Below are 72,089 nucleotides of genomic sequence, written 5' to 3'. Positions count from 1 at the left end.
GTTTGATTTTGTATACCCATTTGTTTCCAATGGCTTTTCGTCCTTTTGGAAGCTCAACAAGTTCCCATGTCTTGTTCCTATGTAAGGCTTCAATTTCTTCATGCATTGTTGCCATCCACTGAGAAACATCAGAACTCCTCAACGCCTCTTGAAAGGTTGATGGTTCTCCTTCTTCAGTTAAGAGACAGTATGCATCATGGCTTGCCATAACATAGTCTGAGTGCCAAGATGGTTTCTTCATCTGACGTGTTGTTCGTCGAATATTTTCATCATTGGCCTCATTTGGTTCTTGTTCATCATGCTCTGGTTCTGCTTCAGAAGAATCATTATCTTTTGACTTTCCTTCTATCTGTACTGAAGTAGTGTCTATTAGTGTGCTGTCATCTTTCTCCTCTCTTTGCAAATTTTCTGCAAAGACTACATCCCTGCTAACAACAATCTTGTGGGCAGTGGGATCCCACAAGCGATACCCCTTAACATTGTCAGCATAACCCAAGAATATACATTTCCTGGATTTTGGGTCCAGCTTTGTTCTTTCTTGGGAGTTGTACATCACGTACACAGGACAACCAAATACATGTAGAGAAGAATAGTCAACTGGTTTTCCTTTCCACATTTCAATTGGTGTCTTTAAACCAATTGCTGTTGATGGTGAGCGATTGATCAAATAACAAGCAGTTTTGACTGCTTCTGCCCAGAAAGACTTGGCTAATCCTGCAGTTTTCAACATAGCCCTTGTCCTTTCTAGAAGAGTTTGATTCATCCGCTCTGCTACCCCATTCTGCTGAGGTGTATGAGCAACTATAAATTGTCTCTTAATACCCTCTTGCTTGTAGAATGCCAAAAAATCACCATCTGTATATTCTCCTCCATTATCTGTCCTCAAGCACTTAATCCTTTTTTCCAGTATCAAGTTCCACTTGTGCTTTAAATTCCTTGAATACTGGGAGCACATCTGACTTCTTCTTGATTGGGTACACCCACAATCTCCGGGAATAATCATCAATGAATGATACAAAATATTTTGCTCCTCCCATGGAAATTTTTGGTGATTCCCAGACATCAGAATGAATCAAGTCAAGTATGTGGTTGCTCCTAGCAGTCACTTTAGCAAACTTCAATCTATGCTGCTTACTAATTGTACAGTGCTCACAAAACGGTAAGTTAACTGTTTTGAGCCCGGACAGGAGATTCTGATCAGTAAGAATTTTCAAGCCTCGTTCTGACATATGGTCGAGTCTGTAGTGCCACATCATTGTTGCTTCTTCTTCTTTTATTGTTGCAACTGATGTGTCGGCTTCTTGCAACGTATCTCCTAAAAGCATGTATAGATTGACTGTTATCTTCTCTGCTTTCATCACTACGAGGTTGCCTTTCACTATTTTCAAGATTCCTCCTTCAACATGAATCTTACACCCAAGGTCATCCAGTTGCCCAACAGACAAGAGATTCTTTTTCAATCCCTTCACATGTCGAACCCCTTGAAGCAAGCGTATTGTACCATCATGCATTTTGATTTTGATGGTACCAATTCCTACAATTTCTAAGGCATGATCATTCCCCATGAACACAGACCCTTGTGAGATAGGTTCATAAGTGTGAAACCAGTCTCGGTGTGAAGTTATATGTCATGTCACGCCTGAATCTACTATCCAGGCATCAGAAAGTTGTTTTCTGCCTTTAGAATTGACTTTTGCTTCACTATACAGGATTACTCCATCATCAGAAGTTTGTGCAACACAACCTTGGGAGCTTGATGCTTCAAAGTTCTTCCCTCCACTCTTCTTGTGCCAACAATCCTTTTTCAAGTGCCCTCTCATGCCACAATTGTAGCATTTTAAATTTTTTCTACCTCGAGACTTTGACCTACCATGATTCTGACTCCCACTGGAGCCCTGTTCCCTTGATCTTCCTCTCATCATCGTCAAAGCTTCTGCTTGCTTCGAACTTTCCAGCCTGTCTTCCTTATTCTTTCGCCTGGACTCTTCTTCAAGAATTGCTCCGGCAACATCATCAAAGGATAGACGACCGACAATGTTGTTATTTGTAATGTTGATGATGAGTTGATCATACGAATCTGGTAAACTCTAAAGTAGAAGCTCTGGACGTTCATTTTCAACTATGTTGAAATCTAACGCTGTGAGCTGGGCAAACAAAGTGTTCAGATTGTTGATGTGTTTCGTCACTGGCATGGACTCACTCATCCGAAGAGTATAGAGTTTTCTCTTCAAGAATATCCTTGTATGTAGTGACTTGACCTCGTACAATTTGATTAAGGTATCCCAAATCTCCTTTGCAGTCTTCTTCTCTGCTATGCTCGACAAAACTGAATCAGCCATTGCTAAGTGCAAATTGGCAACAGCATTGTCATCCATCTCTTTCCACTTTTCATCAGACATATCTGCATGTCTGACTCCAATTACATCTAGGCAATTGTCTTTTCTCAAGATTGCCCTTATCTTCAATTTCCACAGGGAAAAATTGTTCCCGTTGAACTTTTCTATCTCAAACTTTGTTGTCATGGTTTCACTCTTGAACCGACTTACACAATTTATATTATGTATAGTATCGCCTACTGGAATAGTAATTTGTGAACCAGTACACTAGGTAAGTTCCTAGGAAAGAGAGGTGGGTCTCGGATAGACACACTTAAGTACCAAGTCTTTCCTTAGCCAGAACCTTCCCTAGATACGCGCTATCACAATGTCACCCAGTAGCAAGAATAATTCTTTCTGATGTGGCAGATCAGATATTACTGCAACCACAGAGCATACTAGAACTTTCTTCGACATTATACTAATATACATGCAGCAGGATAACAACCAGTAGGCTCTGATACCACTGTTAAGTATCAGAGTAATAAAAATATGCTCACACAACTAAAATAAGAGAAGAGAAAAAAATAAATTATTGAACTATATCTCACACACAAAGGCAAGACCAAAGAAAAATATTTTACTAAGTGGAAGAAATTCTAACACCCTCTCTTAAATACAAGGAGGATACAAGAAATGGGTGCATATAAAACCTTCACCTTACACTTCTATTTATAAGAAAGTGAAGGGAAGGAATTGCAGCCCACAACCGATGTGGGACTTCCTGACACCCTTCCTAACAATTTCTTCCTCCTTTTCTGATGCATGTTTTCTTCATAAACATAATAAGATTTGAAATTCTTTTTCCTTAATCATTTGTACAAAATGTTACCTCTGGTTGAATATTTATTCTTTTTTCTACAGACTCACCAATTGCTACAGGCTACTAATATGGCAGGCATTGAGGCGTCGGCCATCACAACATGTTTTGTTAAGGTTGTTGGCGCAAGTAAGCAAGACAATAAGGTCATGATGCAATGGGGTTTGATGGGGTTAGTGTCTTGGGTTTGTTGCAGAACCACAACAGAGTTTGCGTCTGTGTCCATCGATTTGGACATAGAGGTTGCTTAAATGAAAAGAGATGATCAAAGGGGGCATAGTAGAAAGAGAGAAGAGGGAGATAGCAATAAAAAGAAAGCAAGTTTGCCAAACATTTTAAAAGTAATAGTAATCTCAGGTTTAGCCATTTGTGTTGGTGCAACGGTGCCATTTCTTGCAGCCTCCCTTACTAGAGAATATAAGGTAGGACTTGGAACGGTTGTGGCTGCTATGAGATTTTTTTTGCTTGGATTTGGTTGGTTATGCAGTGTTGGGCAGGGCTCTAGTGTTGAGGTATGTTGTGATGTTCTTGGTTGTGGGTTGGATGGTCATGGCCATGTCTTTGAGGCCAAGCATGTTGTTTTGGTCACGTGTACTTCCTTATGCAGCAATATGAACTATCTTTTCATTTTGTAACATTGACATGCTCTATCTACTTAAAAATGCTGAGATGGAACATAGGTTAGAGAAATTTTTATAGTACTTAGCACAAAGCTATTTATAATTTGTACACTTACAGTTCTCTTTATATATGCATGATGGTTAAGTAAGTTTGGATATTTTCATTTTATATGATGGAAGGAAATATTATCATATTTGAATCAGTGACCCATGGTATGTTTTTTGATAGAGGGAAGTAAAAACCTAGATGTTCTTGTTAATTACTTCTTAACTTAAATAATGATACAATGATTTTGAAGTTAGGAAATCAATGACTTGTCATTAATTATTTATTTATAATATAAAAGTCAATTTATTCTGTATTATACCGACACATTAGCTTAAAATACTTCTAAAATATTGTTATGTCAGAAAAAATGCTTATATGTCATTCTATATTGTCTCTTTTATTTACATGTAATGTTTCTCTTATTTTAATATATATCTCCATAATCATAAATATTATATTTTTATATCTACAAACCCTAAATATTTAGATTAAAAAGCTATAGCCATCATTTTTCTCCATTTATGAGGACTTATCCCTTTTATTGTTTCATAATCATCATTTTCGATTGAAGCAAAAATCAATAGCCTCGCCTTCGTCAGATATGCACAATGGCTACACCCAATTTAACTATCTTTTTCATTAAAGTGAAAATCATGATGGTTGCTTCTTCATCACGAATGCATAATAGTCACACCTCTATCACATAGGCGCAATAGTCGCACCCAATTCAAACAACATCTTCTTTGAAGCGAAAATCATAACAGTCGCACCCCACCCTCTCATGGCCATCCCCCAAATCCATCATAACTTTACCTTCACCACTTGTGACTTCTCTATCAAAGCCAAATCTTTCCCAAATCCTGAAGGTTGGAGTACATTTAAAATTTGGGTTTTGAATTTGGATACTAATATTTAGTATTGATGGAATGTTGCTTGGAATTTGAACGATGAAAAGAGCAAAAGATTATGTGCTAATTAAGAGTGTACCTAATGTTAGAATATAAATAAATTTAATAGAGCACAATAAAAATAAATATTTAGATTTATCAATAGAACCAATATCAACAACACAATGAATATTATAAAATTAAAACAGAGCAATCAATAGCAACTTGTTAAACATAAAGAGTAAATAAAATTATTAGATAAGATGTTTAGAGTAGTCTGGGTTGAAGTACGTAGAACGCTATCCTTAGAGAGAAAACGCCCCCACTGCACTGGTAATTTTTTAACCTTATAGTGCGCTCCTCTCCCAAGATACGTCAACCCGTTAGACCGTTCGAGTGCAGTGAAAGATCCCCGAAACAAAGAACACCGCTCCAAAACTATAATTTTTGTAATAGAAAAATAGAGAGAGATAAAATGAGCTTGTTGTATCTGTCTTTTCCTTCGTATTAATTTGTGTATATATGCAAAATATTAGACACTTTTTTTTTTAACTCAGTAGTACGTGCACCAGATTTTTAAGGATTCGCAACGTGAGCATTTTGGTAACCAATCGAGTACTGTGCACGTGTAACTAATTGGAGAAAAACCGTGAGTGTTGGTTTTGGGATAAGGTGCACGTACCTGAAAACTGATATTGATTTTGGAACGTTATATAAAAAGAAGATTAATTATATTAAATATTTAATTTAAATTTTAAATTATAAAATAATTTCTCAACAATTCCCCACTAATTTAAAATTTAAATATAGAAAAAACAATGATATATATATATAAACTTAAATATTTTAATAGAGCATAATATATTATATTTTCAGTACAAGGAACCTTCCAGGTTTGAGCCTTATACCTAGTGTATATGAACTTCCATTTGAGAGAATATGGAGACAGAATTGTCTTGAGTCATATCGCTTTAGCCAAACTTTAGAACATAACATGTATAATAAAGGTGTTCATTTGAGTTCTAATCAGTGGAGCGCATTACGGCCTTGCGCATGTATCTTGTTTCGTGAGTGTCACTTAGAGATTGTCCATATCTCACAGTAGCGGCCCCACCACCATGTAACACCCCAATTTCCTTAAAAGGATATTTTTATTAGTAATGGCATTTTCGTAATTATTGATGGCATTTTCGTAATTTTATAAAGGTATTAGGGGCATTTGAGTAACTCGGAACGGGCTGTTCCGAAAGTGGAACGGGCCGTTCTGAGCATTTAAAATAAGCTAAAATTTTAGGTTGGGAACGGGCCCAGAACGGGCCGTTCCAACAAGGAGAACGGGCCGTTCCGGAGGGAGAACGGGTCGTTCTGCTGGGTTTGAGAACGGGCCGTTCTGGTTTCAGAACGGGCCGTTCTGCTTTTTGGGAACGGGTCGTTCCGATTTTGGAACGGGCCGTTCCAGTTGAGAAATTTGCACAAATTTGAAGGATCCGGAACGGGCCGTTCCGAAATCAGTACGGGTCGTTCCGGGTACACCAGTTTGCCTATAAATAGGGCAGGGGGGTGAAAATTTTTATACAGAGGAAGAAAGTGAAATTTTAGAGAAGAGAGAGAGAGAGAGAGAGAGAGAGAAAGAAAGAGAAAGAAAGAAAGAAAGAAAGAGAGGGAAGAAAGAGATAATCCAGAGGAGGAGGCCCTGCCCAAGTTCCAGCTCCTGCTTATCCAGGTAAGGGGGGGAGTGAGAACCTCGCTCAGGGGTGTGGGGATAATTGTTGGATAGTTGTTTGTCGGATTGACCCCCAATCCCTTGCCATTGTTCTGTCTGATTTTCTATTTACTCTATTTTGTTCCTTGTTGAGGATGCCGTTGTTCTGTTTGATTTTCTATTTACTTTACTTTGTCGTTTGTTGAAGGTGCCGTTGTTCTGTTTGATTTTCTATTTACTCTACTCTGTTTTTGTTAAAGGTGCCGTTGTTCTGTCCGATTTTCTATTTATTATACTTTGTTCTTTGTTGAAAGTAATAAATGAGTATGAAATTAATGTTAATAATAAATGAGTTTTAATATGAACAAGAATGCTCTCTGTGAATACCTATGCGGACCTTATGAGGAGTATTGATGACATGACCATGTGAAATATGGACAAATGACATGAGACCTAAGAATGGACTATTGAGACAAACTATGATTATGATACTATGACAAATAATGATATGATGTACTAAATAAAATTATGTAATAAGTTAAATGTTGAGTTAATGAGATTATAAATGTATGACATGCATCATATGCATATATTACTCCAGGTGTGCCGCTGAGGCCGCATACCCACGACTAACAAGGTGTACCTTATGGTCACCCACGATGTAACATGCTAACAAGGTGTACCTTATGGTCACCCACGACTAACAAGGTGTACCTTAGGGTCACCCACGATGTAACATGCTAACAAGGTGTACCTTAGGGTCACCAGTGATGTAACCAGGTGTACCTTAGGGTCACCAACGATGAATTGTGAATCTTCTGTATGGCGCCACATGCATGCATTTATGAGTTGAGTCCATGACATCATAAGCATGATAAATGAGTATATATATGTGATATTGACTATTTATGTATTGTTTACATGTGACTTATATATGTTGTGTGTGTGTGTGCTATCTAGCAGTTATTTCTGCACCTGAAACTGAGTGAGATGTTTCTCACTCCCTTGTTGTTTTGTATACGTTTTAAATTGTGTTGCAGATGATCAGCATCATGAGAATGTTGGTGATGAGGCTTAAAGGCTTCAATTGGGCATGCTCTGATAGGATGTGACATCGGGGCATAGTTATTTTAGTTTAATATGTTATTGTTTTTATAACTTTAGTTTCTCTTCTTTTGTAATTTCTAACGAAGAGATAACGTAGATAACATGTATAATTCAAGGAAAATATATGTTAAGAATTGTAATTTGAACGTTCTTGATAAAAGACCAAGATGTACATTTTGTTATATTTTTATTATATGATTTGGGAGTATAAATTAATTCCTAACCAGGAGGCACTGCCACCTTTACTGGAGTTAATTTATATTTCCTTTATTATTATTTGTATATATATGATTTCTTGTTTTACACTAAATTGTATTGAAAATCTTAACTTCTTTTCTTTTATAATTTTTACACTGGAGTTATGATTTATGAGTTACGAATGTGAATCTTCTACCTTGTTATATTTGAAATATTTGTCAACTATGAAAGATTTTATTTACCCAAAAAGAAGAAGAAAAGAAATATTTTATTGTTACTTTTGTTGTATATTAATAATGGGGTAGAGGGTGTCACACACCACACTCACTAAGTGAACCCTTCCAAGGGTGGTCTGTGACACCCACCCTTACAACAATTGTCATTGGGTCCATTAAGAGGTATTTTAATTTTAACACAATAAATATAAATATTTGAATACCTCAACCTTATTATTGTCACAGTTTACTTTAGAGTACACCTCGCCATAGGAATGGAACATGCAATAATTTTGCAATTTATAATGGTGTACTTAGTTAACAAACAATTTCGTTATTACCCATTGAACTCCATTTATGGGATCGCCATTTATGTGGAGATGGGTGTCCATTGTTGCAACTAGTTGATGGACTTTAGTCCCATTCCCCTCGACGATTCAAGTACTTGTTGACGCGTCAACCCTTTTGTGAGTGGATCCGCAAGATTATTTTCAGACCTGATAAAATAAACAGAAATAACACCAGTTATCAAATTTCTGATAGATTTGTGTCTTATTCTCAAGTGCCTTCTATTTTCATTAAAGTTTTTGCTAGTAACTTTAGCAATGGCAACTTGACTATCACAATGCATTGACATTGGAGGTATAGGTTTATTTAATAATGGCAAGTCATATAATAATCTTTTAAGAAATTCAGCCTCACTACTAGCAGTATCTAAGGCAATTATTTTAGCTTCCACAGTAGAACGAGAAATAATAGTTTGTTTTGCAGATTTCCAAGCTACTGCACCTCCAGCTAAAGTAAAGACATAACCACTAGTAGATTTAGTTTCATCAGAATCAGAAATCCAATTTGCATCACAAAAACCTTCAATAATAGCAGGATAACATGCATAGTTAATGCCATAATTAACAGTTCCTTTGAGATATCTAAATAACCTTTCTAGAGCAAGCCAATGTGAATGATCAGGATTATGAATATATCTTCCTAACCTACCAACAACATATGCAATGTCTGGTCTTGAGAAATTAGACAAATGCAACAAGGAACCAATAATTTGAGAATATTTAAGAGGAGAGACACTTTCACCAATATTTTTCTTCAATTTAATACTAGGATCAAATGGGGTAGAAACTGGTTTCACATCAAAATAATTAAACTTTTTTAATATTTTTTCAATATAATGTGATTGTGTCAAAACAATACCATTTTGATTCTTAATCAACTTAATACCTAAAATAACATCAACAAGACCAAGATCCTTCATTTCAAAATTATTAGACAAGAAAGACTTCACATCATTTATAACATGTAGATTACTACCAAAGATTAAAATATCATCCACATAGAGACATAAAATAACACATGAATTATCATCAAATTGTTTCACATAAACACATTTATCACTATTATTAAACTGAAATCCATATGAAGAAACAACTTGATCAAATTTATCATGTCATTGTTTGAGAGCCTGTTTTAAACCATACAAGGATTTAACAAGCTTGCAAACTTTACTTTCCATTCCAGGTTCTATAAAACCTTCAGGTTGATTCATGTAAATTTCTTCTTCCAAGTCACCATTTAAGAAGGCAGTTTTTACATCCATCTGATGAATTTCCAAATTAAAAACACAAGCAAGTGCAATTAACACTCTAATAGTAGTAACTTTAGAAACAAGAGAGTACGTATCAAAGAAATCTACACCTTCTACTTGTTTATAACCAATAACAACAAGTCTTGCCTTAAACTTATCTATGGAGCCATCTTTTCTTAATTTTTTTTCCGAAAAATCCATTTACAACCTATACTCTTGCAACCAGGAGGAAGGTCAGTCAAAAACCAAGTTTTATTGATTTTAAGAGAATCTATTTCATCATTAATAGCTTCTTTCCAAAAAGGTGCATCAACAGATCTCATAGCTTCACTATAAGTTTTAGGATCATCTTCAAGTAAAAAAGAATAAAATTTAGGACCAAAATATTTAGCTTTTCTAATTCTTTTATTAATTCTAGGTTCAAAATCCTTGTTAACAATACTACTAGAAGGTAAAACAGAGCTAGAAGTATCATAAATAGGTTTAGACAATTTATTTTTCAAAGGAAAAAAAATTTCAAAGAAAACAGCATCTCTAGATTCCATAATTATATTATTAGAAATTTCAGAAACTTCAGATTTAATAACTAAAAATCTATAAGTAGTACTATGTAAGGAATATCCTAGAAAAACACAATCAACCGTCTTAGGACCAATTTTTCTTTTCTTATTAATAGGAATATTCACCTTTGCAAGACACCCCCACACTTTGAGATATTTCAAATTTGGTTTTCTATTTTTCAAAAGTTCATAAGGGGTTTTATCGGAATTTTTATAAGGAATTCTATTCAAAATGTGACATGTAGTAAACAAGGCTTCCCCCCACAAATTATCAGGCAAACCAGAACTTATAAGCATAGCGTTAATGATGTCTAATAAAGTACGATTTTTTCTTTCAGCAATTCTATTAGATTGAGGAGCATAGGGAGGAGTGACTTCATGAATTATGCCATGTGTTTCAAAAAATTCACCCATTTCATTAGAAGAATATTCCCCTCCTCTATCAGAACGAAGAATTTTAATACTCCTTTCTAATTGATTTTCAACTTCTGCTTTATAAACCTTGAATTTTTCAAATAACTCACTTTTATGAATAATCAAGTATACATAACAATATTTAGAGAAGTCATCAATGAAGGTAATAAAGTATTTCTTTCCACCACGAGTAATAACACCATTATTATCACATATATCACTATGAATGAGTTCAAGCACACAAGTTTCCTTTAGGACAGAATTTTGAAAAGATTTTCTAGGCAGTTTGGCTTGAACACAAACTTCACATTTTTGTTTCAATTCATTAAAAGATTTAGGAATAAGATCAAGCGTCATCATTCTTTTAATAGAATTCAAGTTAACATGTCCAAGTCTACCATGCCAAATATCACAACATTCAACATTTGAAATAGAAGATGAAGAAATGCTAGAATTTTTATTAATAAAGGAAGACATGATACTAAGTTTAAATAAACCATCACAAATATATCCTTTCCCAACAAAAGAACCATGTCGAGAAATTACAACTTTAAAACCTTGTTGAACTAACAAAGCAGCACTAACCAAATTTTTTCTAATTTCAGAAACATGAAAAACTTCATCTAAAACAAGACAATTTCCAGAAGATAATTCTAATTCTACTCGGCCTAGACCAATGACGCGCGCTAGGCTCCCATTCCCCATGCTTACAGTACGTGTGCCACATTCTTGATATGAAGAAAATAATTTTTTATCAGCACACACATGAACATTAGCTCCAGAGTCAATCCACCAATGATTTGAGTTATAAATAAAATTTAACTCTGGGCTAGTGACATGATACCTGTTAGATGGGGAATCCGAGCTAGCATTAGCGGTAATAACATTAGCTTGAGGCTGAGACGAAGATTTGGGATCAGATGTAATGTCTTTTGGTTGGCGACGACGATGAAAATAATCTTTAGCAAAATGATTGTTTCTTCCACAAACAAAGCAAAAGGACTCATTTCCTTGAATTTTACTCTTTGGTTTGTAGTTGTTATTAAAAGCTTTGTTTTTATTTTTAGAGAAATGAGAGCTCTGACCAAATTTATTATTATTGGAAAAACCAGATTTTTTGAAAAAATTTTGTTTAGGCTTATTAGCGTTTTCCACTAAATGAGCCTTAGCCTGAAAAGGGGTTTTAGAAACCTTTTGTGAAATACGATGTTTATCTTCAATTCGCAAGGTAATCAATAAATCAGATAAAGTGAAATGATCGGGTTTATGTTTAAGGCTTCTTTCAAATTCAGACCAAGAAGGAGGCAATTTAGAAATTAATAAGCTAACAAGCATTATGTCAGGCAAAGTAATTTCTTTCATTTTCATATCATAAATAATATTTTCAAATTCATGAACTTGGTCAGAGAAAGGTTTTCCATCTTCCATTTGAAAATAAATTCTTTCACAAGAGTATTTTCTTAAACCCTTTTCAGCAGAACCATACTTTAGTTCAAGAGCGTCCCATAACTCCAAAGCAGTTTTTGTATGACAAAATATTTTATAAATATTATCAGACAGAGCACTCAAAATACGACCATGACACAAAATATTTTTATCACTAGAAGAACCAGCTTCAACCAAGGCACATTCAGAAGAATTTTCAGATTTTCCATTTAAAATAACAGAAAATAAATTCAACTATGTAAGCCAAAATTTCATCTGTTGTTGCCAACATAAAAAATTTTCACCAGTAAATTTTTCTAGCTTACTACTCAAAGAATTTAAAATATCCATTGTAGACATGTTGATATTGAACAAAAAAGGAAAAAAAATTTTCTCTCTAAGATTGTTAGAATATAAATAAATTTAATAGAGCACAATAAAAATAAATATTTAGATTTATCAATAGAACCAATATCAACAACACAATGAATATTATAAAATTAAAACAGAGCGATCAATAGCAACTTGTTAAACACAAAGAGTAAATAAAATTATTAGATAAGAAGTTTAGAGTAGTCTGGATTGAAGCACGCAGAGCGCTATCCTTAGAGAGAAAACGCCCCCATTGCACTGGTAATTTTTTAGCCTTATAGTGCGCTCCTCTCCCAAGATACGTCAACCCGTTAGACCGTTGGAGTGCAGCGAAAGATCCCCAAACCAAAGAACACCGCTCCAAAACTATAATTTTTGTAATAGAAAAATATTGAGAGATAAAATGAGCTTGTTGTATCTGTCTTTTCCTTCGTATTAATTTGTGTATATAAGCACAATATTAGGCATTTTTTTTTTAACTCAACAGTACGTGCACCAGATTTTTAAGGATTCGCAACGTGAGCATTTTGGTAACCAATCGAGTACTGTGCACGTGTAACTAATTGGAGAAAAACCGTGAGTGTTGGTTTTAGGATAAGGTGCACGTACCTGAAAACTGATATTGATTTTGGAACGTTATATAAAAAGAAGATTAATTATATTAAATATTTAATTTAAATTTTAAATTATAAAATAATTTCTCAACACCTAATACTGCGCCTTCGTCAAAACCCCCAATCAACATAAGCATAAGCAACATAAAGGACTGAAGAATGTCAATGAAGAATGAAAAATATATAGTTTAATTTATTTAAAAAAATCACTTAACATAAGAATATTTCTTAATTAGCATTGTATAAGGTTTCAAATGATTGATAATAACATTGGGTCTTTGAAGATAGTAAATCCAAGGAGCAATGTATAGCAGACATTGTCATAAAAAGAAGTAGGTGTGATTTCTTCTAATACATACTCTATTAGTTAAGATAAAAAATTTATTAACATAGCAAACCAAAATTCAGTCAATTTACTCACTTTTGATAATTTTTATTTAGAATTGAAAATAACAAATGTATATCTAAATTATAACTTTTTATTATCTTAATTTGTCATTATACATATTTTCTATGAATTCCAACTATTTTTTTTTCATCTTTGAATATGAAATCACGCTTTATTAAAATTAATTACAAAAATTGACAGTTATGTTTTAATTGATATTAAATTCATAATTAATGCTAATTAATTATGATAAAATTCTTTAATTTTTTTATTAAATTCTATACTATCTAACATAAAATAATTATTTAATATCTTTTTGTACTAATTAATGTACTTTTTTAAAATAGAGAAAAGGAGTCACGAGATTCTTAATTTAGGCGAAAAAATTCGTTTCTTAAATAGAAGTTATGATATACATCTTAAATTACAATTAAATTATATATTAATTAACCTTAAATAACTATTTAATTGTCATGGAAAGTTAATCGAGTGTTTGACATAATTTAACCTAAAATATCCATCATTAATAGTATACAATAATGTGGAATTTTTAATTTGTCAATATGTGTATATACACTTTTATATTTCATAATAAATTAATAAATAATAATGACATACCATTTATTATTTTCTATAATTTTCATTTTAATCAAATTATATCTCTTAATTAAGAATTAATATGTTGTTTAAGATATGTAAGTATCACTTAAATATAAAATTAAATTATTGATTTCTTAATAAGAATTGTAATAAACTATAATATCATAATTATATTTTATAAAAATTTTATTGAAATAAAATTATAATTTTATATGTGCTTTATATAAAATGTAATAAACTATAATATCATAATTATATTTTATATAAATTTTATTGAAATAAAACTATAATTTTATATGTGCTTTATATAAAATAGTGATATAATTTAATTGATGTTCTAAGTTATCTTAATTAATTGAGAAAATTAAATAATAAAAATATATATCTTAACTCATGAATATATATATATATATATATATATATAAATTTATATGCATAACTTTTAATTAAAATAAAATTTTAATTATAATAGTTCTAACAAATGATAGTAATAAATAATCACACATTCAAATGATATTTTTTCTTTATAACTACTTTTAGTAAAATTAATGACTCATTCATTAATTTTTTTTTTACAATACTTTAGATTAGTTCGATTTGATAAAAACTTTTTGTTAAAAAGTTGATTATAGAATTATCTTAACATGCATGTAAAAAATTTACTAACATACAAAATTTATCCTCAAAGTGCATTTCCCGAGAGTAGAATTTAAAAGATCAATACATGGGTCATGCATAAAACTCCTTCCATGGTGAAAGAGATAGACTTCAATTGAGGATTAAAACCAAAATTCTTATTAATTCCTAACTTGGATTATGACAATCTGTGATCAAAATTAAGGCTTAAAATGTTAATCATTTGCATTTCACGTATCCTTCAATCTATAATTATGACAAAAAATTGATTGTGTCTTAAATAAGAAAATGAAAATGGTTTAACTAAAATAAGGTTGTTAAAGGCAAAAACACCCAACAAATGCTTTCAGTATCATTTTTTTAGAATAAAAACAATCCACCAAATAGAAATAATTTAATATCAATTAATATTATTCATTTAGAAGTAATTTAAATTAATTAATTAATAAATAGGCTTAAGAACTGAAATATAAAACAAATAATAATTACAATATTACTAAATTTTGATATAAATATATATTAAAGCATAAGATAAAAATTATGATTAGTTTCGATAAATTGCACAGCGCGAGGGTCTATGTCTAGTTTGATATAAAAGTTGTGACACTCTTACTACCACAACACATATATCATAATAATGTAATTAAATTAAGGAAAATAAACTTTCAAAGTTGGTAAAAGGGTGCACATAAAAACCTTCACAAATGTTTTTTAATATCCAAAATGATTGAAAAATGAACATTGAAAAATAAACCATAAGAGTTTACAAATTATTTTTAAAATAATAAATACAACTCCAAATCTATATAAAAATTCCATATCCAAGAATTTTCTGCCCCGATGTCACAATATCATAGCACACCCACAATTCAACTGTTGGCATCCTAGATGCCACTCAAAGCCGGATCTTCCTCACCTAAAACATCCACAAATCGCACGGTGAGAAAAGAAAGCATCTATATATAAAGCACATAAGGAAAACGCAACATATTGTCTCATTATAATTCTATAATTAATAAAATATTCATAAACATTTCAACATATCATAACTCGATCAATCATGCATTAATTCGCAATCACCGCAATCATCACAAATCTTGCACTTACACTATGCAAAGGTCACGTCACTCATTTAACAATCCAAGGCTGTGCTCACCCCTGATATAACACTGTGCCAAGGTTACGATTTCCTTCTTGCATCAACAATCCACCCAAACCCGTCTTTGAACCATCACTATATGCCACATAAAAATTACTAGAGTCCAGTAATATTAACACTAGCCAATTTTTCCTTAAGAGTTTGAAACTACTTTTACACTTACTATTCCATAAAGGCAACTCTCTCTTCCTGGTTAATCCAGTCAAATATAATGTTATCTTATAAATTTCCTCAATAAATCTCCTATAATATTAAGTTAATTCAAGAAAACTCATATCCACACTAACTAACTTTGGTATCTCCTACTTAAGCACAACTTCTACCATAGATAGATCTACATTATATCTCCACTAGAAATTATAGGACCTAGAAAACTCACCTCAAGAATCACACTTAGATAACTTAGTATAAAGCTATCTTGGATATATTTTCACCCCCAACTCCAATATAATGATATCACATCCTAAGGTCAATCTTACTAAATACACAAACACCCACTAATTGATCCATAAGGTCATCTTTCCTCATATCAACATACATGCATATCAAATCATATTAGAATACCTACTTAAACTTTCATATATATCATTCCTAAGCATGTACGAATCAATCACCGTTTACACCATATATCATGTACATGAACAACCTTTACCACATAGCATCATACAACCTTAAAGAAACTTTTGATCCACGAGAAAAACACTTTAAAACATCATAACAAAATTAGATTTTATCCTTGCATTACCTAATAACTCACAAACATCATGATAGCACATATATATCCCTTCAACAACTATCAAAGAAAATGATATACAGAGAGTTATATTCATCCAAGTGATCTCAAACCCATCACCAAAAGAAAGCTAAGAGAATAAGCTACCACTCTTATGAATACTTGAAATTCGAGAATGTTCATATACTTAGCTAAAAATTTCAAAAACTGTAATAGATATAATCAACGCTAACAGCTAGACCTTTGTTCACTAAAATATTCATAACGGAAGTTCTAGATCTCCATTGTACCTGATTTTGGTGCCCTTAGAATGATAACATTCAAGACTACAACTTTTATGAAGATCATAAAATCCAATTCTGTCAATATAATACTTGTACTAGCACAACAAAACTGTAGCTAAAACGTTCCTTGCACTGATCAGTAAAAGAGCGCACCAAAGTCTAAGGCCACAAAAATACCTTAAAACACTTCCAAACCATTATTTAAGCTTCTTCCTACAATTCTAAACCAAAACAACTCACATATTCAGCACAGAGAACTTAGAAACTAAAATAAAATCATCATACAACCTAACCCATAAAAGTCAACATGTAAGTATCAAAACTCAAGAAATCATATATAAAAAAATTAAAAAGTAAAAAAGAAAAAATAAATTAATTCTAGTAAATGTGGCAGTGCCTCCTACTTAGGAATAATTTATAACTTCCAAATCATGTAATAAAAATAACGAAGATGCACACTTTGGCCTTTCATTAAGAACATTCAAAACTCCAATTCTCAACACACAACCTCCTTAGATTCAATCACTGCAACTATAGACTTTATCTACCAAATAAGTATAGTAAACTCATAACTCACAGTCGGTTGGATCGACCTGCTCTGATACCACTTAATGTAACGCCCGTTTTATAATTTCCAATATTATACATATATATATAATATTGAAAAAAATGTATTATTAATAATATTATACGTGATAATAATGAAATATTTTTATAAATAATATTTACAATAATGTACTATTTTACACATTATTTCTTTCTTCCACTTCTATTATAATATTTACATTGATAGTGAAAATAAATTTACAATTGAAATAAAATAGATCCATCAAACAGTCTCTACATTCCAATTTCTTCCAAGGAAAACAGTAGCAATAACCACTGCAAAATGATTTGGAATCCCAAGTAGATCCATCTATTTTGTAATATATTTAATTTAAAAAGAAAAACAAAGAAAAACGAGGAGTAAGGACAATATCCAATAAATACAATAATTCAAAAGAATGTACAGAATTATTTATAATCAATATTAAACATATATATATATATATATATATATATATATATATATATTTATACAGATCATATATTAGATTTTCATGTTACAATAAAATTTGAATTATACTTGTAGTGACTAGTGAGGATAAATGAGCATCATCATAATACCAACCAACAAAAGGATATTTCACCTTAACCAACAAGAGGATATTTCACTTTCATTCCTTACTCATTTGAATCCCCAAGGTCAAACCTCCAACTACAAATAATTCAAAATTTATCTTCTATGGCCATAGAATAATATTTATCTCTAAAACGAGTCAAAGATATTTTAACAAAATTATATTATAATCAAGCATAAAAACAATCACGTTAAATAAATTTGAGAATTTATCATTATTTAAGCTTTAATTAAATAACATATACGTAAATAAAATATATTAAGACTACTAATTAATTAAATGACAATGATAATCATTATAAAATAATTAAACAATATAAAATATGAACATATTAATAATTATTATGGATAAAAATAATCATAGATTAAGCAAATAAATGAGGTTAGGCACACTCCACTAAATAAATATACATAAATAAATATACATAATTGTATATAAATTTTTAAAGAGATAAGGTTCTCCTCTCCCTTACCTTAAAATGTAGACTTAACAAGAATTAACTGCGTCAAAATTTAACTATCCTCTTCCTATTCACTATTCTCTCTATCTTTCTCTCTTTCTCTCTTCTCTTCCTTTTTATTTTTCACTCTCCGTGAGTCTGTGTCCTCAATTGCATGCATGTGAAGCTATTTATAAAAGGGTGGTAATGATGACATGGTTAACATTGAATGGAAAATTTGCTCATTTGGTTTCATTTTTAGGTTCCATTTCTTACTTAGTTACTTAGAGATAAGGTTAATAATTATAGGATAAGGTGATAAGGTGTTGGTACAACACCTGTAGATTCTTGTTGGAGATTTTTTTTTTCATTTTTAAATAATAAATATCTTTTTTTTCTTTTTTTTTTATCCTTTCATAATGTTTATATATATAAAAATTTACTTATATTAACCATTTGAAATTATATATATATATATATATATATATATATCATAATATTATTTTTGAAAGAAACCAAGTTATAATAAAAATGAATACTAAATACTTCCATTTTAATTTGTTGGAAATAAAGAAATTATAATAGATAAAAAAATACACATGTATTTATCTATTTATTTTAAATATGGTAATTAAAAATTTTAAAAATATAATAATAAGGCAATGATAAGGGAATTTATAATATTGTATGAAGAATTTTAGAATATTACAACATACCTTAGCGAGTGTAGAAACCATCCTATCCTCTCTGTGAGAGTTATACACACACTCAACATATCTATCTGCTATAAAGCCTGAAGAGGCTAGTTGAAAGAATACTTGGGGAACCAGAAGTAGTTTAAGACTACTAGTGCTGACGAGTGAAGTTGGCGAACCAGGAGTGGTTGATAATACTTAGGGAACCAGAATTGGTTTAAGAATACTAGCGTTGATGAGTGAAGTTGGCGAACCAGAAGTGGTTGATAATATTTGTAATCTGTCATGATTTATGGAACCCTTCGGTTGAAGGAGATTGGATGTAGCTCAGGTCGAGTGAACTAGTATAAAAATATTTGCACTTTTTATCTATTTCTCAAACACAATTTTGTTTAGCTGATATATCATACTGAAAATTTTGTCCACTGCTTATTTTTCACTGCAACTATCTTCAGACAGAAAATACATTTGCTTAACTTATTATTTTAAGAAACGTTTTCCTTGTGCAAACGATAAACTCTCAGACGCAAAATATTTTGCTGAGCCAACCTTGCACAGTTTTCAAGTGTTCAAAATAATATTTTTATTAGACAAAAAAGAGTCTCTGCAAAAATAGTTTTAAAATTCCTTCATTCACACACACATTCAACCCCCATTCTTTGTGTTTTTCCGCTAACTTCAATTGGTATCAGAGCTTGGCCCCTTGGGTTGAGCATCTAATACTGAAAGGGTACATAACAATCGATGGAAAATGAAGTATAGGCTGTGAATCGCCCGCCTCTCTTTAGAGGAATAAAGTGCGACTACTGGAAACAAAGAATGATCGCATTTTTTGACGCATGTCATATAGACATGTGGGATCTCGTAGAACAAGGAGACTACATTCCTCTTGACGAGGTTGGTAGGGAGATACCTAAAGCACAATGGAATGAAGAACAAAAACAAAGATTCGTGCTCAACTCCAAAGCCCGAAATGCACTCATGTGTACTCTGTCTGAGGAAGAGTACACCAAAGTACACAACTTCAAGAGTGCCAAGCAGATGTGGGATACCCTAGCTCTAACCTATAAGGGATCCCTGGAGGTAAAATGCAACAAGCTAAGCTTGTTGGCTCGTAAGCATGAACTCTTTGAAATGGAAGAGAAGGAGTCTATCCAAACTATAGTAAATGAACTCTATTTTCTAGGTAGAACTTATGATAATTTTGATCACATTGACAAACTGCTTCCACTACAAGAAAAACGCAAATTTTCGACAAAAAGTTTCCATTGGATATTTCAGTCAAAAATTTCTGACGGATTTATATTTCCATCGAAAATCCGTCGAAAATTTCTTATTTTTAATTCTTATTTTTAATTTCTTATTTTTAATTTTATTTTTAATTCTTATTTTTAATTCTTATTTTCATTTTCTAAAATTGGAATTCTTATTTTTAATTCTTATTTTTATGTAATCATTTTTAGGTACTTTTTATTTAAAAATAAATAAATAATTATCTTATGTGTCACCTACAACAATTTCGTACTATTATCGTATTGATATTTAACACTAATTTTTTTTAGTTTTTTAAAATAAATATTATTTATCTACCTTAAAATAATCAAACTAGTGAATTTATATTTTAGAGGGATGAAAATCAAAGAAAAATATTTTACTCATTTTACAAGTATGAAACAATCTTTATAAATCTTACAAGGATGAAAAATAAAGAAAAAAATTTACAAAGACCAAAATCAAAATCACCCATCTTATAGGGACTAAAATATATTTAAACCTTCTGAAATTAATATTTTCGATCTTAACAATTATTTTAAATAAATAATATTTATTTTTAAATAAACTACTTAGAGATGTTAATATATTGTCTTTAAAATTATAGTAAGCAAGTTCAAGTGTGAATATTTTCATATTTGTGTGTTTCATGAGTTTTTTTATTAAATAATTAGTGCATATATTAGTTTATTTAGCATAAATAGTAGTGTTATATTTTAGAAGAAAAAAAATATTTTTATTTTCTAGAAGTAATAAGCTTAAAAAATACTTTTGATGTCCTTGGATGAACTCAACTTTTATTCTGTGGTATAATCTTATAATGTTTGAAATAAACATATATACTTTTTGAGAAAAAAAATTGTAAATATATATATATATATATATATATATATATATATATATATATATATATTGGAAAAAATTGAAAATCATTCTTGAGAGGTAGTAAATGAGATGGCTTTTAGATCAACAAAAAGTGAAAACACATCTTTTGATTCACCTTGAAATGGTTGTTTTGAGACTTGCTTTGAGGTTGTACCCATCCAATTTGTTTGATCATGAAGTTGTGAGATATCTGATTAGCATGGCATGAAAGATCAGTAATTGAACATTTAGCCAAGCTGGTGAGTGAGAGAAACTAAATAGTGCATCTATCATATACACTTATACTTTGAGAGTGTCGCCACCCGCCGAAACGGACATTGGCATTCGCGACGGTGGTCTCTCTCTTTTTAGTTTTGAAAAATGATGGATTGTTAGAACGACTTATTCTCAAACTGAGACCTCATCGAACTAACAATTTTATTAAATGAGTCACCAATCCATGTTAATCCCAAGCGGGACCCTCCATGGATTAGTGATTTTCGCAAATAGAAGGGTTCTTGGAGTCGCCACCAATGTTTTACTCAAAACATTGGAAAAAGGTATAAGGCAATTGATTTTTATAAATCAACTTCGGTCATTACAACCAGAGTTGGGTAAGGGAGTCGGTTACGTGCGAGGAAGGTGTTAGCACCTCACAACGCCCCTTTCGGGTTCCCTATGATGGATTATTTCATAAATAATAGTGTAAAATTACTAAACTACCCCTATTTATTAGAAACGATTGTAAATAAACTATCTACATTATGAAAGCTTTAAACATGCAATGCAACACTCAAAAAGCAATAAAGGAAAGCGGTAAAAGAAGGGATTTGGAAAGGAAACCTTTGAAGCGTGCTTTTATATATTCGAAGAATTAGGAGGCTTTTTGGCGCTCCTTCCCACTACACGCTCGCTCGCTCCTTCCTTAAAGGTAAATTTTTACTATGGAAATCAAAAGATTTCCCTTCGACTAGTTCGAATCCTCAAGCTAAATGCTCAGAACTCAAGAACTTTGTCGGATCGGCTCTCGGAGAGACTTCTAGGGCAGAACACTGCTCAAAAACCCCAGAATACTCAGCAAGAGGGTCCAAAGATCTGGAAAAAGTGTCGAATGACGTCCAAATGACGTCCTATATATAGGAGTGAGGCGCAGTACGGCCTCTGACATCAATACGGCCCGTACTGAAGTTTTGAACTACAGTACGGCCGTATTGTAGTTCAAATTGTTCAGTACGGCCGTACTGAACTTCTAGGAGGTCGTATTGAGCTTCAATCCTCCCATATCCTTATTTTAAGCTACTCTAAGACTTCTAAACCTACGAATAATCATCCTAGGGTCTTCCAGGGTCTTCCAGGGTCTTCCAGGAGTCCTTCCGGCTGACTTTCCTTCGGTCTTTGAGAATCTTCGAGTCTTATTTCCGACTCGGACAATTTTAGGGGTCTACAGCTGCCCCCCCTTTACTTAGTCAAACGGCCTTTTGGTGTATCGATTGACAAGTAAAGGAGTTGACCCGATTGTCCGGGGAATGAGCCATCCTTCCGACTTGTAGTGTCTTCTGGTGGAAAATTGTTGAGTAGCCTCTCCAGGTTGAGTATTAGTCGTCGCCTCTCCAGGCTCGTGCATACCTCGGTGTTTCTGACAACCTCGGTAGCTGAGTACTGCCTCTCCAGGCTTAACTTCACTCGTCGCTCGAGCTGGAAGCTGCATCCCTCCGCGTTTCTGACGACGGGGTAGCTGAGTACCGCCTCTCCAGGCTGAGTATTAGTCGTCGCCTCTCCAGGCTCGTGCATACCTCGGTGTTTCCGACAACCTCGGTAGCGTGAGTACCGCCTCTCCAGGCTTAGCTTTGCTCGTTGCTCGAGCCGGAAGCTACATACCTCCGTGTTTCTGACGACGGGGTAGCGTGAGTATCGCCTCTCCAGGCTTAGCTTCGCTCGTCGCTCGAGCCGGAAGCTGCATACCTCTGTGCTTCTGGTCACTTCGGTAGCGTGGGTTTGCCCTCTCCAGGGATGCATACCTCGGTGCTTCTGGTCACTTTGGTAGCGTGAGTTTGCCCTCTCCAGGGATGCATACCTCCGTGCTTCTGGTCACTTTGGTAGCGTGAGTTTGCCCTCTCCAGGGATTTGAGATGATTTTGTCTCCACAGTCCACGATGCTGCTTCGACGGTTGTTTTTTTGATTTTAGTGCCGCTGAGGGCTGGATAACGCAGGGATCCGTCTAAGGGATGTGCAGTTACTCATAGGTTTTTGTGTCCCAACTTTCCATTGCGTAGTTGGTGCCCATTGGGGAATTTCTGATTCCTTGGGGGTGTAGACACAAAGATGCTCCTTCTGAGGTGAGCGATGCCTTATGATTGGCTGACGTCCTTTCGACGTTGGTGGAGTATCCCGGTTATCCTTATTCGGGTGACTCTTTTTGATTTTCTGATTTTATTGCCTCTACGTAGGCTGTTATCCGCTAGGAGATTCTGTCGTATTGATCTTGATTGGCCTCTTCTGTTAGGCGGATTATCTTTGACGTTCGGTGTTTTGGCTGAATGCCGAATTTCGCTTGGGGAATGGTTATTAATCTTTTTGGATTTTCTCGTTTTGAAGGAGTGCCTCTGAGTAGGCGAATGGGGATTGAGGGTCTTATGTATCCCAGAGTATTATTTAGAAAGCCTCTTCAGGCTTAGCTTCACTCGTCACTCGAGTTGGAAAGCTATCTTCCTCTGAGGAAGTCTAAGTCCTTTGACTTGGATATTTTGTTTGATCATGCTTCCGTGGGGAATTTTGCTGATCTTGCTCTGATAGCTCTTACTGGGGATTTGGCCCAAGAGTGTGAGCTGAGAAGTCTTTGGGGAGTATTATTTCGGCAAGCCTCTCCAGGTTCAGTTATTCTGTATAATTTGTTGGATTTTCTGTATTTTGCCTTTTTTGTCGATTTTTGGCTTTTTCTGTATTTTTGCCTTTTTTGTTGATTTTGGCTTTTTCTGTATTTTTGCTTTTTTTGTTGATTAAAGTGCTAAAGAATTTAGACTCAAAAATGGAAAATTTCATTTATTAAATAGAATGAAATTTATACAATGATTGATAAAGAGAGGGGCACAGCCCGATAAACAAAAAGCAAGAAAAACAGCCGGTCTTCACTCCTCTGCCGGCGGATCCTGTGGAGGGTCTGGGAAGCGACGATGCAACCAGACTGACAGGCTGTCAAAATCCTGTCTCAGGGCGTCTATGCTATGTTGCGCCGTGTCGAATCGAGCGTCAATGCTCTGCTGCAACGCATCGAAACGAGCGTCAAAATAGGCCCTGTCCTGCTGCGAGGTGCCGGCCTCTGGCTGCGGGTCCACATCACCCGGGAGCTCGATGTTCTCGAAGAGCTCGTCGAAGGTGTCGTGGGCGGTTGCGCGTACATATTGCCTCCCTACCTTGGCAATGATCTTTATGTTGAGTAGGGTGGCAGCATTGATGGGCTTGGGCGCCAACTCCCCCGCATCTACGCCATCAGTACATCCCCAAGACTCGGCGAGTGGTGAAAGGAGCGTGGAGGCCATAATGTATCCTCGCCGAGCGTCGCTACCCTCTCTTGCCCCCAGATTCTTTATATGCTCGAGATAGAAGAATCCGGGGTTGGCCCTCTGTCCGGTAGCCATGCAGTAGAGAGCCAGCAAATCCTGCCGCGTCACTGACTCGGGACTCTTCAATCTGGCATGGATTGAGCCAGTGATCAGCTTGTGGCAGATCCGGAGCGTAGTCGGGAGCCGAGTACCCTTTACTCCAGCATGGTAGTCCAACTGACCCGTGAGCTCTCTCCACATCTCGGTCGGGGTCAGGTTATCGGGGCACTCACAGACGGCATCCCGATACGCCAGCTGATCGGCTCGCAGAAAGAAGCCAGCCTGGACGTTGAACTCATCCAACGTCAGGGAGCGGTATCCTCCCTTCATCCAAAAGTCCACCGAGTAGACCGTCGCGCCATAGCTATTCGTCGACTCTGTGACGCCGACGGTAGCCAGAAACTCCTTCGTCGCAGTTGGATAGATCTTAGGGTAGGGATTAAGGAGGAACCCCCAACCTATGGCGGCAATGTAGCCTCTGATCTCATCCTCCCATTCCATTGCCCGGAGGATGTTGAAGTCAAGCACCCTTGACGGCTGGAAGACGAACGACTCTAGGAACTCCAGCCTCTCTTGATGCCGCGCGGTCATTTCGAGTTGCGCGGGGACCCTCTGTCTCTTTCTTGATGACTCGGCCATTTCTCAGATTTAGGGGGATCTCAGACACACTCACAGACAAAATATGCAGAGGGAGAAGAAAGCTGTGCAGAATGAGAGGGGGAAGGGGTGTATTTATAGGAAAAAATGGGTCAGTACGGCCCGTATTGAATTCAATACGGCCGTACTGACTTGGCCGTTATTGTACAACATGGGAGACCAATACGGGCCGTATTGGATTCAATACGCCCGTATTGGTGTGTCCGTTGGAGTCAATACGGGCGTACTCAGTTCAATACGCCCGTATTGAACTGAAGGGTTGCCCATAACCCTAGTATCAATACGGGCGTATTGATCCTAGTACGGGCGTATTGTTATTTTTTCTGAAGTTTTTTTTTTTTTTTTTTTTTTTTAGTAAATAGAGAATAAGTGATCTTCCATTACACCTATCATCTGTATGCATGTATGCGGTATGATGCACCTAATTCTATTTGATTCATTTTTTCAAAAGAATTAACCGATGCGTTTCTGTTTGGATTTTAGCCATTCCTCTAGACGGGCTGTGCGCTGCCGATTTCTGTAACCGAGGAATGATGCGTGTTATATCGAGTATTGGTGTCATCAACCAAGTGATCCTTCCCTTCCTTTAGAAGACGTGTCAACCTTCCTATTGATCACTATATCTCCGTGTTTCCACTAGATTATTCTAAAATCATTTGGGACAAGAGAGAAGAAGGGAAAGATATTTTTGTTTGAGAGTTTGTGTTTTAGAAGGGATTATTTTTGTTTTGAAAATGGTTTTTGTAAGAATGGCTGGCCAAGGTAGGCTTATGTGTTTAGGCTTGTTTGATTAAACATTTATGAAGTTAAGCAAGTCTTGTTATTAGCGTTGTGTGTTGACAACTTAGATAGTTTCCCTTGAACCTTTCTTTTGAATTCAGTTCATGGTACCATCATGGATTTATTTTGCTTTTTTGTTTGTCCTTATTTTTGCCTGAAACACCCCTTTGTGGCGTTTTAGCGGACCTTTGTTTTTGTTTATTTTTTGCAACCCTAATTTTTGCCTAGGTCACCCTTTCGTGGGATTCCTAGCAGGCTTTTTGCTCTTATTTTTGCGTAGCCCCCTTTTTGGGTTTCCTGCCGAGCTTTTCTTGTTTTTAAGATTTCTCTTTTATCCATGATGGCACTTATCGAGGCCAAGGAGATGTGGTCCAAGTTGTCACACACTTCCACATAAAAATGATGCGGGTTTATTATTATTAAGACTATTTTAACCTCATTCATGTTTATTCAAACAGGGTTAAAATAATGTGGTCTAGAAATTTATTGCAAGCAAGAAAAGAAGCAATAAGAAATAATAAAGAACGATTTTATTATAATTATAGTGGAAACATGTGCCCTATCGAGGCTCGGGGGTCGGGCTGTCCCCGAGGAGTGATCTCTAATAGTCATCAGGCCTATACATCCCTATCGGAAGGAGAAGAGCACTTGATGATGACGACCGGCCTTGACGCTTGTGAACCGGCCTTCCTAAAGATTTGGCTTAAAGAACGTTGAGAAGGATCTTGGTTCCTCTTCGTCCTTTGATCTTTATTAGGGTCGTATCCTAACCCTTGTTTCCCCAGATTATCTTTAATAATGGGTAGCTCGGAAATTCCTTGGGAATCCTTGCCAAGTCCTTGTCCAGGCAAGTATCCGTTCTTGGTGAGCATGTAGGCTACCTTTCTCATTTCTCGGGGAAACGTTTCGACATTGGCAATCTCCAATGCTTGGAAGGCGGTCTCTAGAGCTTCCTCTGCTGCATCCACATAAGGTATGGCAGATGGCTTGCTGATGAGTATGTCATCTTCAGCTTGTACGGTCACCAGCTTGTCACCCACTATGAATTTGACTTTCTGGTGGAGCGTAGAGGGAACAACTTTCGCATCATGAATCCAAGGTCGGCCGAGGAGACAGCTGTATGCGGGAGTAATGTCCATCACTTGAAATTCGACGTTGAAGATGGTGGGTCCAATTTGGATTGGAAGATTGATTTCTCCCACAACTTCTCTTTTAGAACCGTCGAAAGCTTGGACGATCATGTTGCTCGGGCGCATTTGGATTCCCTTGATTGCCATTTGATCGAACGTTCTTTTTGGCATCACATTCAAGGAAGATTCGTTATCCACCAAGACTTTAGCGATGTGATATTCCTTGCACTTTACAGAGATGTGCAAGGGCTTGTTATGATTCGATCCCTCAGCGGGGATTTCTTCATCGGTGAAAGTGAGGTGATTATTAACCGTAATGTGACTAACAATCCCCTCAAACTTGTCTTGGGAGATAGTATGTGACACGTATGCCTCGTTCAAGACTTTCAACAGAGCTTGCCGATGCGGTTCGGAGCTTAGGATCAACGACAACAGCGTAATCTTTGCTGGCGTCCTATGAAGTTGATCCACGATGGAGTACTCGCTCTGTCGAATATACTTTAACAGCTCGTCAGTCTCCCCCTCGGATTCTTTATCTTCCTCGTTTTTTTCTTTTTCTTTTTCTTTTCCTTTATTCTTGGGAGTTTTATCATGAAGATCTTCGGGAGTGTAGATCCTGCCACTCCTAGTCATGCCCCCAAGTCCAGCGATGTTAGAAATATCGTTGTCGGCAGAAGAATGGATGTCGTATATCCATGGCACAGCCTTATTTGATTCGTAGGGAAAGGGTCTTGGAGCAGTGATTCTTAACGGCGTTGGACCTTCCCCTTTATTCGTCTTGATTACCAACAACGGAGTTGATGTGCGTTCGTTTGGCGCGGTTGTTGGCTTATATTTAATAACGAACGGCGTGCGATCCATTCTAAACATACGCATCGATTAATTCTTTCTTTTTATTAAGGTTATTAATAAATTACTAGGAGAGATATATGCAAATGAATGACTATGAAATGCAAAGGCAATTGAAAGATTTCATAGATCTCAAAAATTCGATTTATTAATCAAAGAAAGTGTACAACTTATTATACAATGCTTTGAAGCAATTTTTTACAAAATGAGAAAAGCCGATAGAAACCCACAGGCGGGTTCATGTTTCTTCTCCATTCATCTTCGGCGTCCTCTACATGGCGTGCCATTGCTTCGACTTGCGTATGGACTGCTTGGCTCATATCATCACTAGTCTTCTGAGCGTCCTTCGCCTTTTGAGTGTGGTAGTTGATCATGGCTTGCAGTTCATTAAGCTCATCTTCGGCTCGATCCTTCTCCTCTCGGAGCTTAGCCATCTGTGCTAATCCTTCCCTTTCCTTTTTGCGGAAATTGGAAAGGCTTGCGGTTTTTTGTTGAACAACTTCCCACCATTGCTGCGCATCGGATCGAGTCAAGAGTAGATCATCTTGCATGTCCTTGATCAACTATGCCTGCCTTGCGTACTCGGCTTCAAGGTGTGCTATCTTTGCATCGTCATTTTGGAGTTGACTATTCGGTTCGACCTTTGGCATTTTGGATGCCCGAATAGCCTTCTCATTAAGGTTAGCACACTCGTCCTTGAGCCGCTCTATCTCATGGTCTTTTTTCTTGCATTGCCTTTGTAGACCGTCAATGGTGAAACTGGATTCTTCGTTTTTCTCTTCAAGAACTCTCATCTGAGCTCCCATGATTTCCAGCTTCTTGGTCAAGGCATCGACTTGTTCTTGCAGCACCCTCCTTGTGACTGCGGTTGCGCAAGAGGTGGATGGTTGGGGCACCCCCCTCTCGCTCCTCCAAACCTCATAGTCGGTGGAGACGGATACCCGAGGCTTTCCAAGCTCTCGATCTCCTTCGTAGATTGGTCTCTCCCACGCTCTAATGACAGCATGCATGTCCCTCTGATGCTCGGAATCAAAGGAGAAACTCAATCCTCCAAGCTCCTCTTTGGTAGGAATAATCTGAGTCCTCATAAGTTGCCTCATAGCCAATCTAGGTGAGTAGGCTATGCAACCTCTGAGGCCCATCAAAGGTATGCTTGGATAGTTGCCGCATCTCATCAATATGTTGCTCGGACGGAACCAAGGACAAACCCATGTGAAGTGCTCAATGCTCCACTGTTCCATCTCCTCCTTCCATTCGGAAGCATAGCGGCGGCGCACGGGGATTTTCGAAAAGCTCCTCAACGGATCGGGCAAAGTCCCCATGTGACTAGAGGCATAGAAGTGTGTGATGCCCCACGCATATAACAAGGAGGTGCAGCATCGGATAATCTTCCCTTGCTTCTGCTGATATAAGTGGACAGAAAGCAAGGTGTCGGCAAGAATGGCAGGCATGGGACTCTTCATGTGCACGTCCCATGCGAAGAAAGCGTCCATAGCAGCATGGTCCACTGTGTTAGCGTGAAAGGGGAATAGGATCGTCCCAAACACGGCTAATGCTAGAGTCTTGTTGAAAGCTAACCAATCTCCCTCACCAGCTAAGGAAGAAAGATGATCCTCAATCATAGTGAGCTTCCAACCTTTGATACTGCCGTTCCCCACTAAGGCAGATGATCGTGATGATAGTTTGACTTGAGTAGCGACCCTCTCCACGGCCACATGATTGCCATGAAAGATATAGACCCCTGCTGATTTGGGCCATCGTAGCATGAGCTCGTACTCCTCGAGAGTAGGAACTAAGTCAAACTGGGGGAACTCGAAGCAATGCAGATCGAGACTCCAGAAGTGAACCAATGCTCTCAGAAAAGCTGGATCCACACATATCTTTATCAAATCGAGGACTCGTCCATAAGATTTCTCGAATTCAACACGAGCCTCGTGTGGCATCAAAGAACAGAGGTGGTCCAACCTCTCGGCACGGTATAATAAGAAATCCACTTTCTTCAACTGCCCTTGCATCTCCCTAGATCCCTCCATGATCTACGATAAAAATGCATGATATGAGATGATGGCGTTGAATATGCATGCATTGTGTTTATTCGACTAAGCATTATCATGTTTTCGGGATGTTCCTAAGATGATGCATGATATTGCTTGGTTTGGATAAATATACATTTTTTCCTTATTTTTCTTTGGGTATTTCATCTTTTTTTTTTTGTATTTTTCGGGTGAAAAGGGAAACTACCTATATGAATGTGATGAAGGTAGATGTTAACACCATGTAATGGAAGATTCTTATTCCTATTTATTCTTATTTTAAAAGGGAACGTTGTATGTTTAAAGAATGCAATGTATGCTCAAACAATGTCACATAAACAATGCACAAACAATTCACTCATCCACGAACAGTCACGAGCGAATCACGAGGTAGGGGTATCCTGCAGACAAGTGCATATTCAAGGAGGTTCTAACTGTTCTCACCGGTCTAAGGCCCCCAAGGCCCCCATTATAGGGACCCAATTCCTCTCGTCGTAAGTCGATGGAAAGTTCCAACGCACTGTCGGACTCGAGTTCATGGTTATTACCTTGAGTGATGCTTTCCGACAACGGTCTACGGGCACCTATAGACCCATTCGACAACCGGCCGTACTGACAACCACTCCCTATGGCTTTCCACTCATGCCCCCGGGTATAGAGGGAACTGTTGTGTGCAAAGGTTTGTGTGCAGTTTATATTTCAAACAATTGCGGAAATTTAAACATTAAACAGTTATTTAAAGCCAAATAGGTAAAACATGTTATTATACAAGCGAGGGGTAATGAAGTAATTTTAAACTATCATTTTAGAAAAAAATCCATCACTAAATGGGACTGACTCTCGAGGCTTCCCCAGTGGAGTCGCCATCTGTCGCCACCCGCCGAAATGGACATTGGCATTCGCGACGATGGTCTCTCTCTTTTTAGTTTTGAAAAATGATGGATTGTTAGAACGACTTATTCTCAAACTGAGACCTCATCGAACTAACAATTTTATTAAATGAGTCACCAATCCATGTTAATCCCAAGCGGGACCCTCCATGGATTAGTGATTTTCGCAAATAGAAGGGTTCTTGGAGTCGCCACCAATGTTTTACTCAAAACATTGGAAAAAGGTATAAGGCAATTGATTTTTATAAATCAACTTCGGTCATTACAACCAGAGTTGGGTAAGGGAGTCGGTTACGTGCGAGGAAGGTGTTAGCACCTCACAACGCCCCTTTCGGGTTCCCTATGATGGATTATTTCATAAATAATAGTGTAAAATTACTAAACTACCCCTATTTATTAGAAACGATTGTAAATAAACTATCTACATTATGAAAGCTTTAAACATGCAATGCAACACTCAAAAAGCAATAAAGGAAAGCGGTAAAAGAAGGGATTTGGAAAGGAAACCTTTGAAGCGTGCTTTTATATATTCGAAGAATTAGGAGGCTTTTTGGCGCTCCTTCCCACTACACGCTCGCTCGCTCCTTCCTTAAAGGTAAATTTTTACTATGGAAATCAAAAGATTTCCCTTCGACTAGTTCGAATCCTCAAGCTAAATGCTCAGAACTCAAGAACTTTGTCGGATCGGCTCTCGGAGAGACTTCTAGGGCAGAACACTGCTCAAAAACCCCAGAATACTCAGCAAGAGGGTCCAAAGATCTGGAAAAAGTGTCGAATGACGTCCAAATGACGTCCTATATATAGGAGTGAGGCGCAGTACGGCCTCTGACATCAATACGGCCCGTACTGAAGTTTTGAACTACAGTACGGCCGTATTGAATTCAGTACGGCCGTACTGAAGTTCAAAAACTTCAGTACAGCCGTATTGGTTTCAGTACGGCCGTATTGTAGTTCAAATTGTTCAGTACGGCCGTACTGAACTTCTAGGAGGCCGTATTGAGCTTCAATCCTCCCACATCCTTATTTTAAGCTACTCTAAGACTTCTAAACCTACGAATAATCATCCTAGGGTCTTCCAGGGTCTTCCAGGAGTCCTTCCGGCTGACTTTCCTTCGGTCTTTGAGAATCTTCGAGTCTTATTTCCGACCCGGACAATTTTAGGGGTCTACAGAGAGCCATCATCATAGCGTATGTGTTTGCATTGGTTGAGTCTTTAATGATTGTTCTTGTGAGAAAGTTTTGGACAGGATCAAGGCATTCTATTGTGCATAATTGAAATCTTCTTAAGCCTAGAGCCGAACAGCTGGCCATAATTGAATCCATCCTTTAAAACCTGTTTGAGCCTTAAGCTTCAAATAACCTTAAACCTCTCCCAAATACCAACCCTTCACCCTACCAAACTCTTTTTGGGTAATTGTAGATAATATATGTTATTTTACCCCCTTAATTTAAAGAATCAAGTTATACTATAAGAGTAGAGGAGTAGTAGCAAAATATTAAGGAATTTCCTTATTTTTGCAGGATTTTTGGCAAGGCAGAGATCCATAGCCATAGCTGTGGATCTAGAGCTCGAGTTGTGGAAGTCTGGGAAGGAATTAGAAATCCAGAAAGTTGGAGCTATAACTGTGGATCTGTAGCTATAGCTGAGGAAATCTGAAATGCAATTTGAAGCTCTAGAGAGTTGAAGCTAAAGCTGTGGACTCACAAATCAAGCCATGGAAGCACCTAGGACCCAGCAAAAACTCCAGAGATTCACAGCCATAGCTGTGGCTTCACCGCTACAGCGTTGGAGGTTCCTTAAGCTTGAAGGAGTTGCCACAACTATAGCTGTGAAACCACAGCTGCAACGTTGGAGATTTCTTCACTCTAAAGGACTCTCCATAACTATAGTTGTGGATCTACAGCTTCAGCCGTGAGAGGGAAAGTCCCTTTTTACCCCTGTTTTAAAGCTCATATAAAAGGGAAAAAGGAGGAAAAAATAGGGGATCACGAAACAAGAGAGAAGAAAACAGATTAAGGGACGTGAAGAAGGAAGAACGAAGGTAGAACAAAGATTTGGAAGCTGAATCCTTTGGGAACGAAGATCAACTCCTTTGGGAACGAAGATCAACTCCATTTCTTCATCCTTTACTTTGTAATCCCTTCTTTTCACTCTTTGATCCTGTAATGGCCATGTGTGGCTAAACTCATTAGGATTGGTTGGATGTAACTACTAACTCTTCTTCTTCTTAAATATATGCATTTTGATCTCATTATTTGTGCTTGATTCTTCTCTTAATGCTTATATCAGCTTGATCACCCATTGTATGAATATTTGGTTTTTGAATCCAGTTGGAAAACATTTTCGAAAACCCGAACTGAATCTTGCACCTAATCATTTCTTGTTCTAGGAATAGACTTGATTTGGTTAGTCACATTGTTCAAGTCATTGTTCTTAATGCGGAGTGTTAAACTCAAAACATAGAGGAATCATGTTTTGAGATTAATGACTTTAGGATTCAACCTTGAGGAATCTTGTTGGATTACTAAATGAACGTGGAAATAATGAAATTAGAGTCGCATTTATTTTAAGAAGATCTACGAGTTAGCAAGTACTTCTGAACCAATCCTTGTTTCTTAACCATTGTCTTTACTACTTTTATTTTATTGTGTTGCTTTACCCTATCTTCACTTATTTGCAATTATAACAACATTCTCTTTTAAATCATTAAAGCAAGAATTACTAAACACTCAAATCCCTGAGGACGATATTTGAATACTACTTCAAAACTTGGTTCACTTGCCAAGTGGTGAGATTGCGAAAATCTTCATCAATGGTGAAGAAACATGTGATTCAGATGAGGAGATATCCTTCTTATCAAGAAGGATCCACTCTATGATGAGGGTCACGATGGAGAAATTTCAACAGAACTCCAAGAGATAAGGCACAACCAATATGCTTTGAATGCAAGAAACTAGGACATTACAAAATATAATGCCCATAATTGGAGAAAGAGAAGGAGAAAGAAAAGAAAAAGCTGACCTTCCAAAAAAAGAAGAAGGCCATGATGACCACCTGGGAAGATCTAGACACGCCATCATTTGAAGATGATGAAGAAGCAAATATATATCGCATGGTAGATACAGACTCATCATCGGAATCTGATGATGAAAAGATCAGTAAACTTGACTTTAAATCTCTTCAGCATGCATATAATCAACTTCTGTCTGATTCAGCAAAAATTTCTACAACATATAAAGAACAGAAGAAAAGGATTTCTGAATTACTTGAAGAAAAACTTTTACTTAAGGATGAAAATGCAAAATTATTGAAAAAGTCAGAAAAAGGTTTTGAAAAATGTAATACAACTTCAGAAGTAAACATGCTTAACAAAGAGATTGATTTACTAAAATCAGATTTATCAAAGTTCACCCCAGGAACTAAAAATCTTGAACAGATTTTAAAATACTTTAGAAACAATAATGATAAATCAGGAATAAGATATGTTGAGCCTAAATCTGAAAATAAATCAAGTACACCTGCATGTTCTACTTGAGAAGCATGGACATTCTACGTCTAAGTGCAGTCACATACACAAGAAGAGGTATTCCAAAACCTCAAACACTAACACTCATGGACCCAAATCCATTTGGGTACGAAAGATTGAAATAATACTTGTCGCAGATCTATTCAACAAAGAAAAGAAGTGTCCAGTCATGGTACCTGGACAGTGGCTGCTCGTGACATATGACGGGCGAAAGGTCTATGTTCCTAGACCTCAAATTCAAGAAAAGAGGCCAAGTCACATTCGGCGTAGGGCAGAAAGGACAAATCATGGGGATAGGTAAAAATATGTATCAACTCCTCTATTTCCATTGATAATGTCTTATATGTTAAAGGATTAACACATAACTTGCTTAGCATAAGCCAATTGTGTGATAGTGGTTATGAAGTATCCTTCAACTAAAATAAATGTACTATTAGTCAAACTGATTCATCCATATTATTTACGGCTAACAGATGTAAAAACTTATATAAAATAATGCTTAATGAGCTAGAACATCAAAATGTTGATTCTAGTCTCATGAAAACTAGTGGCTCTGGCACAAGAAGCTTGGTCATGCAAGCTTGAGATTAATCTCAAAGCTGAAAAAGCATAACCTTGTAAGAGGTCTACCAAGTCTTGTCTACCAGACGCATAGTTTATGTGAAGCATGTCAAAAGGGGAAACAAGTTAAGAGTTCATTCAAAAGTAAAAATCATGTTTCCACCTCAAGACCCTTTGAACTGCTCCACATAGATCTATTTGGTCCCACCAGGACTGCATCTATCAGTGGTAAACGATATGGATTAGACATTGTTGATGACTACACTAGATGGACATGGGTATTGTTCATAACCCACAAGGATGAGTCCTTCAAGGTATTTTATATATTATGTAAAAGGGTTCAAAACAAAAAAGGAATATCAATTGCATCCATAAGAAGTGATCATGGGGGAGAGTTTGAAAATGAGCAGTTTCAAGATTTTTGTGAAGAAAATGGAATTAAACATAATTTTTCAACACCTAGAACTCTACAACAAAATGGAGTTATAGAGAGAAAGAATCAATCATTACAAGAAACGGTCAGAACTTTATTAAATGATTTTTCAACCCCCAAACACTTTTGGGCAGAAGCAGTTAATACCTCCTACTACATTCAAAACAGAATATATATTAGGCCTATTTTGAAGAAAACTCCCTATGAATTATGGAAGGGACGAGCACCCAATATTTCGTAATTTCATCCATTTGGATGCAAATGCTTCATTTTAAACACTAAAGATAATTTAGGTAAATTTGACTCAAAAATCGACAAGGGTATTCTATTTGGATATTCTGAAAGGTCAAGAGCCTATAGAGTCTTCAACAATAGAACCAGAACTGTTAAGGAAGTTATTCACGTAAAGTTTGATGAAAACAAGCCTGATAAAGAAATATCAGAGCTAGGAAATTTCTTTGAGAACATGCAGGTGAATAAAGACCAGACGAAGAAGCCTGAGTCTGAAGAAACTATAGTTCAACAAGGTGAAAGAGAGGGAAGAGAACCAATCAATCAAAACTGGAAAATGAAAACTCATCACCCACAATAGCAGATCATTGGTGAAGTAAAGGATGCAATCAGGACTAGGAGCTCATTCAAAACACAGGCACATATTGCACTACTATCCCATATTAAACCAAGAACCATAGACAAAGCTTTGTCAGACAAGAGCTGGGTTTAAGCCATGCAAGAAGAACTTAACCAATTCCAAAAAAATGGTGTCTGGAAACTTGTTCCAGTACCAAAGGATAAAATGATCATTGGTACAAAATGGGTGTACAGAAAAAAACTGGACGAATCAGGAAATGTCGTAAAGAGCAAAGATAAGTTAGTTGAAAAAGGGTACTCACAACTGTAGACACCTAATTTCGTCCAGGGGTATACAAACAAGGAAATGGACTTCCATTATCGAAGGAAAGAAGCTCTTGAAGCATGGAAACAACAGGACATGACATTAGAAAGCATAAAGCCCAAATAAGCTGGTTTTAGTAGCCTGGAACGGTTTGTTCCAAAACTGGAACGGGCCGTTCCAAGGTACAAAAAGGGCCTAAAACCCTAGTTTGGAATGGCTCGTTCCAAAACTGGAACGGGCCGTTCCAATTTCCAGAAAAAAGGCAAAAACCTAAGTTTGGAACGGGCCGTTCCCAAAACTGGAACGGCCTGTTCCAAGTTACAAAAAAAGACTAAAACCGTAGTTTGGAACGGGTCGTTCCAACATAAGCATTTATGTCTTAAACTCAACTTTCGAACAGGCCGTTCTGGTTTCAGAACGGGCTATTCTGAATCTGGAACAAGCCATTCTGGCAACGTTTTAACTTCTATAAATAGACAGCTAGGGCACAGTTATCAGGGCCTCAAAATTTCGTCCACGACTCCTTAGAGCTCAAAATTTTTCTCTCTCTCCCTCCTATTGTATTTCTTGAGATTTGTGAGGCATTTGTGTAGTGTGAAAGGTGCCACAAAGCACCTAGAATTTCCATATCGAAAGGTTTTACAAAGCTTGCTACAAGGTATTTCAATCAATCTTCTTCTCTCTCTTTTATTTCTTATTTTTGATAAGTATTGTTATAATAAAAGCAATCATGTAGATATTTTAGAGTTAATTGTTTAATTTAAATTTCATGCATGTAAATAGTCATCAATAAAAGGGGATTAAATATTTATATTATTATTTTTTATAATGCTAACTTCATCATAGGGTACCAATTAAGGGCGTTGTAGGGGTGCTTAATACCTTCCCTACACGTAACCGACTCCCAAACCTAATTTTGGTTATCAAGGTCATTATTGGACCTTTAAAAACCTTTTCTTTTTCCAATGTTTTGAGTAAAACATTGGTGGCGACTCCATGAACCTATTTTCAAAAACCATTAATTAAGGATTAGTCTGGCGTCTGGACATTCTTTAATTGATGAGATCTTTAAAAGGATGTCTAAACCATAGGTCGCGAGATCGGAAATTTTTTGGTTGCGACAGATGGCGACTCCACTGGGGAAGTTTAAACAGGGTCAGGCCCATTTAATTGATGAAGTTAATAAAATAAAAATAATAATTTAAATATTTTTTTCCTTTACTTTGTTTGCTTTATTTGTTTAGCTTTAATATCTATTTGCCTGTTTAAATTCTGCATCTGTTTGAATAAAAAATTATTCACAAACCATTGCACACAATAGTTTCCCCTACACCCGAGGGCATGAGGGTATTAAACATAGGGAGTGGTTGACGTACGGCTGGCCCAAGTTTGGCCTTGGAGCTTTCGAGCCTTGTCGAAAATCACACTCAAGGTGATAACCAATTACTCTAGCCCAAAATACTGCGACAAACCTTAGAATTTGCCACGTGACGGTGACAGCGATACTAGGTCCCTATAATTGGGGCACCTTTGGGGGCCTTAAGACTAGTGAGATTAGAACTATCCTATACAACGCACTTTTCTTAACAGGGACCACAGACCAAGGATTTGAATGTGACTATTCGTGGGTTACTTCATATGAGCATATGTTTGTTGCATTTTGTTTATTCAAACCATTCATTTGTTTTTTATAGTTCCCCTAAGGTAAAGAAAAACATAAAATTAAAATACATTATCATGAGGGAAAACCTAGTGTGAAAATAAGATCTGTGAGAAGCATACATCCCTTCTTTAAAAAGGGGGCATCATGCATTTTCCAAAAAAATAACAAAAAAAATCAAAAAAATAAAATAAAAAGAGAGATTAAAAAGGAGGGACATGCATACCATATACATTCCTAGGATCACTAGGAGATTTCTCACAAAGACTAATGAACTCTAATTAGTGTGACTTTTGTCACTTCGTAAAAATTTACGAAAAGGGACACTATGATTTCACGTTCAAAGGAGTGGTTACAAAGTCTTTATTGAGAGACCTCCTTCATGCATCATCATTTAAATAAGCTTAATAGGAAATTATCTTATCCCTCAAAGGTGGCTTTTCAACACTCCATACTCACGAACGCTTAGGGTGGAAGAGTCATGGAAGTTTTACAAGAAGGAATTTGTGTACTTTTTAAGGAGTTCATACAGCTCAAACAACAAATGGCTAAGATGTTTGAGACCATGACCAGAATGCAACACGACATCGACTACATTAGAGGCTATCTAGGTTCCCTAGAGGAAAGATTGAGAACCATTGAGGACCACAAATTTGGTGGTAAAAATGCAATCGGGACCCACCTAATACAAGACATCCCATTCAGATATGAAACCATAGAGCCCCCACCGTTGGACAATGGTCTTTCAAAAGGGATTTATGAAAAAAAGAGGGAAGAAGGGGTCCACGCTGTCATCTTTGCTCCAAAGAGTCGAGCTGCATCACATGCAAAACCTAAAGATGACAAGGTAGTAGACAAAATCCCCATCACATATGCAGAGCTACTAACCCAACTCTTGGAGGCCTCGATGTTAGTACGACTTCCTCCAACGAAGAAGATGGACCCTCCTTACCCATCTTGGTACAAGCCTGAGGAAAGGTGTGACTATCATTTTGACTCTCTGGGTCACTCTGTGGAGCGATGCAAGGCCCTACAATTTCGTGTTCAAGGACTTAGAGATGCCGGTTGGTTGAAATTTGCATTGACACCAACACACCCAACATCAAAAAATACTCGTTGCACAAGCATGATAAGAAGTGACCTTGGAATGCAATTTTGAAAGGCCATTGGGGCAGGGCCTCCATTAAGTTTTGTTTTCTTTTTGCCCACAACTTTCGCCCAGGGTTGTGGGATCTCACAATAAGGGCTTGTTTTTTTACATTCATCAATAACATACGTCATTTCCATAAATCTCTTGTGTTTATTCTTTTCCCCCTCTTCCCATATATTAAATTCTAAAATCAATCACAATAAAAAACAAACATGATCGAAGATAATAAAATTAATCAAAGCTTTGAACATCTACAACGCATTATCTGAGTCTAAGGTAGATAAGTAGATCACCTCCTCGAAACACACAAAAATAAGAAAGTGATTAGAAGATTCTTACACAAGATTCTCATTGCATAAGAAGAATCTTGCAAAAAAACAACTTTCGCTCAATTTGGCCGACAAAGGAAGCATAAATGTTGGCCCATGAAAGAACTCTCACTCAACACCTGTAGGCTGGGGCAACATCTTTCTCCTTGGTGTACGGGATGGGGGGGGGTAGTGTTAATCATCAAAGACGTTGGTCCTCCCAAACGCGGATGTCAGGAGATTTTTTCAAAGAAAAGAAGTGTTATGCCAAAAAAATAATATCATCACTTGCAAAATACTGCTAGGATGAAAACCCGCAAAGGGCATCTTAGGCAAAAAATAAAAAATAAAAAACAAAAATCGAAAGTTCCTGCTAGGACACATCCTAGGCAAAAATTAGGGATCTAAAAAGGATAAAAATAGCAAGTGATGATTCTCATAGTTGAAAGCTAAAAGGCGGCTTGAACACTTCTACAAGGGGCCAAATTCTACGAAGACTCTGCCTAAGACTCAGATATGTAGTTCAAGATAATTAGGAGAATGATTATAATAATTATCCAAGGAAATGTTTGTTTAAAAAAGTTAAACACTCACCTACCTCAACTACCCATTCATTCTAAATCATCCTACCTCCACTATCCATACATTCTAAATCATCTTACGTCCACTAACCATTCATTCTAAATCATCTTTTTCTTTCCTTTCTGTCTTGTCCAATCTTAATGACGTATATTGTTGATGGTTGTCAAAATTTAAACAAGTACAAAAAAAGAGAAACAAAAAAATGAAAATGACCCGTTGGGATGAAAACCCATAAAGGGTGTCCTAGGAAAAATTATGGCAAATGAAAAGAGCAAAAAATACTCGCTAGGATACATCGTAGACAAAAATTAGGGTTTCTAAACAAAATGAAAAAAAGAGCCCCAAGATGACTCAATACACCGAACGACGAATATGACTAATGTTGCACATCAATCAAAGCAGTCCATTCGTGGGAAAGAGAAAAGAAAAGTCACCATCTAAAAAAGGGGGAAACTAAAATGTGTCTCACATGCATCTTAAAAAAAACATGTCACACACTTAGAAAACTTTCTTTATCAATGGGGAATTATTCAAAATATGCAATAACTACCATCATGCATAAATAAGCATTCAACATCTTTTTGCATCTCAACAAGAAAAGCCAAAAAGGGAAACATAAGTTCTGATTGATATCATCCCAACAAAAGGCAAAAGCAGCCCAAACTAATGGCATCAACAATCACTAGTGGAAAAATAGGATACTACGTCACCTATTTTACGTCGGACATACAAACACCCGACGTAATAAAAATGCGGTGGCACGTTTCGTAATTTTAGGTAAATTATTTACGTCGGACCTCCTTGGGTCCGACGTAAATTTTAACATCTACATCGGCTATGCATTGTGTCCGACGTAGATGTTAAAATTTACGTCGGACCTTACTAGGGCCGACATAAATAACCCCTTGGACCCCGTTAAAGGAAGGTTTACGTAGCTACATATTTCAAAAATTTCCTTCTCCCGCGTTGTGCAATGGAGGCCACACCTCCTCCTCCTCAAATCCCTCCGCCTCCCCTTCAAATCGTCAGTGCCCTCCCCGACGACCTCATCCACCTTCCTCCACACCATGCGCCGCAAGTGGTCCAGCATCAACGCCCTCCGCCTTGACAAGTTCTACCTCCTCTAGAGATTAGGAAGGTTGGGGAAGAGGTTGATTCGCGTGATGATGTTCTTCTTCTTCGGATGGTTGCGTTGGTCATGGGTTTTTGAAGCTAGAGAAGGAAGTGGCCAAGTCCGGGTTTGGAGAACCCACTCCTGGTTTTATCAAGCCGAACGGGTCGTTCTTCTTGGAGAACGGGCTGTTCTGCTAGAAGAATGGGCCGTTCTGCTAGGAGAACGGGTCGTTCTACTTGGAGAACAGGCCATTTTGCTAGGAGAACGGGCCGTTCTCGTTCTCCATGCAAAAGGTGCCATTCTACTTGGGCAATGGGTTGTTCTCCAACCAGAACGGCCCATTCTGCTTGTAGTCGTTTTGTTTTTAAATTTTTTTACAACTTTTTACGTCGGGCCTTGGCATATCTGACGTAAATTTACGTCGGTTTTTGAGTTCGACGTAAATTTACGTCTCCCGCTTCCACGTTAGAGGTTTTTCTGACGTAAAAAGCCATAAAATGACCGACGTAAAATGTATATTCTGTACTAGTGAATCTTCAATCAAGAAAGCATAAATAATTAGTCATAAACGAACCGAAGGGACTCCACAACAGATGCCTAGAGAGGCATCACAATACTCACATGACAGGGGCAGCACTAGAATCTCTGTCACTCATCTACTCTTTTGCCCATCAGCACAAGGGCACCACCACCTATCAGAAATCCTCGTCTTCATCAGACGTCCTCCCCAAAGAAAAGGGGCAATGAATCATCACCAGCAGGCAGCCTGGAGAGGCTAGCCATACTAATACTTAGCATCAGCGGGCAGCCTAGAGAGGTCAGCCATAACAATATTCAACATTCAACAGGTAGCCTAGAGAGGTCAGGCATAACAATACTCAACATTCAGCAGGCAGCCTAGAGAGGCCAGGCATAACAATACTCAGCGTTCAACAGGAAGCCTGGAGAGGCCAAACATAACAATACTCAGCATTCAACAGGCAGCCTGGAGAGGCCAGGCATAACAATACTCAGCATTCGGCAAGCAGCCTAGAGAGGTCAGGAATAATAATACTCAGCATTCAGTAGGCAGCCTAGAGAAGCCAGGCATAATAATACTCAGCATTTAGCAGGTAGCTTGGAGTGGTTAGGCATAATAATACACAACTTTAGCTGGCATCCTGGAGAGGCTGGCACAACAATACTCACAACATCAGCAGGTGACCTAGAGAGGCTGGCACAACAATACTCACAACATCAGCAGGTGACCTAGAGAGGCTGGCATAACAATACTCACAACATCAGTAACCGGCCTGGAGAGGCCGGCACAACAATATTCACCATTAGCAACCGGCCTGGAGAGGCTGGCACAACAATACTCACTATCAGTAACTGGCCTCAAAAGGCTGACACAATAATACTTACCATCAGCAACTGGCCTAGAGAGGTCGGTACAACAATACTCAAAACTTCAACACACTAGTGCAAAAATTGGATTTAAAATCAGAGTTTTAAGATCGGTTGCAAGATAACTGATCTTAAAAGTGACGCGGTGGCAATTTTGTAAATAATATGAACACTTTTAAGATCGGTTACAAAAGAACCAATCTTAAAAGTTGTATCAGACATAACTTTTAAGATCAATTATTTTATGACCGATTTTAAAAGTGCTACTTTTAAAATTGGTTATTTCAGAACCGATTTTGTATGTAGTATACAAAATCGGTTCTTAAATAACCGATTTTAAAAGTATCGTCAGAAACCGTTTATATTTTCCTCCAATCTCATTCTCTTTAATCTTTCTCTCCATTCATTTTTTTTACTCTCTCGCGCTCTCATTTTCTAAAGAGGTAAATTTCGTTTTCGTTTTCATTTTTGTTTTCCTCTTCTAGTATCTCTTTTCATTTTCTCACGCTCTTCTCTTGTCTCTATTTTTGTGGAAGAAAATATGCACAAATTTTTTGATGATGCCAAAGTGATTATAAAGCATTGAAGAAGAATCAAGGTTGAGCTAAAGCAAGTTGATGCAAGAACAAGATCTCAAGTGGTACATAGATAAGTTTTGTCAACTTAGCTAAGTATGTAAAAGAATCTTTTGGAATTGCAAGTATGCTTGGCCTTGAGAATAAGTTTTCAAAAATCTCAAATTAATCTCTTTAAATTTAAACAAGTTTTAAATCTTTTGAAAGTAAGTAAAAATGTTTTCAAAAGACTTAACAAAAGATTTAAAGAATAGTTCAAATCATTTCTTAAAAGAGATTTGTGAAAGAAATTATTGAGATGAAGTTTTCTACATAAAAGTTTTTGAAACAATAAAAAAAAAATATGTTCTGGTAATCCATTACCAGACCTTGTAATCCATTACCAAAACAGGAAATTTCAAAAATGTGTTCTGGTAATCGATTACCAGACCCTTGAAATCGATTACCAGAAGATAAAACTTCAAAATTTGAATTTAAATTATACGTTTCAATCATTTTGAACTCTAACCGTTGTAATCGATTACCAAGTCTTGTAATCGATTACCAGAGCCTATTTTTTGAAAAATTATAGAAAGTTACAACTCTTCATGAAAAGACATAACTTAAGAAACAATTGTCTATAAATACCTATAATTTTTCAGAGAAAGGTGACGAACTCTATTGTGAAAATCATTTACAAAAACTACTTGGCCAAAGACATTTGCAAAATCTCTAAAGAGTTCTTCAAGATCATGAAAGTGTAATATGTACTCTTCAAAGAGAGTCATTCTGTAAAAACTCAATTGATCATTGGATCTGTATAGGAGAAATGGTTTTTCTCCTTGTTGGTGTTTGAATCTCAACACAAGGAAAGGGAGTTCCAAGGTGTTGGGAGGATTCAATTCTTGTAAGGTTTACAAGAGTAGTGGAAATCTCAAGTGGGAGACTTGAGGACTGGATGTAGGCAGGATTGGTCGAACTAGTATAAAATCAAGTTTGCAATTCTTCTTTCCCTACACTTTTAATTTCTTGTTATTAATTATAATTGTGTAGTTTGCATCATCATTCATTCCTTCAAATTTATCTAAGGAAATAAATTGATAAAGAAGTAATTGGAAAAGTTTTTATAAGAGGAAATTTAGTAAACTTAATTCACCCCCCTCTTAAGTTAATTGAGGCTAAGGGACTAACAATTTTCATTGTAGGTTCATTTTGGGTAAATTTTGAATCTAGAACGGCTCGTTCTGCAAGGAGAACGGCCCGTTCTGTAAGGAGAACGACCCGTTCTGCATGGAGAATGGCTCGTGCTTCTTTCAGTACGTGTCGTACTGCATGGAGAACGCCCCGTTCTACTTGCAGTACGACCCGTACTGGAAGGAGAACGGGCCGTTTGATTTACGTTCTTCAATTAGTCATTTTCACAATCTGGAACGGCCCATTCTAGGTTTGGAACGACCTGTTTCAGTTTAATTTTTTTTCTTAGCCAGCACTTTTAAGATCGATTATAAATAACCGATCTTAAAAGTTTACTTTTAAAATTGGTTATTTAACTTATTTTAAAAGTATAACTTTTAAAATCGGCTCTTTTAACGGAATTGATTTTAAAACTTGAAAATGACCGATTTTAAAAGCCTTTTTTCCACTAGTGGCAACTGGCCTGGAGAGGTCGACATAATAATACTCCTTCTTCAACAAGCTATGAATAAAAGAATGCACTATCACAAGAGAAACAATGGAGCATCTACTTGAAGACTGACGATCAGGTGTACAGTTTTTCAGCCTTGTTATCTAATAGAGTACGCAACTAACACTCAACTGCTCTAAAAGACGAGGATACGAGAAAATACACCTATCCAAGGGAAACAAACGTAGAAGCGCCAACACCAAAGAGACAATGAGAAGACCCGGACAAAATGTCTACGTCTTTACTTGCCTTCGAAAAAGCAACACATAGCTATTCCAAAGGACAAGTAAAGAGGGGTAGCTGTAGACACTCAATTTCGTCTGGGAGCATACAAAAAAGGAAATGGACTTCCATTATCGAAGGAAAGAAGCTCCTGAAGCATGGAAACAACATGATATGACATCAGAAAGCATAAAGCCCAAATAAGTTGGTTTTAGTAGCCTAGAACGAGTTGTTCCAAAACTGGAACGGGTCATTCCAAGGTACAAAAAGGGCCTAAAACCCTAGTTTGGAACGGGTTGTTCCAAAACTGGAACTGGTCGTTCCAATTTCCAAAAAAAAAAAGCCTAAAACTGTAGTTTGGAACGAGCCATTCCAAGTTACAAGAAAGGCCTAAAATCGTAGTTTGGAACGGGCTGTTCTAGCATAAGCATTTATGTGTAAACTCAACTTTGGAACAGACCATTCTTGTTTCAAAACGGGCCGTTCCAGGAGGAGAAATTAACACGTAACGTACAGATCTAGAATGGGCCGTTCTGAATCTGAAACAGGCCATTCTGGCAACTTTTTGACGTCTATAAATATATAGTTGGGGCACAGTTATCAAGGCCTCAAAATTTCGTCCAAGACTCTTTAGAGCTCGAAATTTTTCTCTCTCTCCCTCCTATTGTATTTCTTGAGATTTGTGAGGCATTTGTGCATTGTGAAAGGTTTCCACAAAGCACCTAGAATTTTCATATCGAAAGATTTAACAAAGCTTGCTACGAGGTATATTTCAATCAATCTTCTTCTCTGTCTTTTATTTCTTATTTTTGATAAGTATTTTTATAATAAAAGCAATCATGTAGATATTTTAGAGTCAATTGTTTAATTTAAAATTTCAAGCATGTAAATAGTCATCAATAAAAAAGGGATTAAATATTTATATTATTATTGTTTATAATGCTAATTTCATCATAGGGTACCGGTTAAGGGTGTTGTAGGGACGCTTAATACCTTCCCTACATGTAACTGACTCCCGAACCCAATCTTAGTTATCAAGGCCATTATTGGACCTTTAAAAATCTTTTCTTTTTCCAATATTTTGAGTAAAACATTAGTGGCGACTCCATGAACCTATTTTCAAAAACTATTAATTAAGGATTAGTCTGGCATCCGGACATTCCTTAATTGATGAGATCTTTAAAAGGATGTCTAAACCATAGGTTGCGAGATCAAAAATTTTCGGGTAGCGACAATAACAAAAAGGTATTGACTTTACCAAAAATTTTGCACTAGTTGCTAGGATAGAGGCAATTCAAATATTGCTTGCTTTTGTTGCATGTAGTGGCATGAAATTATATCAAATAAACGTTAAAAATGCATTTTTAAATAGAACAATTTCATAAGAGGAAAAATTGACAACACTCTGTTTAGAAAAGAACTAAAAGATGATTTCATAATTGTTCAAATCTATGTAGATGACATAATATTTGGTGCTACTAACGAAAATCTCTGCCAAGAATTTTCCAAATTCATGTAAGATGAATTTGAAATGAGCATAATGGGAGAACTGAAGTTCTTCTTAGGACTGGACTTTAAATCGTCCAGTCAGACTAAGGGATCAAAATTCATCAAACAAAATATACGAAAGAGTTGCTGAAAAAGTATGAGATGGAAGATGTAAAACCAATGAAGACTCCAATGCATCCATCATCTACTCTTGGTCTGGACAAAGATTCACCAGATGTAGATAGCACCATGTACCGAGGAATGGTAGGTTCACTATTGTATCTAACAGCATCCAAACCTGACATTATGTTTAGTGTCTGCATCTGCGCTATGTAACAGCCCAAGAACCCGCATGTAGATATTGTCCGCTTTGGCCGCAGCCCTCACGGATTTGTTTCTGGCAATGGCACGCATGCCACCCCAAAACGCGTCTACACAAGGAAGGTGTCCACACCCATATATATGGCATGCTTCGTTCTCCTTCCTAACCGATGTGGGACTATATCCACCCCCCCTCAAGGGAGTCCAGCGCCCTCGCTGGCACACCGGCCCGGGAACCGGCTCTGATACCAATGTAACAGCCCAAGAACCCGCATGTAGATATTGTCCGCTTTGGCCGCAGCCCTCACGGATTTGTTTCTGGCAATGGCACGCATGCCACCCCAAAACGCGTCTACACAAGGAAGGTGTCCACACCCATATATATGGCATGCTTCGTTCTCCTTCCTAACCGATGTGGGACTATATCATCCACCCCCCCTCGGGGAGCCCAGCGCCCTCGCTGGCACACCTGCCAGGGTCCCGGCTCTGATACCAAATGTAACAGCCCAAGCAACCCGCATGAGGATATTGTCCGCTTTGGCCCACGGCCTCACGGATTTGTTCTCGGGAATGGCCAACACCACCCCAAAACGCGTCCTCCAAGGCAAGTCCTGCCAACCCCATCAGAGTAGCACAGCGACCCCACATGGCCAGATATTGTCCCCTTTGCCCTAAGGCCTCAGGGTTTTGTTCTAGGCAATGCCCTCATGGCATCCCTAAACGCGTCCTCAAGAGTAAGGTATCCACATCCATATATATGGCATGCTTCGTTCACCTTACTAGCCGATGTGGGACTTCACACGCTAGATTTCAAGTAAGACCTAAGGAGGTACATTTACAAGCTGTTAAACGTATCTTAAGATATCTTAATGGAATAGCTAGCCTAGGAATCAAATTCTATAGAAGCCATAATTTTTCTCTATTAGGATATTATGATGCAGATTATGTAGGGGACAGATGGGAGAGAAAAAACACTAGTGGAGGATGTCATTTTCTTGGACGATGCTTAGTATCATGGACTCGCAAAAGGCAAAGCACAATTTCTTTATCAACTTGCGAAGCTAAGTATATCACCGCAGGACAGTGCCACACACAATTGCTTTGGATCAAACATCAGTTGGAAGACTATGACATCTATGAGAGTAGTATTCCTGTACTTTGTGATAACACTGCTGCAATTAGCATCTCTAAAAATCCTGTTTTGAATTCTAGAACTAAACACATAGAGATAAAACACCCTTTCATAGAGATCGTGTACAAAAAGGAAGCTTCGAACTAGCATATATCTTTACCAAGCCCCTTCAAGAAGATAGATACATCTGGCTGAGAGATAGGCTAGGAATGAAACTGATAAGTGAACAATAAACTGTTGTTTTGTCTACACCTCTTTCTTTTTGATGATTACAAAGGGGGAGAAGTAGGAAAGGATCTATCAAACTTGTCTAAGGGATAATCAAGTGAGGGGGAGAGCCTTAGAACCCTAAAAACTTAAATGCTTGATGATTGCTTTAATGTATGATATGAAATGCATGAACTTGATAAACTGTTTGATATGCATAATTATGTATGTATGTTATATTGTATCTGAAACAAATTGATCGATTATATTTGTCATCATCAAAAAGGGGGAGATTGTTATGATAGACGAAGAAATTCCTAACAAGGTTTTGAACATGACAAATATAATACATATTGTTATTTCTAAGATATGTGTTAGTGTCTCAGATAAATATAAGAGCAGACAAAACTAAAAAATGAAGAATGTGTTATTACACATACTATGGTCAAACCAAACAAAACCTGGTTGAGATGTACAAAGTATTAGATGATGGTTAATCAAACATCAAGACTAAGCCTGATCAAAAGCTAGATGGAAATACAACAAATACAAGACAAAGCGTACTACCAGTCGAAGGTAAACAAAGTATCAGACGATGGATAACACAAGACGAAAAAACATTCCAGATAGAATTAAAGAAAGTATCAGACGATGGAAAACACAAGACGAAGAAATGTTCCAGAAGGAATTAAAGTCTTCCATCTTCACAACTGACCAGACGGAAGGAAAAGTCAAAGTCTACTTCTCAGATGGAGACTCAAATTTAAGATGCATTACCAGATGCAGACGAAGAATACTGAAAAGCATCTGAAGTCCACTATTCACAATAAGAGATATCAAATATTGTCTACACTCATAGAAGAGCACACGAAGTCATCAAATTTGTGAGAAGAAAGATAGACAAGTGCGTATCCACAAGTCAAAGCATGCGTGTGTCAGAGAAAGTACACCTACTTTTCAGAAAAAGACAACGCCTCTACAACTACACTGATGGAGAGAGAACAAAAATACCTAGGTTATGATTGAATTTAGACAAAGAAGTGAATGAACTACACAAAAGACTTCACGGAACATAGATTTAGTAAGTAAACATTTAATGCAAGATCAAATACATTAAATGAAAGATCTATTTGGCCATCAAAGAATGCTATCTACGCCAATGGGAAGCTCCGCTCCAACAAAAACGTTCAAATTTAAACAACGAGCATATTTATCACAAGGCTATAAATATCAAGACCTGACGAGAGAAGGAATAAGAAGTGAAGAAACGAGAAATAAGCAAAAGCGAACGTAAAAGCAAACCTTCATCTCTTCCTGTATAGTCTTGTATATTTGTGTAAATCTAAGATAACTTATCTTAACAAGTGTTTAGACTATCCTATCCTCTTTCTGAGAGTAATACACACACTCAAAACACATATCTCTGTAAAACTAAGCTTGCATACCTTAGCAAGTGTAGAAACCATCCTATCCTCTCTGTGAGAGTTATACACACGCTCAAAATATTTATCTACTGTAAAGCCTGAAGAGGCTAGTTAAAAGAATACTTGGGGAACCACAAGTGATTTAAGAATACTAGTGCTGACGAGTGAAGTTGGCGAACCAGGAGTGGTTGATAATACTTGGGGATCCAGAAATTGTTTAATAATACTAGCACTGACGAGTGAAGTTGGCGAACCAAAAGTGGTTGATAATGCTTGTAATCCGTCATGATTAGTGGAACCCTTCAGTTGAAGGAGACTGAACGTAGCTCAGGTCTAGTGAACCAGTATAAAACTCTTTGCACTTTTTATCTATTTCTCAGACGCAATTTTGTTTAGCTGATATATCATACTAAAAATTTTGTCCACTGCTTATTTTTCATTGCAACTATCTTCAGACAGAAAATATACACTTGCTTAACTTATTATTTTAAGAAACGTTTTCCTTGTGCAGACGATAAACTCTCAGACGCAAAATATTTTGTTGTGCCAACCTTGCACAACTTTCAAGTGTTCAAAATAATATTTTTATTAGACCAAAAAGAGAGTCTCTTTGCAAAAATGGTTTTAAAATTCCTCCATTCACAAAAACATTCAACCCCCCTTCTGTGTTTTTTTCCGCTAACTTCACATCACACATAACTCATCACACATGACTTCGATCATCGTCGCCTAAATCAACCTCAACCATAGTGACATTGTTGGATATAGTTTCAGCTTTTCCGACCCTAATTTAATTTAAATTTAAATTACATTAGTGTTGGAAATGTCGATGCTACATTTAAAGAATAGCGTCGTCTTTTCTGACACTAAACTTAATTTAAATTTAGTGTCGAAAGAGCCGACACTACATCTTAAAATAATATAAGCTTTTTCAATAGTATACGTGCTTTGAGAGAGATAAAAAAATTTTCAATGTTATATACACATAATGTGTTGTGGTGCACTTGGTTATCAAGTTCACTTAAGACCTCAAGATTCAAAGATCGAGTCTCGAGAATGTTTAAATTATGAAGGAATGTTAAAAATACAAATAAATAAATGATAAGGTAGAAAAAGAAGAGAAAGAAAAAAATAAAATAAATTTTGTGTCGACATAGTGTCGGCTTAACCGATAATAAAAAATTAAAATAAATAAATTTGTTATTGATGGCTTAGCCGACACAAAAAAAATTGTGTCGACTTATTTAGCATTAGCAAAAAATCAATGAATAACTGACAATATTACGTCGGTTTTTATGATTTAAAGTCAACTTTTGGCCGACTCTAAACTACAACATTTTTGTAATGGGCATAAAGCAGACAATATCTCATTATTGTGAAGTAGTGTGTGAAATAATCTTATAAAAATGATAAAAACAGGTTTTACATCGATAAATAAGAAAATAGATTATAATTTATAAAGTACACACTACAAAAAAATTCGCTATTACAGACGGCTAGAATCCGTGGGAAATGCCAAAAATCCGTGGGTAATAGTGCATTTCCGACGGACACTAATTCATCGATAAATTGCTCGTCTGAAATATTTACCGACGGACTTTTATCCGTGGGTAACTTTCCGACGAATTTTCCCACGAATTTATCCGTGGGAAATTACCCTGAAGGAATTTTTTGAGAAAATTATAATTTTTTTTTAATTTTAATAAATTTATTAATGTAACAACCCTCATATTTGGCCTTATTTCATTGTTTAGCATGTTTTATTCTTATTTGTGCAATTTATGAGAAACTTCCCAGAAGGTCACCCATCCCTGTATGACTCCAGGTCAAGCACGCTTAACTGTGAAGTTCTGATGAGTAAGTTACCAAAATGTATATGTATGTTGTCGGTATAACTTGTACAAATTAATTCATTTAAGTCATTCTCAAATATACAATCTCATATTTGTACTGTAATAATAATATATAATAATGTTATATTACAAATAATAATAATTAATAATAATAATATATTTAATTATTATTTATTTATATGTACTTACTTTTATAATTAATATCTACTTATTTTTATTTAAAATTATAATTTAAATTATTTAATTTTATAATCTATAATGATAATATAATTTATAAAATTATAAATATTTATTTATTACATACTTATAAATTAAATTTTAATATTTTAATAAATTATTAATTAATTTAATATATTTATTTACCTTAAATCAAACATATAAAATTCAAAAAATGTATTTATCCTTGTTTTTTTTTTTCTAATTATCAACTATTAATAAAATATTAACTTAAAATCTTATTTAATTATATATAATATTCTCATATCAAATTTAAAACCAGATATTAGTTATACAAAAATATTAAGATCATATAGTAAATTGTCAATAAAATTTTAGTTAAATAATTTAAAATAATTAATGTTTCAATTATATTGTTAATTAGCAAATAATTTATTCAAAAAATAATTAATTTTTTATATTAATTATTGGTAAAATTTAATAAATTTTAATTTAAAAATTAATTGGATCGATAAAATTCAACACACACCATGAGTTATTGAGCGGAATAACTTTACCAAGAGTTATTTTGTAAGTTATCTTTAATCAAACATATAAAATTCAAAAAATGTATTTATCCTTGTTTTATTTTTTAATTATCAACCATTAATAAAATACTAACTTAAAATCTTATCTAATAATATCATAATATTTTCATATCAAATTTAAAACTAGTTCTTACATTTTCGACAAATATAAATTTTTCTGAAATATTTCATCAATAATATAGTTTTTCCTACAAAAATTTTCTCATCGAAAATATAAATTTTTCGACAGATTTAATTTTTTTTTATAAGAAATCATCTTCGATTAATATAACATTTTGTATATATGATTTAAGAATAAAAGATTTTTAATTTAACGGTTGAATTTACAAAATTCACATTTAATATAAAGTTATACGTAATCTTGTAACTGATTTTGTCTAAAAAGTAATAGATAATCATACCCTTAACTGATTTTTATTTTTTATATTCTAATTTTATTTGTAATAATATGATTATATATTTAAATAGTTTAATTTTAATAATTTTTTAAGTATATTTTTGTCTTTTTTCACTTAAAATATTTGAATTTCTATATTTTAATTTGAATTATTTTTTAAGTATATTTTTGTCTTTTTGTCTTAAATTTTTGAATTTCTATATTTTAATTTTAATAATTTTTATTTCTATTATTTATTAATTCTTTTCTTTTTTAATGTTTTATAACATTATTAAAATTTTAAAATTTTAATCTCTATAATTTTATCTTACTTTTTATTTTATAAATATAATTTGGGTTATTCATTTTATAATTAGATTAATTTTTTAAATTTTTTATGAGTTTACATTCTAAGAATGTATTGAAACCCCTCAATCTTTAATTCTACTGATTGTACTATATGCTACTTTTAAATTTGAACTTCTAAACTTTATTTGTTATGTATGGCCAGTAGAATTAAATGGTATGATTATCTATTATTTTTTAGACAAAATCAGTTACAAGATGACGTATATTTCTCTTTATCTATTACTATAGATAATCAAACAACTATATATTTAACTATTTTTCTTCCATTCATTTTCTCTGTCTTTATCTCTACTTTCTATATATAGATTCATTGAAGTTTTAAATACTCATATTTATTCTCATTACTTTGTATTTTACTGATTTACTTAAATATAAAATTCAGAAATCAATAAACTGTAAATTTAAGAAATTACTACAACTTAAAGAGATGTTTTTAAATCAATCAGTTATTAGGAACAAAAATAATTATTTAGTGTAATTATTTTAACTTTAATGTTTTAAGTTTTAAATAAAGAAGATTTAATCTAGAAAAAATTCCATTAACCCCTACTTGAAGTTTTTCTCAATAACGTCATATGTATATCTCTTCTCAAATTTTTAAGTGAGTATTAATTTTCTTATTTATTTATTTAAGTGGCACATACAACTACTTATATAAGATAATACTATTTATATACTATTAAGAGAAAATAATTTATTAATACAAATATCAATAATTAAATGAGATTTGATCTCTTATTTCATTATTCAACTTTTTTGAAATTTATTTTAAATATCATGCACACTATGATTTAAAAAAAATATTAAATTTAAGTAATAATTTTAAAAATGAATTGAAAAAAATCTTATTTTCAAAATTGAAGATTAATGAAAGTTTTCATGAAAATAACATCATAATATTGGATGTGATTTAGAAATAAATGATAGATACATATATATGATTTGCAGAACATAATTTAACTTTTTCCCCCCTTATTTAATTAATAACGTTATTTTCAAAGAGATGAGTAATTTTTAAAAATTAAAGAAAAGATATGTTATTCTTAAATTTGGACGTCATGTATTGGTATTTTTCAAGATAAGTAAAAAAAACACATTTACGCTAATTAGTTTATAATTTATAATAACCTAATTAAACATATAATTATATATAGGTAAGTCATACCTCACTCACTCTGATTTATATTTATCTTATTCATTACAATATATTTATATTTTGAAAACACCCATATAAGAATGAAAATATTATATAGTGCATTGTTGTGTATATCGATGGGATTAGTATTGCTTGCATTTGAAAAATAATTGACTTATATTTTATTTAATAATTTCATACGGATTTAAATCCGTGAGAAATTTCGTCAGAAATTTCAGACGGATTTAAATTCGTCGAAAATTTCATCGGGAATTTCATCAATTAAAATTCCGTCGGAAATCTAAATCCGTGGGAAATTTTCGACGGATTTTTGTCCGTGGGAAATTATCCGTCGGAAATTTAACTTTTTCTTGTAGTGATACACCCATACTCCAATAATTAAAAGGTCTTTTAGATGATAACTAAAAGTAGAATTTTGAGAATTTATATTCAAAATGGACAATATCTCTTTATTATGAAATTATGTATAAAATAATCTTATAAAAATAACTCTTATAAAATATCTTTTCAAATCATAAAATAACCACATCAAACAATTCTAAAAGGTGACACATTTCACATTTACATGTAGCTCCCCAGGACTGAATCCTTTTAAATGGCTTGCAAGAACTCACTTCATAAGTCACCAAGTTTAATATTTGCTTATGAGAACTTGATCAAGCCTTTCAAAACAACCTCCCCTCTCTGAACTTTTTACAAATTTAATATTTACTTTTAACAAATTCATTATCGTTTTCAGACTTGACAAACAAAAAGTCTAGTGTAATTGTTATTAGGATCTTCTTTATAGAGCAAGAAACGATAGAACAATTGAACACGGTAAAGATTCTGAATTTCCTCTCTTTATTATAGAAAACTGATAACAAACCAATCCCCTTAAGAGCTTTCTCCTTCACAGTTAAACTTTCCAAAATACTCAAAAGTTCTCCTCACTACTTGACGTAGGGCTTATTTATAAGAAATACACAACTGAACTAATTATCCCTCCTAAACTCCTATTGGTCTGTTATACTTTGATCCCTTTCTTTTTCATATAATACTCCTGAAGACCCTTTCTCCTTAAAAGTTCTGATCACCCATGCAAAAACACACCTCTTCCAGATTCCATTCTCCGATCAAATAAATTAGGGACAGCGGTCCATAATGCAGTTAATTCTAGCTTCCTGCAACATCACATTTAGTGGAAAAGCAAAATTTCAAATATGTTCTACTTCTAGCATATAATTAAATTATGGGTAGCAGTTAAAAAGGATAGCAACATTTTTCAATTAGTTAGTGAGTTTGGGGTACGGGAAAATTTTTCCCCAGACCTCCTTTGATTGGACTTAGAGGACCACCAGAGCTATAGGGATAACAACAAACACTTTTAGAATTTTCAAACATTTCAGACACTATCTTGTTAAATCCAGTCAATTTATCGGAATTCAACTCATCAACTAACTACTTAAAAAGCTGAAATGCAGTCTTTTCATTTGAGTAATAAAATAATTACCATTATCTGAGACCGAGAGGTATGGATCAAATGTCAAGGACCTCGTACATGTTGAAACAGTATAGCTACAATAACATGTATGACAGGAAATGGTTCACAATGTTTCGCTGGAAGCAGAAGAAAATAACTGCAAACGGCACACTAATGTGATTTGGGAATCATATTTGTGCCCATGAGAACCCTCAGCAGGCTGGTTTTACCGTGAGAAAGCTTCCCACAAAATTAATTTACTCACTAAGAATCAAATTAGGCAATTTCTTAAGGAAGATATAAAAAAATGATACTTCAAAAATTACAAGAAGTCAACAAATATGTTGCAATTTGGTAAGAAGCAAGCAATTTTTCTGAAAAAGGAAAAGAAAAAAATCTATCAAATCTCCATTAGAAAACTTTTTGCTAACACATAATTTTTTAAAAATTTCCCTCATCAAATTTATTTTATGTGTTATTAATTTGGCACTTTGTCTCCCTTCTATATATTGGATACATTTGAATTCCAAGTACCAAATTTTAGGAGAATGAGACAGATGACCCAACAGAGAATTAAACCAAGACATCATCAACATATCCAAAATTCAGTTGAGATAAAAATAGTCCGTTAGAAAAAGCACCCGAATAAAACATGTTGCATGACTTGATCCAAATCTATCTTATAAATGAATTATTAAACAAAATGGAATACTTTAGTTTGACAATAAGAGCCATTCCTTTCTTTTTATTCCCTTCTGAGTCCAATGTAAGTAATAATTGTGTATGATAGGGGTAATAAAGTAGTCAAGCTAGGATCAAGAATTATATTAATAATTGCAGTAGTAAGTAAACTTAACAATATAAAAAAACAAAGGTTACAAGGCACCTGCTAGCCTAGCCTTGAGCCACTGGCAGAACTTTGTCACATTCACTACATCGTTAGCCACTTTGTAATTCTGTTCAAGCACCTCGTGTAGGCAATTCTCCAAGGTTTCCAAATTAGTATTGTCCCTATTAAGCCCCAAAAGCCTACAAAGTATCCTATCCCCAAACTCATGTACAATGCTTCATAGAAAACACAATCTTCATCATGCACAACTTCTTTTCGAGGCTTCACTATTGTCTCATCTCCGGGACAACTTTTGTTAACTTGCTCTCCACAAAGATCATTATTTCCTTCAAAACTAGAGGCATCATAGGTCTCGAAATGTCTTCCCGATGGGATTCTTCCTGAGAGAGAATTGTGTGACAAATCTAATTTTCCTAAACCATCAATTTGTGTGAGAGAAGATGGAATTCTCCCACAAAAATGATTTCTTGACAAGTCAAGGGAATCAAGTGAACTTAAATTTCCAATTTCAAAAGGAATTTCTCTACTCAAACTGTTTCTCGATAAATTCAAAGAAACTAGGCCAAGCAAATATCCGATCTCTTTTGGTATTTTACCTGTTAAATTGTTACATGAGAGATCAATGCCCTTAAGATTCAACTCGGGTTCCTTGAATTGTCGTTCCAATCCTTTCCACATCCATGTGATGTCAAGCGTATAGTCTTCAGGATAAAGGAGACCGTAAATTTCAAAGTAAGTCATATCATATTCATATATACGATTATATATTTCACTTTTATTTATGCCTTTTTCAGACATTGCAATAAAATTCTTTATGCATGTTGGAATTCCTTTTGACAACTTATTCCTCGAAAGATCCAACATTTGAATATGCCTTAAAGAACAGAGTTGAACAGGAAGATTTCCAGAGAAGTGATTCCCTCGCATTATCAAGATTATCAATTGTTGCATGCTTCCTCCAATCCATGATGGTATTGGACCAGACAACAAGTTTTCCTCCACACCCAGCACAAATAAATTGCTGCAATTCTTCAAAGTTGAAGGCAATTCACCCATTAAACTATTGCCTCCTAAAAACAAAACTTTCAATTTAACAAGGGTGCCCATGGAGATAGGAATCTTCCCTGACAATTGATTGTTGCGTAAATTAACAAACAGTAATTGGTCAACAGATTTCCAACAATCAGGAAGTTGCCCTCTTATTTGATTCTTTGATAAATCTAAAAAGGCCAACTTTGCAACTGTCCTATGGTCACATAAGAATGAAGACAAGTCCGAAAATTTATTTTCAGAGAGCAACAGCTCTGAAGCTTGTTGCAAAAATGACGGAACTTTGCCCTCAAATTGATTTGAATTCAAAATTATTAACGGTCCACCATGAAGCTCCAATGGTATATTAGGAATAGTACCAGTGAGATTATTGTGAGACATATTCAACCAGTAAAAAATTTGCATGTTTCTCCAAAACCATTCTGGTACGGAACCATTAAGCCCATTATCAGATATATCCAGATAAATCAAGGAACTTTGAGTCTGGAGCCAACTAGGAAAACTCGGGCCTAGCTTGCAAGATCCTACGCCCAAATATCTTAATCGAAAAGGAGGAATCCAGCTAGGGACCAATTTTAGAGACAATGAGTTATGTGATAAGAACAAATATTTTAATTTAGAAAAATTAGAAAGATGAGATTCAGTGACGTCACCCTCTAAAGAATTCCCCTCCAAGGATAACTCCTCCAACTTAGATAGCAATGTGATGCTTTTAGGTATCTTGCCAGTAATTTGGTTATAAGATAAATCCAAAGTCTGAAATACGTGTCTGTTGCACCATGAGGAATTTTGAAAGAAGTTAGAAATTTCCCCATTCAACTTGTTATTTGAGAGGTATAAGCTCTGCAATCTGCACATGTTCCCAAAGAAAGATGGAATCTTGCCTTGTAGTTTGTTATCGAAGAGATGAATAACTTCAAGAGAGTTCATTGCTTCTCCAAATACATCTGAAATCTGACCTTCTAACAAGTTACCACTAAGGTAAAGAGTATTAAGACCGGTGGTGAAGTTAAAAAGCCAATGAAATATAGCGGATGATTTCAGCAAGTTATTGTGGAGACCAAGGTAGAGAAGAGAAGATGAGGAATTCATTGTGAAAGTAGATGAAACAGTAAAACTTCTATCTGTAAGACTGCAGTTTTCTAAATGAAGCTCTTTCAGTTTTGATCCAAAATTAAAATTACCTTTAAATATTGATGATGAAAGATTATTATAAGAGAGGTCAAGGATCTTAAGAGATCGAAAATCTGGAAAAAGAGAAGATAACAAAACAATCTTATTATGAGAAAGATAAAGCTCTTGAAGGTTGAAACTAAAATTGGATAACAAATGAAATGTTGAGGATGTTAGCAGATTAGAAGAAAGATCAAGGATGGTAAGAGAAGTGGAGAAGTTGGAATGAGAATAAAACAAAGATTTGATATCAGCATCTGAGAGAGAACAATTAACAAGCCTCATCTCTCTTAAGTTTGGAATGAACTTACTTATAGTCTGTAGCAAGTGAGGAGAGGCACTAAGTGTGTGTAATGAAGTGAATTCAAGAGTCGTTAAGGAAGAGAGATTAGAGAACCACTCTGCATCCTTATCTTTTATATCCAAATTGCCACCCAGCCGGAGTGTATGCAAGAAAGGAAGATTTCCAGTCTGAAACGGGATACCTCCAGAAAGAGTGTTACGTGCAAGATTAAGAAATTGTAGCTCTTTGAGATTCCCAAATTGAAATGGGATTTCTCCCGAAAGTTGATTGTTTCCAAGATCAAGATGTTGTAGCTGTTTGAGATTCCCAATCTGAAAAGGAATTGGTCCATGAAGAAGCATGTTGTTGCCCAGGTCTAGATATCGTAGTTGTGAAAGATTTCCAAGTGTAGATGGAATCATGCCACTGAATAGAGAATTTGAGAGATTGAGATATTTTAAGTTGGCCAAGGAGCCCATGAGTTCTTCTGGGAGGTGAATCACCGGAAAATAATTATCGCTGAGATCGAGATGTTGAATGTTATGCAAGTCAATCAATGAAGTGAGATTGATGAATGGACCTCTCAAACAATGTGCATTTGCATTCCGTTGACCATGAAGATGAAGTAGTTGTATGTGACCAGTTTCATTGTTGCACCGAATGCCTTTCCATTTACAACAATCATCGTCATAGTCACTCCATGTAGACAACATGCCATAGTCATCAAAGAGACTTTGTTTGAAGTTTAGGAGTGCTTGTCTCTCCCTCTCTATGCACTTTGCCTCTTCCAACTCTGAGGAATGCAATAAAAGCAGGAGCAAAGCATAAAACATTGTGAACAAGTAACGACTCATTATAGTTTTGCAGGTGAGAAACAATCTTAACTAAGAACAGAGCAATAATATAGCGAAAGAGAATTATGATGGAGTTTTTCTCTTTTGCTTGAGATTGAAGTTCACATGATTGGATGGCATGACAACATTTATATAGTGGTTGGCTCTCTATGGAGCAATAGTTATTCACTTCTTACTTCTTAGAGACCAGCAAACAAAAGTCTGAAAAGTTGATTTCAAAAAATTAAAAATAATATTTTTTAAAAAAAATGGGAAAATTGTTAGAGAGAAAAGAAAAAGAACGTTCATTTTGATCCAAAATTTCTCCATTCTTTTTTCTTCTTGCAAATGTTTAGTTACTTTGTTTTTCTTATATACATATAATTTAGTGAAAAGACTTAAATTTAGTCTTTTGTAGAAAAGTGTCTCACGTACGTAAAAACACATCATGCTTATCACATGGTATGTCTATGCTTATCACATTGCAGAAAAGTTTCTTGTGGATTTTTTGAGAAAAAATTCTACAAGAATAGTTCTTTCAAAAAAATTAAAGAAATTACTATAAATTCTATTAATAATTCTTCAACTTTCAAATGCTCACAATGAATTCATCCGAAAAATTTGTTTCCTTGCCTCCAACATGTGATACAAAATCTTTTAAATTCTAAGGTTGTAGATTATAAGTCTAACACTCAACCATACAAATCAACTTGTAAGATAAGTGTTGCCTCAACTTATATACTCTTTAATTATTTTATTTTCAATCAATGTGGTACTTGAAGTTTTTTTAAAGTATTAAACTTATAAATTTAAATATTTTTTTTATTTTTCCTACGGATTAAAATTGGCAGAAAAATCCGCAGGAAAAGTTACCATGCGGATTAAAATTGGTAGGAAAATCCGCAAGAAAAGTTACCGGCAAAATTTTTCTACCATTTAGTAAACATTACTTGCGAATTTACTTTTACAAGAAAATCTACAAGAAACAAAATAAAATTTTTACAATATTTTCTGCAAATTTTTACCATGAAATAAAATTTCTATGATCATCAAAATTGTAGCAAAATTTGCAAAAATTTCTAGTAAATTATTTTTCGTAAAAAAAATTGTAAGAAATATCTGCAAATTATTTTTCGCAAATAAATTCGTAAAAAAATTTTGCAAAATTATTATTACAAGAAAATTTGCAAAAAGTTTTTGCAAATATTTTTTTGTAGAAAAATTTGCAGGAAAATGACACTTTTCTAGTAGTGTAAGGAAAGCAAATAGTTTTCATTTTTTACATTTATGTAAATTGAGTCTTTTAATTAAAAATTAATTATTAAAATAAAGTTGTATAAAATAAAAATATCTCCAAATTCTCCTTTAATTTGAACCTTAAATTATTGATATCATTTTTCTTTGATTTGACAATGATAACTAACTATTGATCTTTCGTAATAATACTAAAATCAATATAAAAGTAAATCAAGATTTATATATCTCGAACAATTGATTAATTTTTACTTAAAAAATTATGTATAATATTTATTATTTCTAAAGGAAAGAAGGATGCAACAATTAGGAGTGTAAACGGGTTGGGTTGGATAGGGTTGGATAAATCCGTCCGACCCGATCAAAATTTAACGGATTGGATTGGGTTGGATATGTGCAATTTTTTAAAATCTAATCCAACCCAACCCAATCATGAATGGGTTGAATTAGGTTAATCGGGTCAACATAATTATATTTATTTATTTTTTGTAAAAATTTAAATATTTCAAAATAATGTAAATCATTTGATACATTATTGCAAATTCTATGTTATCAACCTATAAAGCAAACAATGATGCAAATTAAATTCTAAAATAAATTTATTAATTTGTCACATTATTATCAACTCAAAAAATCATTAATTAATACAAAATAAAATTTAAAATAAATATATTATATTGTTACAATGTTATATATTAACCTAAAACACAAAACTTATTACTAAGTAAGAGTGACAGTGAGTATTATCTTAAGCAAATAATCATTCGAACATCATCATCATCATCATCATCATCATCTCATTATTATTATTATTATTATTATTATTATTATTATTATTATTATTATTATTATTATTATTATTATTATTATTATTAGTAATAGTAGTAGTAGTAGTAGTATAGTAGTAGTATAATAATAATATATGATTGAGTTAGGTTGAGTCAATAATGGATTGAAAACACAAAACTTGTTACCTGACCTGTACAGTACTGAGTTTTGATCGAATTGGGTTGGGTCTGACCCAAACATTGAAAAATTCTTATCAAAATTCATTAGGTTGGTTTGGGTCAGTTCGAATTTGCAGGTTACCCATACCCGCTTAATTACCCATAGCAATAATTATTATTGCTAAAAATAAGAAAAAGAAATTGGTATGGTTAGCATTCAATTACTCATCTCTCAATTCTCTTTTAGTATGGCTATGAAGAGATATAGTAATAACAGGCATCATCTGATTCAGTCATTTTACATGTTTTTCCATAAATGGTTATATTGAATGTATGTAGTTTTGCACTACATATCCATTTTTTTTCCGCTAATGTTATAATTTCTTTTCAAAAATTTATAGCGTGTTAAAAAGGAAAATAGATAGATAAGAAGAATGGAGAGTGAAAACAAAGCAAAATAATTTTTTATGTGGACCTTCACTTGTGCATTTATGTTCTTTTCATATCAGCAAATTACAATGACTTTAAGGTCTAATATTACAAGCTTAGAATTCAAAAAATGCATATATAGTTGACTTAATTGTTGTTCTTACCGGAATTTGGTCGTAGAGGTGATCCGTCTAGTAAGATCGGTGAGCCTCCTTTGCTGAAACGTTGATGCTCCAAGATGGGGTTGGTACCTACCAAAGAGAATCCGATGCTAAAGTTAGTGTTTGTATGAGTAGGAATCTCGTATAAGTAATGCACGTACCTGACTTTTTGACCAAAGTAGAGTTATTTTAAAAGTTTATTACGTAAATGGGGTTGTTTTGAAACTATTTACGCCTTTGGGGCTGTTTATAACAGTGTCGCTATGGGCCATAGCGACACCGGTAACACGTGGCATTTTGTTTTTGGTCTTGGTTGGCTGGAATGAGCCACATAAGTGTCGCTATAGCCCATAGCGACACTCTGTAAATAAAAAAATAAAAAAAACAAAAATAATAAAAACGTAAAATAAAAATAATAAACTGAAGTATTTATTATATACTTATAAAAAGAAAATTAAGTTTTATAAAAATATAATTTTAAATTAAATTATATGTATTTTTTTAAGAGATGCGCTATGGGCCATAGCGACATGGTGTCGCTATGGGCCACAGCGCCACACAATATGTAATCCTGAGTCCTGAATATGATATGAAGTTACAAATTTTCTATGAATTCTAAAATTATATTGATTGATACTGATGTGGATGGGGCCTATATCTGACTCTGCTACCAACGTTTTTCTTTAGATACCAGGTAAAGTATACAGGAAATGCTAGCAAAATGAACCCCTGCGTGGAAGATGAAAGCCAAGCAAACTCTTAGTCTTGTATAAGAAGATAAATCAAAATAAATGATCAAATTTCAAATTAAAAGTGGCGCTATGGCCTACAGCGCCACAGCCCACTATATATTTTTTTTTAAATTATTAAATAAATTATTTTTAATTATATTTTAATTTATTTACGAATATCATAAAAATATGTATTTATATATTTAACTATTTCTAATTTTTCTTTATTTTTTACATATTTATTTTTTTATTTACGTTTTTTAATTTTTAAAATAGGTGGCGCTGTGGCCTATAGCGACACAGTGTCGCTATAGGCCATAGCGCCACTATATTTTTGTTTTTTTTTAAATTATTAAATAAATTATTTTTTACCACATTATAACGGTGTCGCTATAGGCTATAGCGACTTTAGTGAAGCTGTTTTGTGGCGCTATAGGCTGTAGCCACACTATCAATATGGCTTTTATGGCTTTCGTGGAGTTTAAAAAATGCCACGTGTCACTAGTGTCGCTATGGCCCATAGCGACACCGTTATAAACAGCCCCAAAGGCGTAAATACTTTCAAAAGAACCCCATTTACGTAAAAAACTTTCAAAATGACCCCACTATGGTCAAAAAGCCCACGTACCTTAGTGTGAATTAGGGTTGTTTTGGGCTCTAGGCCTGAGATAAGATATGATAAGATTAGATAATATATCTCGTCTGGAGCGAGATCTCTTGAGATAAGTTATGATCTACTTAAATCTTTAGCTGACGTCGCGTAGCGCGTGCCCGAGGTCATCTTGCGCTGTGATGCCAAGCTCGGAGCTCGGTTTCACAGATCGGATAATACATTAGCCCCCCGAGCTCCGAAGACCGTAGGTCGAGGAGTTGAGACCGAGCTCACTGGAGGGAGGTGACTTTTCGCGTTCGGGGGTCTGTTAACATGCCATGTGTCACCGTTGTTGCCTTGCTTTCGGAGACGTGTAGGCGGTGCGGTGACAAGATTGTATGTTTATTTGCTTGATGATGTGGCCCCTTTAGGCCGATGCGGTGTCCCGATGTTCACGTTTCATGGTCAACCCGCGAGGCTTGGCAATAATGAGGTTACTGCTTGATCAGACTGGTAAACCCTTGATCGAGGGGCAGGTCGGCGACTCAGGTGGTTAGGACGCTTGCTCCCTAAACGCCAAGTGGTGCAAGAGCGAAGGGGCTTTTGAGGAGCTCCCAAATTTATTGTTTGAAGGTTCATATTTGACCTTGTTAAGCAGGTGCGATCTTCAAGGGTCGAGCTCGACCTTGGTTAGGGAAATGTAGTCTCAAGGTTCGGACTCGGTCTTGGCATAATAAGGTTCGAACTCGACCTTGGTTGGGAAAGTGTAATCTCAAGGTTCGGACTCGACCTTGGCATAATCAAGGTTCGAACTCGACCTTGGTTGGGAAGATGTAGCCTCGAGGTTAGGTGATAGGTTTCGCCTGGAGTGAGGATCCCTGATCATTTATTGTTTTCCTAAGTGCCGAGTTGACATCGCATAGCGCGTGCTTGAGGACGTCCTGCATTGCTTAGCTGAGCTCGGACTCGGCTTCGTGGTACGGATAATACACTAGACCGTAGGTCATAGAGTTGAGCTCGAGCTTGTTGGGGGGAAATGACTTTTCGCGTACGTCGGCCCGCTTAAGATGCCACTTGTCGTAACTGTCGTTTCTTATGTCGGTAACCGAGGCCGGCGCGTTGATGGGTGTGACGGTTATGCAATGATGGCTCCTTTTGTCATAATGGGTCTCATTTATAGCGCGTTCATGCGTGTCCCCTGGATGACACGTGTTGTGGCCATTTGAGTTTTAGAGAATCCCTTTTTCTCTTTCTCGCGCCTTCTCTCTTTTCACTTTACTCATTTTCCGCCCTCTCGACTTCTCGTGCACGCTGGTTCTCTTCACCTCCTTACTTCTGTTCACCCTCTGTTTCCTTTTTCTCTGTTTCCGTCGCCGTTTCTGGTAACCCACCCGTTGTTAAGGTTCTTTTACTAAGGAAGAGTACCAGGTACTTCCTTTCTACTATTTCTCCTTTCTTCTTTCCCCAAGTCTTTCGTCGAGTCTTTCTTGTTTCTTCTTTTCTATGGCTGGGGAGAGTGGTGCTGGTTCCTCCGCGCCTGCCAAGGGTAAAGGCAAGGCGCGGGGTAAGGCGGTGGTTACCGGAAAGGCCGCCGCCGCGAAGAGTGATCCGCCTAGGGATCTGGTGCTAGGGGTTCCTGGCTATGACTGGGTCAAGCGTGACGTGGCCGGGGTTCAACTGTCAGGCTGGTGAGGGTGTATATATGGGGAGGTCTACTGACCCTCCCCATTTCTATATGTATTGGTGTCTTTTCAGGGACCTGGGTGTCCGTCTTCCCTTCAATCATTTTGAGTGTGATTTTTTGAACCATATCAACGCGGCTCCTTGCCAGTTGCACCCCAACAGTTGGGGTTTTTTTTTGCGGGCTTTCGAAGTCCTTTGTACAGTTTTAGGGATAGAGGTGTCTCTTCCCGTCTTTCTTCATTTTTATCAACTGAAGATAGGCATTCTGACTTACGACATTTTGTCTTTGAATGGGAGTAGGGATGGGGGTTTGTTCACCCTCTACTCCCAGTCATACAAAAACTTTAAACAGGAGTTTTTTCGGGTCGTTTTGGTAGATGTCGATCTGATGGAGGATGGTGCATTCTACTTTATCGGGTTACCGAAGTTCCCTTTTTATTGGTGCCCTAAACCATCTAGGTTTCATGGGGAGGGCCAAATGGAATTGACGGCTGCGGAGTCGGTAGCCATCAAGAACCTTGAAGCGCTTCCTCGGCCGCTGGATTGCAAGTTCATCTTGTCGCTCGAGAGCTCAGCGCATAGGGAGAGGGACCTAGAGAGTGAATATTTTGCCCTCGATCGACTGTTAGGATTTGCGTGATTCCCCTTCCGCTAATGTGTTTCTCTCTTTTGTTTACAGGCCGTATGGGAAAAAACTTGTGGAAAGAGCTTAAGCACCGCTACAACGTTTCCGAGCTCGAGGTTTCTGAGCCCCCAGAGGAGGAAGCTCCCCCCCTGAAGGTTAGCCAGAAAAGAAAGAGGGGGGGGAAAGAGGTCGGGGGACCTTCCGTCCCTTCGGATGCTGAGAAGGTGACCTCCAAGGCTATCGATGCTGATGCGGTGGATCTCACCAAGAGTCCACCGCCCCAAGTGGCTACTGGAGAGGTGGCTCAGATTGCTGAGCCTACTGTGCAAGCCGCCGAGGTGAGTGTCTCATTTTCTAATATGCGTCTTTGGTGTTGACTCAGTTTGGTTTATTAAGGCGGAGTGGGTCCTTTCTCAGGTCGGGGTGGCCGCTGCCGAGGTAGGAGCCTTGGCTATTGAGCAAGTTGTTCGAGTTGCCGAGGTGGTGAGTATCTTGTTTCTTGGGTTTTTCGTTTGCCTTCTATGATGTTTCTTGGTCGCTTGACCTGGGGCCATTTTTTGCAGGCAGGAAATGCCCCCGAGGTGGCGACGCAGGCTGCCGAATAGGTCGCCCAGGCTGTCAAGGTGGTGGTTCCGGCCACCGAGCAAGTTATTCACGCTGCTGAGGTAAGTAGTGTTTGCTTATTTGTTTTCGTGGTTCCCCGTATGTCACCTTGTTTATTTTTGACATAGGGTTGGTTTTCGCAGGCGAGGTCGGGGGTCCCAATTGTGGACTTTCTGGATGTTGAGCAGGGGACGCCGACTTCTGTCTCTGCTGAGGCCCGTGGAGGAGGTCCTAGTCACGAGGTTCCTCCGTCTGTGGCTGCAGCTTCGGTGCCGCCGCCAGGCCCGTCATAGGAGGCTTCCCGGAGCCGATATCTGGCTCACCGTTTCGGGAAGGGCCTTTCTAAGGTGCAGCTGGACCACGTGAGCGCCTCCGCCGACATGAATTCGCTGTGGAGCGCGGGGGTGACCGCAGAGAAGTTCTTCCCTCAGGGTTCGGTGAGCTCCGAGGACCAGGGGTTGATTGACAAGGTCGGTCCTGAGGACAGTTTTGATGCTGCCCAGGTCATGCTGCAGAGGGTTATGGGCATAATGGGCCACTGGAAGCCTAAGTGGGGCCAGCAGCGGGAGGACTTGGCCAAGCAGCAAGAGGACTTGGCCAAGTTGAAGGGCCGACTTCAACCCTGGAAGGAGGCGAACAAGATCCTGAGGGAAGAGAATAAAGCCCTTAGTGTGGCCTTGGCGAGGCGAAGCAGCGGGAGGACGAGCTCTGATCTGCGCGGGGCGACCTCGCACGGGTGCAGAAGTCTCTTGAGATCGCGTTGCGATCTAACGAGGCTTATGCCTCTCAGGTGGGGGAGCTGCAGGAGCTCGCCACCTTCTCTCGAGGCCGCGCTCACTCTCTAGAGGATGAGGTGACGTCTTCCCGTGGCCAAGTGCGGGCTCTGGAGGATGTTGTGACCTCTCTCAAAGGAGAGTTGTCGGCGGCGGCTGAGGAGCGCCTCCGCAGCGAGGTCGTTCTTGGTGGTCGGGAGGATGAAATCGCCATCTTGAGGGAGGAGCTTGTAGAGCTGGCAGCAGGGAAGGCGGCCGCGGAGAAGAGGCTTGCGGAGGTCGAGCGCTCCGTTGTGATTGAGCACAAGAGGGGCTTCCAAAAGGCTACACGTCAGGCACGACTTCTCGCTCCCGGATTCGACTTTTCTTCCATGCATGTGGAGAAAGTCGTCCGCTTTGGGAGGCTAGTCAAGGAGGACGATGCCGATGACAGTTCTAGCGGGGGTGCTTCAGCCTAGGCCGCCTTTGTAATAGCTTGGTTTATTTTTCTTTTGCTTGAGTCTATGTATTGAATTTTCAGAACTTTGTTTATATATATATACATTTTGCTCTGTCTTGTCCATATTTGCGTTCAATTTTGGCTTTTCGTGCTGTTTGAGGCACACGTTTGGTGTCTGTTATATGCTTTTGTATGTGGTGATACTTCTACCTTGAGTTGGTGAAGCCGAGGTTCGATGTCGGCCTCAGTTTTTTGTTTAGTAAGATTTTTCGTGGGAGTTCGAACCTTAGATGAATGTGTTAAGGTTCGTATTTGACCTCGGATTTGGACTAAGTAATCGTTGTGAAAGTTCATAATTGACCCAAGACTGGAGTTAAGGTTCGAATCTGACCTTAAGTTGGTCGTCTCGGGGTTTGAATTCGACCCTGGTACTGAGAGTGGGGTGTGCCTTACCAGGGTTCAAAGTCGACCTCAGGTAAGCGGTTCGTACTCGACCTTAGGTTTGGGTGTCCAGGTTTGTATTCGACCTCAGAACTTGCGCGTTTGGGGTTCGTGCTTCGACCTCCAATTTGAATGGAACAATTGAGCCAGGGTTCGAATTCGACCTCAATTTTGAGTAAAATGATTTAGCTAAGGTTCGAGCTTGACCTTTAGGTGGGGACATCGAGGTTCATGTTCGACCTCGGTTGTGGTCCGTGCTCGGCCTGAATTAGTATCTGACCTCATAGTTTTAGGGGGGTTTCGGCCCCGACTTCGAACGTGAGTGTAGTTGTTTGGGGAAGGTTCGAACTTGTCCTTGTAATGTCGAGGTTCGGACTCGACATCAGATAAATGCGTTAAGGTTCGTTCTCGACCTTTAGTAAGCGTGTTAGGGTTCGAACTCGACCTTTATAATTTTGTCGAAGTTCGCACTCGACCTCGGCTTTGAGTGTTGGAGTTCGAATTCGACCTTAAATGAATGTGCTAAGGTTCGTATTCGACCTTGTATTTTTAGGGAGGTTCGGGCTAGACCTCGGGTAAGTGTATTAAGGTTCGTATTTGACCTTGTAATTTTAGCGAGGTTCAGACTCGACCTCGGGTTTGAATTCATCCTTGTATTTTTGTTGAGCAACAAGTTTTGACTTCACGTTGGCTAAGTCGAGGTTCTAATTCGATCTTATATTCTAGAGTGATTTCGCCAAGGTTTGGATTCGACCTCGGATGATAAGGTTCGTACTCGACCTCGAGTTGGATTTAGACGAATTTTGGCGAGGTTCGGATTCGACCTCAGATGGTAAGGTTCGTACTCGACCTCACATTGGATTTAGACGAATTTTGGCAAGGTTCGGATTCGACCTCGGATGGTAAGGTTCGTACTCGACCTCAAATTGGATTTAGACGAATTTTGGCAAGGTTCGGATTCGACCTCGGATGGTAAGGTTCGTACTCGACCTCAAATTGCATTTAGACGAATTTTGGCGAAGTTCGGATTCGACCTCAGATGGTAAGGTTCATACTCGACCTCAAATTGGATTTAAACGAATTTTGGCGAGGTTCGGATTCGACCTCGAATGATAAGGTTTGACCTCAGATATGTTGAGGTTCGGACTCGACCTCAAATTCGAGATAGAGTATTTAATTAAGGTTTGGACTCGACCTTTAACGGAAGCGTCGAGGTTCGTACTCAACCTCGGATATAGGCATTTGCGCATTTAGAGTTCGTTTTCGTCCTTTAGATAAACAGGAAAATAAGAATATAAGATGAGTGAAAGGAGTAATTTTATTTATGGTGTCTGCGTGCCTCGTTAAAAACCCTCTCAGTCAAAGGCTGAGGCGGGAAAAGAGTGCACAACTTTGTCCATATTGAAAGAAAGAGAAGACAACTTTGTTTATACTGGTGGAGAAAGAAGGAACGAAACTTAAGGAGCTACGGTGGGGGGATTCCCCTTGCATTCCTTGTCGGACGAGGAGATCCTCAGACTCTCGGCGTAGCACTGCCGAGCTATCTTCTGATTTGCTTTGACGGAGATGATCTTACCGTCATTCCCTGGGAACTTCATGGTGAGGTGCGGAGTGGATACTACCATGCTGAGCTGATTCAGGGTTGGCCTCCTGATGATGATGTTGTAGGAAGTGTTGGCTTCCACGAGGAGGTACCGGATCATGACCCGCCTTGTATCCGGTGGCGTTCCGAAAGTTGTCAGCAAATCTACGTACCCTTGAGTGTGAACTCGCTCTCCTGTGAAGCCGACTAGGGGCTCCATGTGAGGTTGAATGAGAGAGTGGGGGACATCTAGCTTGAGGAACGTAGGCCAGTACAGGACGTCGGTCGAGCTTCCTTGGTCAATGAGTGTTTTCTACACTTTCCAGTTGGCTATTTCAACAACGATGACCATGGGGTCATCCTAGTTAGGGCTGATGTCGGCGTAGTCTTCGTCGAAAAAGGAGATCGGCGGCGAGCTTTGGTGCGAGGCCGAGGTGGTAGAGTGGACGTAGTTGATGCTTCACAGGTGCCTTCTTCGGGCTGAGCTGCTGGCGCCTCCTCCAGCAAAACCACCTACTATTGTGTTGATTACTCCCCGTAAGGGAGCCGACTCCGTCTCTTGGCTGATCTAGGCTTGTACTACGCCGCTAGCATTTTGCTGGGAGCCCGGGTGTGGGTCAGTGCGAGCTCCTGAACCTCGACCTCTGTCGCGTCCTCGACCTCCAAAACCGCCTCTGTTACCCTGCTGTCGCTGGATGTACTAGCCGAGGTGACCCACTTGAGTGAGCTCCTCGATGCGATCCCGGAGTGTGCGACACTCTTCCGTGGTGTGACCATGGTTCCTGTGGTACCGGCAGTGCTTAGACTTGTCGGTGCTGTTGGGAGTGTGACCCAGCGGTGGAAGGGCGAGCAAGTTGTTGTTACTGGCCTCCTCCAGGATGTGCACCTTGGGTGCGTTCAGGGGAGTGTAGAAGTTGTATCTCCTCGCTCTGTTTGCCCTGGTCGACTTCTTGAATTGGCTGTCGTTATTGACTTTGATTTTATCCTTGTGTCCTTGTTCCGACTTTGCTGGAGCCTTCCCAAAAACCTGATTGCGGAAGGCAGGGTGCTCCTCCATCTGGATGAATCTGGCCGCGCGGGCATGGAGCTCGTCCATACCGCGGGGGGGGGGGGTCTTGGCAGAGACTGTCGACAAAGGGTCCAGCTTTGAGGGCCATGAGCATGGAGTGCAGGGTGACCTCGGGGTTTAAGTTCCGGATCCTCACCGAGATGCTAGAGAAACGCTCCATGAAGGTTCGCAGGGGTTCGTCATCATTCTGCCTGAGGTTGGCTAAAGCATTGGAGGTTGTGTGGTGAGGTCGGCTGGTGGCGTATTGTGCCGTGAACTGCCGGATTAAGGTGCTGAAGCTGTCGATGGAAAAACCCTACACAATATAGCGTCACTGTTAGTGTAGAGGTTTACCTGGGTTGTATATGAATCGATGTGTTCGTCGGGGTCTGTTGTGCCGTCATAGCGGTCGAGGTGGAGGGGTTTCCACCCGCGAGGTAGTGGGGTCTCCATAATGCCGTCTACAAAAGGATGACGGCGGAAGGGTTCTTGGCCCTCGGAAACATGAGTGGGGGCCCTGCTGGTACCCTGGCCTGACTTGTGCGTTGATGCGTGAGATCGGTGCGTGGCAGACCGTGAAGTTAGTGCCTTGGTCGTCGCCCGGGATGAATGTGCCTCCTCCTCATGAGTGTCGCTCTCGTGTGGAGGCTGATCGGAGTGGTGTCGAGGGAGCTGGGCGCGAATGCGCTCATTCTCGACACGTAATGCTGCGAGGTCTACTTCATTGGCGGTCCGTATCGCTGCTAGGTCATTTTCGTGCTGGGCACGCATATTTTGAAGGTCGGCATCGTGATGTTGTTGCATTTGTTCGACTTGGTC

The 72,089-nt window shown here is 36.8% G+C and overlaps 2 protein-coding genes and 1 long non-coding RNA gene across 3 annotated transcripts; 2 read left to right on the top strand and 1 right to left on the bottom strand.

Moving 5' to 3' along the window:
• Positions 1–6,353: 6,353 nt before the first annotated feature.
• On the top strand, positions 6,354–7,842 carry LOC145953926 (uncharacterized). The gene is made up of 2 exons (XR_014431147.1): positions 6,354–6,474; positions 7,494–7,842. It is a non-coding gene; the product is annotated as an uncharacterized LOC145953926 (long non-coding RNA).
• Positions 7,843–19,922: 12,080 nt separating this feature from the next.
• Positions 19,923–32,782, top strand: LOC145954040 (uncharacterized). The gene is made up of 2 exons (XM_083067714.1): positions 19,923–20,256; positions 32,667–32,782. The coding sequence occupies exons 1-2, from the start codon at positions 19,923–19,925 to the stop codon at positions 32,780–32,782; spliced, it is 450 nt and encodes a 149-aa protein (XP_082923840.1).
• A 22,061-nt stretch (positions 32,783–54,843) lies between these two features.
• Positions 54,844–60,382, bottom strand: LOC145959104 (receptor-like protein EIX1). Its single transcript, XM_083077247.1, has 2 exons — positions 56,660–60,382; positions 54,844–55,474 (listed from the first exon to the last, which is right to left on the bottom strand). The coding sequence occupies exon 1, from the start codon at positions 59,981–59,983 to the stop codon at positions 56,705–56,707; it is 3,279 nt and encodes a 1,092-aa protein (XP_082933373.1). The 5' UTR covers positions 59,984–60,382; the 3' UTR covers positions 54,844–55,474; positions 56,660–56,704.
• Between the last annotated feature and the right edge of the window lie 11,707 nt (positions 60,383–72,089).

This window comes from Cajanus cajan, chromosome 1 (assembly GCF_000230855.2).
Source record: "Cajanus cajan strain Asha chromosome 1, NIPB_CcT2T_4, whole genome shotgun sequence".
Lineage (NCBI taxonomy): Eukaryota > Viridiplantae > Streptophyta > Magnoliopsida > Fabales > Fabaceae > Cajanus > Cajanus cajan.
The sequence above is the reverse complement of the archived record's forward strand: the minus strand, read 5'-3'. Positions and strand labels throughout refer to the sequence as shown.

Excerpts from the sequence above, each read along its gene's own strand:
- LOC145954040 (XM_083067714.1), top strand. The coding sequence starts at position 19,923 with ATGTGGGATCTCGTAGAACAAGGAGACTACATTCCTCTTGACGAGGTT. Across the intron at positions 20,257-32,666 it reads AAATGAACTCTATTTTCTAG|GATTTTTGGCAAGGCAGAGA; the intron begins GTAGAACTTATG and ends TTATTTTTGCAG.
- LOC145959104 (XM_083077247.1), bottom strand. The coding sequence starts at position 59,983 with ATGAGTCGTTACTTGTTCACAATGTTTTATGCTTTGCTCCTGCTTTTA.